The following is a 71,760-nucleotide window of genomic DNA, read 5'->3' on the forward strand; positions in this document are numbered from 1 at the left end:
TGTTTAACTGGATAATTGATTATTCATGTCATTCTTTATTTTTCAGAGAGAAAAAGCAGACCTGATGTTGATACATCTGGGGCACATGGACCAGGTTCTGATAGCGGACTTATAGATACATCTTCTGGTACTGAGACACAACCTGTAGGTGGAGATAGAGGTAATGTTATTCACTTTGATTGGTATGAGACTTATGCAGGATGATAAAAGGGTTTTATTTATTTTGTTTTAGAGCCATTCCATCTATAGAGCAATTGACCAATTTATCGGTTGGTTAACTGGATGATTGATTATTCGTGTCATGTTTTATTCTTCAGAAAGAGGAAACAGACCTGGTGTTGATACACCTGGGACACACAGACCAGGCTCTGATAGTGGCCTTATAGGTACATCTTCTGGTACTGAGACACAACCTGTGGGTGGAGATAGGGGTAATGCTATTCACTTTGATTTGGTGTGAGGCTGATGCATGAGGGTGAAAGTTTTTTTTCTTTTAATTTTAGAGTCATTCTGTGAGATTAAAAGTCATGATGATCCTCCTCATTGTTGAGTGAAGCCATGTTGATAAAGGCTTTCCAAATTTTCTTTGATCTGCTTCTCACTAACTCAAGCCTCTGTTGTTTACTGTCATGTCATCTGCATTGTACAGATGTTCCCATACATCCTCATTCACGTGATGAGACGAGGCCCATGGTTATACCAGGTAATTTGTATGATTTGTCTGTTTACATCACACCCCTCGTGATTTTATGGTCAGTCCATGTCATTTAGTGCTTGCTGCGGTGAAGGTTGGGGAATTTGGGAATCTGTTGTACTCTTTTGTAGATGTGACTTCATTTCAAAAGTCTTAGCACATTCTAGGGATAACACAGATTTTGGGCTAGTTTGCTGTTGTGTTCTATACATACACCAGTAGGTGGCTTTAATGTTATGAATGTCCTGTTGTGTGTAACATAAGTCAGAAGAGAAGAGGAGAATAAGAAAGGCTTGCTCATTACTACTGTGCTCCATGCTCAACTTACTTATACATACACTGCTTACACAACACATATCCATCCATCCATTATCCAAGCTGCTTATCCAAACATAAATCGGCGACGAGTTCAGTCTACTCTACTGAAGATGGCTGCAGTTACATCTTGTTGTAAACCTTTTTTTACTGTGCCCTGGGGAGCCTCTGCTGCCAGTCAACACATGGTTGAAAATGTTCCACAACTATCTGCAAGTGGTTGCAACGAACACAGACGACTGGCCGGATACTCGGAAACAAGCATTACTTCTACACTGCCTGGGGACTGAGGGCCAGAGACTCTTCTATACACTGCCGGGCCAAGGTCGGACCATGGAAGGTGCTGTAAAAGCTTTAGAAGCACATTTACTCCACGTACGAGAGACTGCTCCTAAAACCAGACTTAACGTTGCAAAAGAGCCATTACAGCTGTAACACATGGAAGCCGTTGCTGAGCAAGCTAAGCTCATTGCTTGTGAGCGCTCAACGCCCACGCAAGCTGTGTCTGCACATCGCGCGGGTTTGTCTAATATGGGGACGTCTGAAGCCGGATGTGACGCAGGCGACCGGTGCCTGTCTGGTTGCCACAGTGGTTGCTACAACAAACTGGAGATTCACCTAGCATGATTCCATGCATGATTCTGACATAGTTTAACTGGTACGGTAACGCGTTAGCACTGTAGTACTGTAGCTAACGTAACTTATTAAACTGGTGCGGTAATGTTAGCTTGTAACGTTAAACGTTATGCCAACGTTAGCTAGCTAACGTATAGCTATGCTTTATGATGTTAGCTAGACTAGCTAACTTATATACGTGTAACTGTAAGTTAACGTTAGTTAACGTTCCTCAGTTATCAGTAAGTTGTATATAGCTTTGCTAACGTTAGGTAGCTAACGTTAACAGTAAGGTTCATCTCCGAAATTGCTAACGTTACCTTCATAGTTCATCGTCCAGTTTGGTGTTTATGTTAGCACAGCTGTTAGTGTTACCATTAACGTTACGGTAGCATGGACAGCACAGCTGTTCAGCTAAGGTGTGCTTTCAATACCACACACAACCTTCTTTCCCTCTGTCTCATTATTTTCTTATTCTTACTAACTGTACGTTTCAAATGCATTATCATTTAATGGGAAGAGAAACCCTTCAAAAGTTATTTACTGTTACTGGAGAGCACTCTGATCCAAGTAACACACCGACACCAAGTCACAGTTCCACAATTGTTTTTATTTAGAGCTCTGCTTTCGGGTTAACTATACAAATAACAGGAAAAATATCTTTGGACTGTGCATGTTAAGGTAGATTTCTCAGTCAAAAATAACTATCAAGGGAATACAAAAAAACTCCACAGCAAAAAAAACCATGAGACGGAATATGAACCATGAAAGGAACTTTCCCCAGAACTGTCTGCCGGAACGGTCTCCCCTTCTCTCTTGGCCCCGTTCTCGTCCTCTTGGCTCGGTCTGTATTCTACGACACACTCCTGTGTTCTCCAGTCATCCACCAGCCCCTATAAATACACCCAAAAAGCATGCCTTATTAGCAGAATATTGGCTGTGTTTCCTATTCTGATTCAAAAATACTACCTGATGTGTGGAGTGTACAGCCTATGTAACTCAGGGGAGAGGCTTGATCCGATTGAATCTCACAACACCAAACTCTAACCCTAACCATTAGAAACCTCTGCCTGAATGTATTTGTCCAAAGCAGTCCCTAAACTTGACAGTCTATAATTGTTACAGTGTACTTAATGGGATCTAGCCTTAAACATTTATGTGGCATGGAGGCTAAAGTCATGAGCAACCAATGTTGTTTCAATCCTGTAAAACATCTCCTATCAACAGCTATGCTACCTGCAGATTGACTTGGTCAACAGAAGAGTGTCTTTGGCTGTTCCTGACTGAGGAGATGATGTTGTAGAAGTCTTTATCGCAGGGATAAAACCTTCTCTTCGTCGGGGGAGGTAGATGGAGGCCCTGTCCTCTGAAAAGGTCTTGGACATACTTGTTCACTTGTCTCTTGTATTCCAGGAGCCTCTAAGGCTAGCTGCTCTACAAAACTAACTATCCTGGGGTCTACAGCCTCTCGAACCTCAGCTGCCTATAGAACGAATAATAATGGCATGAATATTTAGGAAACAAAATTCTACATGTAAACATCAAGGCAAGGAAAAACACTTTGGATTCCCATTGGTTGTCAGTTAACCAGTAGTAGGGCAATTGGAAGGCGGGTCTAAGCAAATGGGACCCGACCTGTTTGTCAGGAAATGTTTAGAAAGGCAATAAATCGAAGGACTCCAGATCATGGAGAAACCATAAAACCATACACGATCTGGAGTACTGGTAAGGGCTAGTGGATCAACTACCCTGCATTTACATTGAAATGTCAGATTACATTGTCAGAGTAATACATTATAGGCCTACAGCTCAACATGGCTTTGTTAGAATGTCCCTGCACTGGTTTTAATTACAACTCCAAGCCCTTGGTAACTCATGTAAAATTAAGGTTATTACGAAGGCAGGTGGAAAGGCTGAGGATGTGCTTCAGTCGGTCGCATTCCCACTTATTTTATTTTAACTCCAAAAGCCAATAAAAAAATTAGGTTAGATGCAGAGATGCAGTTGGTGAATGCATACAGTACGAAGATGGGTGTTTGAATTAGAATAGGGAGCGATTGGCCACTAAATTGGGAGAAAAGGGGAAAAAATCAGAACTAAATAAATAAAAATAAGAAAGACTGCGACTGCTACAGTGCCTATGAAACTGACGGTGGATTCAGGGCTCCTCCGTCTGTAGTATTCTGCCGAAACATCTCTACGAAAAATACTTCAACGGAGAACGCCTGCAGCCTCCTACAGTAAAGTTAATTACCTACTCCCGTGCTCCTATCCCCATGCTTGGACGTCTGCCTGCGACTGTGTCCTGGACTTACTCTACCTGTTCAACTGCAGTCTTTATTGTTGAATCCGGCACTGCTCTGCTCAGTATGGATCTCATCAATAGCCCGAGCCTGTGCTTTAAAGGTTCCGCTGGGCTACCAGCTGCCCCAATGAACTCTGCACCTGTGATGCCCACTGCTCCTGTGACTCCGACTGCGCTGGGTTGTGAAAAAGAATTTGTGCATAAGGTGAAGATCTCAGAGAGTGTTCCACCTGTACGTCAGAAGTTACACCGCCTGCCTCTGCCTGTTGCCACTGACGAGTGTGTGGAAGCTGAACCGGGGTTTGTAGCTTTGCTTTCTGCTGCTGGCCTGTCTGCCGTCTCTCTGGATGAGTTTGCTGCTGCCTCTGCTTCTTGCCCTGAACTGAGAGCTCACAAATCACGGATGGTTGGCCTCCTTCCTCAGCTGCTGTAAGTACAGTCCTATGTCCATACTTGCGCCTGCGTGATGAACTAACTGCAAGACGATTACATTTTCCGAGGCTTAAGACTCATCGTTCCTGTCTCACTGCATCACACCTTGGTTGGGCTGGCTCACAAAGGCCACTAAGGCATTGTGAGAACTAAACAACGCCTCCACGAAGTCTACTCGTGGCCAGGTATGGATGGCATGGTGAACACACAGATTAAAAGTTGCCTTTTGTGCCAGTCTGCAGACAAGACTGCTGCTCCCTCTGCTGCGACATTACAACCCGTACAGTTTCCATCAGAGCCATGGGAAAAGCTAGGCATTGGCGTGGTTTGTCCTTTCGAGACTGCTGCTTGGGACTGCTGCTTTGCACTCAAGTGGCCTGAAGTAGCATTCACGGCCTCTGCTACTACTGCAAACATCATTGCTTTTCTTGCATCAGTCTTTAGTAGATTAGGTAATCCACGTACCATCGTGTCTGATAACGGATCTCAGTTCTTGTTCGTGGAATTCGCTGCATTCATAAAAGACTGCGACATACCGCATGTCCGCACTTCAGTGTACCATCCAGCGGCAAATGGAGCAATTGAACGCTTTCACCGTGTACTCAAGTCATGCATCCAGTCCGCTATCCTTCAAGAGAAGCCGTGGACGATTACAGTCACAGACCTCCTGCAAGTGTAATGCGCTACTCCACATGCCACTACCGGAGTGTGTCCATTCGAGCTACTACATGGCAGGAAAATGCGCACATGTCTCAACGTTCTTACCCCATCACTGACGAACCCGGACTCCGATGCGCTTCGTCAGAGTGTCCTTTCGCCAGGGAAAAATTAAAGCCTACACTGACTCCAGACGTGGAGCACGATTGCCTGTTTCCAAAGAGGGGGACAGAGTGCGCATAAGAAAGCCTACACATGTTCCTAAGGCATACCCACAATACACTCAGCTGTTGCAGATTAGAAAGAAAATTGGTCCATGCACTTACCTATTGGCTGACGGTAAGAAATGGCATGCATCCAATCTAGCTAAAGGTCATGCACTTGCTTTGCCTGAAACATGCACAAGCTCATCGCTGGATCTACCGAGTCACTACTTGTCCGTTCCTGAACAGGACAATACTGAAGCCATGAACACTCACTCGCATGACCCCTGCTCGTGTCAGACGACCGCCTACTTGGATTCAAGACTATGTGACTTAAGCACACACTCAATTACAGTTACGCTTACTAGTCTACACACACCATTCATATACACGTTCATATATTTTTTATACAGTTATACATTCTCTCACGTTTTTATACATTCTTTTGATACATACTTTTTACATATTTTTTTCAACCATATTCGTGTTGCTTTTGAAAACGTTAATTGTTGCTTGGGCATTGACAGTGAATCATTCCACAAATTTCTATTGATGCTTAGTGTTAAACGATATGATGCTCCATTTTTATTATTCTATTCCTAAGTTACCAATGATATTTTAGAATGTTAGCAGTATGCCTCTTTTTATTACTATTCTCATTCCTAGCGATAACGTTTTATGGTATTGAATTCTGATGATACTTTCGCATGATTAAGGTTATGCACTTATTTTTAATTATGAATTCTATTGCTAGCTATGCTAGGTTCTGTTAATGGCATAGTGTTATCTTTACGTAAAGGGGGAATATGTTCCAATGTTATGAATGCCCTGTTGCATGTAACATATGTCAGAAGAGAAGAGAAGAGAATAAGAAACGATTGATCATTACTACTGTGCTCCGTGCTTTGCTTACTTACTTATACATACACTGCTTACACAACACACATCCAAACATAACATTTACCTGGCAGATTAGCCCAAAATCTAGGGAAAGCTAAGGGCAAATTTCACTCTGGATGATCCGTCTGTCAGTACTGAACTGACCAAACTTACAGTACATTAGCAGAGTAGGATTTTTGTGCCCCATTATTTTAGATGAACGTTTGGACCAGGCCTCTAATAGAGGCATCTTTGAAGGAAAAAAAACTGTTTAACTGAATGAAAGGCGAAGGGATACATAAAATCTGGATTGCGGTGTCAGGCTGAGAATATAAAATAAGCTTCCACTGGTACGTCCGGGTAGCATAGCAGTCTGTTCCATTGCGTACCACCACGAGGATCGCCAGTTCGAATCCCTGTGTTACCTCTGGCATGGTCGGGCGTTCCTGCAGACACAATTGGCCATGTCTGCAGATGGGAAGCCAGATGTGGGTATGTGTCCTGGTCGCTGCACTAGCGCCTCCTATGGTCGGTCGGGATGCCTGTTCGGGGGGAGGGGGAACTGAGGGGAATAGCGTGATTCTCCCATGCGCTACGCCCCCCTGGCGAAACGCCTCACTGCCAGGTGAAAAGAAGCAGCTGGCGACTCCACATATATCAGAGGAGGCATGTGGTAGTCTGCAGCCCTCCCCGGATTGGCAGAGAGGGTGGAGCAGCGAGTTGCTTCTCACTAACTCAAGCCTCTGTTGTTTACTGTCATGTCATCTGCATTGTACAGATGTTCCCGTACATCCTTATTCACGTGATGAGACGAGGCCCATGATTATACCAGGTAATTTGTATGATTTGTCTCTCTGTTTACATCACACTCCTCATGTGATTTTATGGTCAGTCCATGTCATTTAGTGTTTGCTGGGGTGAAGTTTGGGGAATCTGGGAAACCGTTGTACTCCTTTGTAGATGTGACTTCATTTCAAAAGTCGTAGCACATTCTAGGGATAACGCAGATGTTGGGCTAGATTACCTGGCAGGTTAGTTCAAAATCTAGGGATAGCTAAGGGCAAACTCCACTCTGGATAGTCAGTCTGTCAGTGTTGAATTGACCAAAGTTACAGTACATTAGCAGAGTAGGATTTTGGCGCCCCCTTATTTTAGATAAACATTTGGACCAGGCCTCTAATAGAGGCACCTTTGGGGGAAAAAAACGGTTTAACTGAACGAACAGTGGAGGTATACATAAAATCTGGATTGCAGTGTCAGGCTGAGAATAGAAAATAAACTTTCACTGGTATGTCTGGGTAGCATAGCAGTCTATTGCATTGCCTACCAACACGGGGATCGCCGGTTCGAATCCCTGTGTTACTTCCGGCTTAGTCGGGCGTCCCTACAGACACAATTGACCGTGTCTGCGGGTGGGAAGCCGGATGTGGGTATATGTCCTGATCACTGCACTAGCGCCTCTTCTGGTCGGTCGGGGCGCCTGTTCACGGGGTAGGGGGAACTGAGGGGAATGGCGTGATCCTCCCACGCGCTATGTCCCCCTGGCGAAAATCCTCACTGTCAGGAGAAAAGAAGCAGCTGGCAACTCCACATGTATCAGAGGAGGCAAGTGGTAGTCTGCAGCTCTCCCCGGATTGGCAGAGGGGGTGGAGCAGAGATCAGGACGGCTCGAAAGACTGGGGTAATTGGACATTGGAGAGAAGAAAAAAAGGGGGGGATCCAATTAAAAAAAGAAAAGAAAACTTCCTCTAGTGACTCTACATCACCTCGCTCTGTGTGCAGTCTGGCTGTACATTGCAGGTCTGTTACTCTTATCTATTCTGTGCATTCAACACCTATTGCATGTCTGTCCATCCTGGAAGACGGATTCCTCCTCTCTTGCTCTTCCTGAGGTTACTCCCATTTTTTCTGATAATGTTTTTCTTGTGAAGTTTTTCCTCATAAGAGTCGGGGGTCTAAGAATAGGGAGTGTCAGATATTGCAGAGATTATGACGACTTTTGGGACATCTTTGTGAGTTTAGGCTATACAAATAAATTTAACTTGACTACTTCAGTACAGTTATCCAGATTAAAGAATGTGACGATTAACTACCAGTTAATGACGATTTACTACCAATAAGCATAACGTGCTTGTTTCCAAAATGAATCCCAAAATGTCCAGAGCAAATGTGACCTGAAGCCATTTTTTGAAAAACATTCTTTATATTTCAGTTGTAAATTGTGGACAAATCCCAACAATTTCATACGGAGTTGTGAAACGTCAAAAAATGTTCCTGGAATACCAATGTGATAATTTTCACAAACTTGTCGGCGAACCAAGAGTGACGTGTTATAATAATCGGTCATGGTCACCGACTCCCACTTGTCAAGGTAGTATGCTTTATAAGCAAGTCAGTAGGACTTTATCTTTGTAAAGTGCACATACATATTTGTCAAAGAAGGGACCAGAGAGCAATACTAACTTTCTTTCTTATTTTCTTTTGTGCAGATGCTTTCTGTGTTGTGAACACTGCTGGCATCTATGGGGTAAAACCTCCCCATAAAGATGTATATTTAACAGAAGGCGAAGCGAAATATCTGGAATGCATTATGGTGGATTACGCCCGTAATCCTTATTATGCTATGATTCAGTGCGAAAATGGGGTACAGAGAACACAGAGGTGTAAGTACCACACTGCGCCTTACACAGCGCTACACAATAATTGATGGGGCTTGAGATGCTCACAGGTTTTCACCATATCTAATTGCCATTGATTCATGACTCTTTGGCCGATTAGATGTCTTCAACCATATCTCATGACTTACTGAACACTCACAGGTTCCACCAAATTGTTTGTTTAGGGATCGGCAGTTCGAATCCCCGTGTTACATCCGGCTTGCTCAGGCATCCCGACAGACACAATTGGCTGTGTCTGCAGGGTGGAAGCCGGATGTGGGTATGTGTCCTGGTCGCTGCACTAGCGCCTCCTCTGGATGGTCGGGGCGCCTGTCCAGGGGGGAGGGGGAACTGGGGTGAATAGCGTGATCCTCCCATGCGCTACGTCCCCCTGGCGAAACTCCTCACTGTCAGGTGAAAAGAAGCAGCTGGGGACTTTACATGTATCAAAGGAGGCATGTGGTAGTCTGCAGCCCTCCCCAGCTCGGCAGAGGGGGTGGAGCAGCAAATGGGAGTGCTAGGAAGAGTGGGGTAATTGGCTTGATACAACTGGGGAGAAAAAAGGGGGGGAAATCCCCCCTAAAAAATGTGTTTGGGCAGCTTGAAGAATGGGAAATAACAGTAAGGATCTGAACCACAAAAATATGAGTTGTTAGGGTGCAGCTGATACGTTAGGTACGTGAGGACAACACAGACCTGATGCTGCAGGCGAGTAGATGCTAATTGTTTAAAACAATATCTAAATTACAGGGGAATAGAATCGATCTCCTTTTGCTTTTTAATGGGATGCAGCCTATCCAAATAAGCTCTGGTTTAGCAAGTCCCCCCCCCCCAAAAAAAGTTTGTGCAGATACTGAATGAATTAGGCCGAGATGGCAGCAGTAGGGACTCCAGATATTCACTGACACAACATCTGATCCTCTTTAGGTTGTTCGAACTGGGACAGACGATTGGTAAGTTTTTCATCTTACAATACGTTTTTTAAAGCAAAATAAATGTTCTTCTCTCCTCCATATCCATATATAATCTGTAACTAACAATTTTGATTAATAACACATATATGTGATGGTAATTATATCTCAAACAAATATATTTTCTGAAGACCCACAACCCAGTCTGACCGTTTTTTTTTTATTTAAAAATGACTTTTATCAGAACTTTATAAATGGGTCTAATCTGCAAAATGACTTGTCATCTCCACTGTTATTTGAAATAGAGTGATTCTGGAAGCTCTCATTTTGTGTTTAGAATCGTTGCGGTTAAAGCTGAAGCATCAGAGGCAAGCAGAAAGAAATGTCAACAAGAAGACTTGAAGTAATCCCTCCTGAAAAGTAACTGTATGCCGACCACTTTGTCACAACTTTTACAGTTTTTAGCTCTGGGTCTTATTCATTTTGCTCACCATCACTTTAACCTATTGCAAGAGGAAGAGAACATACTTCATTCAGCACATTTGCCATGTGAATGAAATGCAACACCAACATAAGTGTAATCTCATCGAGGAAACAGTTAAATAAAGATATGATTTATGTGGCGTGAATAAAATCATGTTGTATATTTGATGGATAGGGTTAAATAAAGGCTTCAGCATGACCCGGAACATCTATTGTGTTTTCTACGACTTCAGACAAAGCCAAGGAAAAGAGGAGAGCGTTTTCTAAATGACTAGATGTGTCATTCAATTTGAATGTTTCACCGGTAATCCACGTGAAAGTCAGTCTTGAGTTGATGGTGCATTGCAAGGCACACCAGCGAAGTGTGGGGAGCGGGGCGTCCGCGAAGCGTAGCGGTCTATTCCGTTGCCTTCCAACACGGGGGTCGCCAGATCGAATCCCCGTGTTACCTCCGGACTGGTCGGGCGTCGCTACAGATACAATTGGCCGTGTCTGCGGGCGGGACGCCCTCTGTGGGTATGTGGCCTGGTTGCTGCACTAACGCCTCCTTTGGTCGGTCAGGGCACTTGTTTGGGGGGAAGGGGAACTGGGGGCGAATAGCGTGTTCTCCCTGGTGAAACTCCCCATTGTCAGGTGAAAAAGAAGTGGCTGGCGTCTCCACCTGTATCAGAGGAAGCATGTGGTAGTCTGCAGCCCTCCCCGGATCGGCAGAGAGAGTGGAGCAGCGACCAGGACGGCTCGGAAGAGTGGGGTAATCGGCTCTGTGCATAACTGTAGTCCACTCACTTCCGGTTTCTACTGCAGCGGTCATGCCAGTGTCCTGTTTGTTGGCGTGTGCTATTGATGGCATTTTTGCCTGCAATATCTACCATGGATAGATGTCAATGACATGCACAGAATTGTAACAAACTTTCACCTGCACCTACCAGCAAACGGGGGAAAAGTTTCAAGTTGTACATATAAAGTAGCTGCAGGTGAAAGTTTGTTGACAATTCTGTGTATGTCGTTAACATTTATCCATGGTAAATCTTGCAGGCAGCACGAGAAATATGCCACTGTCAATAGCGCATGCAAAGAAACTGGTATGACCGCTGCAGTAGAAACCGGAAGTCATTGGACTACAGTTGTGCACAGAGTCAGTTGGCCGGATACAATTAGAGAGAAAAATTGGGAAATATCCCACAAAAAAAGATCCCACACCACTTATCACAAAGAGTAGGGGTTCCCCGGTGTCCTGGCAAAATTCCCAACTTGGCTGTCTCCATCTGGCCACCTAATCACCCCCCCATGTAATTGACTCAGTGATTCCTCCCTCCCTCTTCACCTCAAGCTGATGTGTGAGGAGTGTTCTGGTGCAAAATGGCTGCTGTGCATCACCCGTGTGGGTGCTACATATTGGTGGTGGTTGAGGTGAGTTAACCCTTTCAATGTGAAATGCGTTGGGAGTCTAGATAAAGCACTATGTAAATATAATCCATTGTTATTATTATTATTGACCTAGTGGGCATTGGGTGGAAAGGAGAAGGAGGGAGACAGCGTGGACTGGTCCCACGTCCCTCCTAGGGCCCATTTCACACTTCCAGTCATACCTTTGGGAAATTTAGATTCCCCAGTTATTCTACCACACACGACTTTGGAGAGACATGCCACACAGCAGGAGTGGGATCGATGCCAGGCCATCCTCCTGTGGGTTAACAGTGCTGACACAACGCCAATTCTTTCCTTTTTATTGGGGTTATTTATTATTTTTATATTCGAGTCAAGTTTATTTTCATAGACTGAACCGCAGTTAAGAGTCCCAGAGGGCTTTACACTCACACAGTAGAAAACAGGTAGATGCAGTAAACGACAGTGGACAACAAGCGATCAACATAGCTATCCTTAAACCGTCAGCTGGGATGAGGAACTTCCACATAGAAAAAAAAGTCAAAATGAAAATAAATGGGAGAAACCTCAGGAAGACCATTGAAGGAGGAATCTCTTCCAGATAGGCATGCAATAGGTGCTTAGGGGCCAATATAGTGAAAGATGTAGGACTAAAACACTTGGGATGCTTGCACCGTCCCATGCAGCATCACCAACTGACTGCCAGACAGCCCCTGCAACAACAAAAAAAACTCAATGCAGTTGATGCTATCTTCCAGAGTAACCTACAATGGCAATACAATACGATGCAATAAAATACAATACGATGCAATGCCTGGATCACTGACAACCAATACTGAAGATGGCAAGGTCAAAAGCCAAAGTGTCTGACAATACGATTTTTTTTTAACCCCAGAGAGATGTTGTGGGAGCAAAGTGTTGGGAAAGTTAGTGAAAAAAAAATAGGAGTAAAAGAGTGAGAAAGGAGGAGATCTTTCCTGAAAGGAGAAAATGAGAGCAAGCAGAAGAGGAAGATCCGACAGAGGTGATGTGTTTCGGTGGGCAGATGGTGACCTGAGTTGTCACACTAACGAAGCCTTAATCTCACTCAACATCCCAGTGACAGTTCGGATGAAAGCAGAGGCCAGTCCCACATTTTCTCAGTTGTGGAAATGATCAGAGACGGCACGGTGGCCCAGTGGTTAGCGCTGTTGCCTCACAGCATGAAGGTACCGAGTTTGAACCCCGGGGTTGTCCAACCTTGGGGGTTCATCCCAGGTCGTCCCCTGTGTGGAGTTTGCATGTTCTCCCCGTGTCTGCAGTGGGTTTTCTCCGGGTGCTCCGGTTTCCCCCACCATCAAAAAGACATGCAAGTTAGGGGTCTGTGCCCCTGACCGAGGCATGGCAAGATGAACTAGAGTTGGTCCCTGGGAGCTGCACGGCGGTTGCCTACTGCTCCTAGCTACACAGCTAGGATGGGTTAAATGCACAGAAAGAATTTCCCCATGGGGATTAATAACGTAGTAAAAAAAATATCCAATGACGTCATCTTTAGTGAATGGTGGACCAACTGTCATCCCTGCCACTGGGTTTAATTTTAACTCCTAGTCCGTCTGTGCCAATCAATATTTCAACATCCTGAGTTCTGATCCCGTCCACGGCCAGGATTAGACAGACAGACATTCCGTCCTGGCCGTGGAACAACGAGCAAACTCTTTACCCTTGAGGAAGTGCTGAGGGAGGCATGGGAGTTTGACCAGCCAGTCTACATATGTTTTGTGGACTTGGAGAAGGCTTATGACCGTGTATCCCGGGGCACTCTGTGTGTCTGTGTGTGTGTGGGGGGGGGGGATACTGCGGGAGTATGGGGTACTGGGGAAGTTGCTACTAGCCATCCGGTCCTTGTACAACTGCAGTGAGAGCTGTGTCCGCATTCTCAGCACAAAGTCAAACATGTTTTCAGTAGGTGTCAGACTCTGCCAAGGTTGTCCATTGTCTCCGATTCTATTTGTGATATTCATGAACAGGATCTCAAGGTGCAGCCAAGGTGAGGAGTGTCTCCATTTTGGGAACCTCAGCATTGCATCTCTACTCTTCGCAGATGATGTGGATGATGTGGTTTTGTTGGCTTCATCAGAACGCAACCTCCAGCTGGCTCTGGGGCAGTTTGCAGCCGAGGTTGCAGGGATGAGAGTCAGCACCTCCAAGTCTGAGGCCATGGTTCTCTACTGGAAAATGGTGGATTGCTCCCTCCAGGTTGGGGATGAGTTGTTGCCTCAAGTGAAGAAGTTCAAGTATCTCGGGGTCCAGTAGCGAACCATGGGGTCTGGCAGTGGGCCTTCAACGGTGCAAAGATATTGTAATCAGCCAAATTTTGGGGGTGTTTTTTTAATATGTGAACAGCTCCGACACACACACACACACACACACACACACACACACACACACACACACACACACACACACACACACACACACACACCAAGTGCAACCATCACAGCACCACAGGTGAAAACCTCCGACACACACAGCTCACCTATATATATACACACACACACGCACACACACACACACACACACACACACACACACACACACACACACACACACACACACACACACCGCCAGTAACTCAGTGCCTCAAGACCCACCAAAATTAAATCCATTGGATATCAAATACCCTTTGTCTCTCTCCATACTTGGAAGACAATGAAAACACACATGACATGGCCTCTGCTTCTGGCCTACAACATCACCATGGACAGCACTAGAATGCAGCATCATACAACCTCTTCTTTACAAACTGACCAGACCAAATTAAAGCAATTCATGAGCAAAGAATAGAAATAACGATCAAATCAACCTTCACATGCAGAATATGCCATGAGCAAAGTCACAATACAATCATATGTAAAATATACCAAACCTTACACCATAATATTTAGTATAGTAGGCCTAATGTTACATGAGCAAAGTGTGGTATTAACCAGCTATGAAGTGCCATGACAATATGTAAAATGAACATGCCAGCTTTGATTTGGAGTAAAATAAAATTAAGCAGCTGACTTTATTAGGCTACTTGAATATAAAGTCCATCCGTCGGTCCTTCTTTGTGAAGTGGGCAATGGCAGCATCATGCAGTTTGTCCTTGGATTTAAGTTCCATCAGAAGGCCTTTTTCTGTGGACATTAGTGCCAAAGCTCCCAGTCGATCTTGTCCTGTTGTGTTTCTGGTGTGCGTCTTTATGCGCTTCAGGGCCGAGAAAGACCGCTCAATTGAAGAGGTGGATATGAGGATAGTCAACACCAGACAGGTGAAGTGATGAAGCATAGGCGAGACAAGAGGAGGAATTGGCCTTCCATTTCCAATCACTTGTTGCGTTTCCCCGAAAGCACGTCTTGAGAAGGGTAACGCTAACAAGCTAGCTACAACATCACTCTCGTCTCCTCCTGTAGCCGTGCTTCATCTTTAACTTGTTTCTCTAACTAAACTAAAATTAATCACACTCATCTGATACACAGACTTAGGTTAGTGATGTTCAGTTCAACTGGTTTAAGTCAGGGATAGGCAACATGGTCCAGAAAGGTCCACTGTGGGGGCAGGTCTTTGTTCCAACCAAGCAGTTACACACCTGATTCTATTAGTCAACCAATAGTCTTTGCTAAGGACCTTGACTTGTAGACTCAGGTGTGTAACTGTGTAACTGTTCTATTAGTCAACCAATAGTCTTTGCTAAGGACCTTGCTTGTAGACTCAGGTGTGTAACTGTTTGGTTGGAACAAAGACCTGCACCCACACCGGACCTTTCTGGACCATGTTGCCTTTCCCTGGTTTAAGTGAACCAGTACATTTGGATCGCCAACGTAGAGTCGGTCAATCTCAAGTAATGACTACTCAGCAACCGCACATCTTTCTTTTATATATGAGTGAGCCCTCATCTGGATAGGTCAGGACGTCTAGAAGTCCTTGGGTGATACATTTTTGTCCCACCCACTACAACAGCAAAATATGATTGGCTGATTCACCTGTCACTTTCTAAATAAACACACAAGCATAAGGACTTGTAGCAGTCCTAACCAATTAGAGTCAGCCAGCTAACCCTTTCTCTGCCATGAGACAACAACAAAATCTGATTGGATAACTCGATCTCGAGCTTTCGAGTTATCAATATACCCAGCATCTCTCCTCCACACATGTCCAAGCCATCTCAATCTTGCCTCTCTTGCTTTGTCTCCAAACCGTCCAACCTGAGCAGTCCCTCTAATATAATCGTTCCTAATCCTGTTCTTCTTCGTCACTCCCAGTGAAAATCTTAGCATCTTCAACTCTGCCTCTTCCAGCTCCGCCTCCTGTCTTTTCGTCAGTGCCACTGTCTCCAAACCATATAACATAGTTGGTCTCACAACCATCTTGTAAACCTTCCCTTTAACTCTTGCTGGTACCCTTCTGTCACAAATCACTCCTGAAACTCTTCTCCACCCACTCCACCCTGCCTGTACTCTCTTCTTCACCTCTCTACTGCACTCCCCGTTACTTTGGACAGTTGACCCCAAGTATTTAAACTCATATGCTTTCATCACCTCCACTCCTTGCATCTTCACCATTCCAATGTCCTCCCTCTCATTCACGCATAGGTATTCCATTTTGCTCCTACTGACTTTCATTCCTCTTCTCTCCAGTGCATACCTCCACCTCTCTAGGCTCTCCTTAACCTGCATCCTAATCTTGCTACAGATCACAATGTCATCCGCGAACATTATCGTCCATGAAGACTCCTGCCTTATCTTGTCCGTCAACCTATCCATCACCATTACAAACAAGAAAGGGCTCAGAGCCGGTCCTTGATGTAATCCCACCTCCACCTTGAACCCATCTGTCATTCCAACCGCTCACCTCACCATTGTCACACTTTCCTCATACATATCCTGCACCACTCCTACATACTTCTCTGCAACTCCCGACTTCCTCATACAATACCACACCTCCTCTCTCGGCGCCCTGTCGTATGCTTTCTCTAAATCTACAAAGACACAATGAAACTCTTTCTGGCCTTCTCTATACTTCTCAATTAACATTTTCAAAGCAAACATCGCATCTGTGGCGCTCTTTCATGGCATGAAACCATACTGCTGCTCGCTAATCATCACCTCTCCTCTTAACCTAGCTTCTATTACTCTTTCCCATATCTTCATGCTGTGGCTGATCAACTTTATACCTCTGTAGTTGCTACAGTTCTGCACATCGCCCTTGTTCTTGAAAATCTGTACCAGTATGCTTCTTCTCCACTCCTCAGACATCCTCTCACTTTCCAAGATTGCGTTAAACAATCTAGTTAAAAACCCCACTGCCATCTCCCCTAAACATCTCCATGCCTCCACAGGTATGTCATCAGGACCAACTACCTTTCCACTCTTCATCCTCTTCATAGCTGCCCTTACTTCCTCCTTGCTAATCCACTGAACTTCCTGATTCACTATCCCTACATCATCCAACCTTCTCTCTCTCTCATTTTCTTCATTCATCAGCCCCTCAAAGTACCCCGTCCACCTTCTCACACACTCTCCTCGCTTGTCAGCACATTTCCATCTCTATCCTTGATCGCCCTAACTTGCTGCACATCCTTTGCAGCTTGGTCCGTCTGTCTAGCCAATCGGTACAAGTCCTTTTCTCCTTCCTTAGTGTCTAACCTGTCATACAACTCAACATACGCCTTTGCCTTTGCCACCTCTCTCTTCACTTCACGCTGCATCTCCTTGTACTCCTGTCTACTTTCTTCATCTCTCATACTATCCCACTTCTTCTTTGCCAACCTCTTCCTCTGTATAATCTGCTGTACTTCCTCATTCCACCACCAAGTCTCTTTGTCTTCCTTCCTCTGTCCTGATGACACACCAAGTACCTTCCTAGCTGTCTCCCTCACTATTTCTGCAGTGGTTGCCCAGCCATCTGGCAACTCTTCACTACCACCAGTGCCTGTCTTAACTCCTGCCTGAACTCCACACAACAGTCTTCCTTCTTCAACTTCCATTTGATTTGTGGCTGTGTCTTCACTCGCTTCCTCTTCTTTATTTCTTGTTTTGCTGGATTATGATCAGAAAAAAAAGAATATCTGAGTAATTTAAATTATTGAATTGACCAAGTGAATGTGAGTATTTTTAAAATGTTCTACTTATTTAGAAATAACTTTGCATTTGTAAAGAAATTTGAGTGTGTGTGTGTGTGTGTGTGTGTTTTTGTGGATTTGTGTGTAAGTGTGTATGTATGTACCTGTGTGTTTCATCTGTTTGTTCACTGTGGAGAAACAGTTTCCCGTCAGTAGGAGGGTTTACTCCTCCACATCTTTCTCAACCATTGTGGGGAAATGCCCTTGACAATGATTAACAGGTCTGAAAATAAAATACACAAACCCGTGCTTCTCTGTAGATTGACTTAACTGCGACTGAGATGTTCCTCAGATATCTTGGTTTGGTTCTGCTGCTTCCCTTTCCTAAGGCAGTAAATGGTGAGTGAGCTGAATTGTTATGTGATCAAATCCTGCCCTTTAGCTTAAAGAAAAAGCTTAGTTTTCACTTTCTCGTTGTTATTTATCAGCGCAAGGCGGGACAGGGCCATGTAATCCACCTACATTGAAAGGTGGTTACTTTTATCCCCAACAAGTGAGTTATAGACATGGATCACAGATCACGTATGCCTGCGATGAAGGACGTAAACCAGTGGTGGAAGGGTGGTGGGCCACAATCAAATGTCAAAATGGTGAATGGTCACATGAGCCACAGTGTATAGGTAAGTAAACTAATAACATATAATATGTCTTAAGTGAATAGGATGCAGATATGTCTTGCATTCTTAAAAGGACATTTCACCCCAAAATTAAAAACACATGTTTTTCCTCTTACCTGTATTGCTATTTCTCATTCTACAATGTTTTGGTGTAAATTGCCGAGTTTTGGAGATATTGACTGTAGAGATGGCTGCCTTTTCTCGAATACAATGGAACTGGATGGCACTTGGCTTGTGTTGCTCAAGGCCCCAAAAATATATATTTGAAAAACTCAACAGCAATGTCTTTCCAGAAATCATGACCCGGTTACTCAAGATAATCCACAGGCCTTGTTGTGATGAGTTTCATCTAGGTGTAGTTCAGTCTAAGAAAAGAGTTCCTACATAAAACTGCTCACAACAAGGTCTGTGGATTATCTTGAGTAACCAGGTCATGATTTCTGGAAAGAGACATTGCTGTTGAGTTTTTCAAATTATTTTTTTTTTAATTTTTTTTTGGGCACTTTGAGCAACACAAGCCGAGTGCCATCCACTTCCATTGTATTCAAGAGAAGGCAGACATATCTACGGCCGTTATCTCCAAATTTCGGCAACTCTCACCAAAACGATCTAGATAGATAAATAGCAGTACAGGTAAGACAAAAAACATGTATTATTCATTCTGGTGTGAACTGTCCATTTAACAAAGACAAGAACGTGCACTTTTCTATGACACCTCTTTTTACATTTTACATTACATTGTTCCATATTTGCTCTGTGGTTGATAAAAGAGCTGTTGACAAACAGACCAGTTTAGAAATTGACAATCAGTGATGATTTTTTTCCCATAAATAAATACCAATTTGGCAACACCCTCTTACCATTGTTTACAGTGGTACAAGTGTGCACCATATAAACCCTTACCTAAATTAGCCTTCGAACTTGTATTCAATCTTGTTCCCATGCTGTTTGAATATGTTTTGATTGCAGCAAAGATATTCAAATGTTATGGTTAATTGATGTTTTCAGACCCGAAGCAGGCTGAAACAGACAGTTCAAACCTCGGCAAGGCTGAACATTGTTCTTTTATCATCAAAAAAGTGATTTTAATTATCTGTTGATACATTTATTTATGTGTTATGTTTTTAATATTATTCATTTTGATTTGGTATGAGGCTGATGCATGAGGATGAATGGTTTTTTTTCTTTCATGTTAGAGTCATTCTGTGAGATTAAAAGTCATGATGATCCTCCTCATTGTTGAGTGAAGACGTGTTGATAAAGGCTTTCCAAATGTTCTTTGATCTGCTTCTCACTAACTCAAGCCTCTGTTGTTTACTCTCATGTCATCTGCATTGTACAGATGTTCCCGTACATCCTCATTCACGTGATGAGACGAGGCCCATGATTATACCAGGTAATTTGTATGATTTGTCTCTCTGTTTACATCACACCCCTCATGTGATTTTATAGTCAGCCCATGTCATTTAGTGTTTGCTGGGGTGAAGTTTGGGGAATCTGGGAAACCGTTGTACTCCTTTGTAGATGTGACTTCGTTTCAAAAGTCGTAGCACATTCTAGAGATAACACAGATGTTGGGCTAGATTACCTGGCAGGTTAGTTCAAAATCTAGGGATAGCTAAGGGCAAACTCCACTCTGGATAGTCAGTCTGTCGGTGTTGAATTGACCAAAGTTACAGTACATTAGCAGAGTAGGATTTTGGCGCCCCATTATTTTAGATAAACATTTGGACCAGGCCTCTAATAGAGGCACCTTTGGGGGAAAAAAACGGTTTAACTGAACGAACAGTGGAGGTATACATAAAATCTGGATTGCAGTGTCAGGCTGAGAATAGAAAATAAACTTTCACTGGTATGTCTGGGTAGCATAGCAGTCTATTGCATTGCCTACCAAAGCGGGGATCGCCGGTTCGAATCCCTGTGTTACTTCCGGCTTAGTCGGGCGTCCCTACAGACACAACTGGCCGTGTCTGCGATGAGAAGCCGGATATGGGGATGTGTCCTGATCACTGCACTAGCGCCTCTTCTGGTCGGTCGGGGCGCCTGTTCACGGGGTAGGGGGAACTGGGGGGAATGGCGTGATCCTCCCACGCGCTATGTCCCCCTGGCGAAAATCCTCACTGTCAGGAGAAAAGAAGCAGCTGGCAACTCCACATGTATCAGAGGAGGCAAGTGGTAGTCTGCAGCTCTCCCCGGATTGGCAGAGGGGGTGGAGCAGAGATCAGGACGGCTCGAAAGACTGGGGTAATTGGACATTGGAGAGAAGAAAAAAAGGGGGGGATCCAATTAAAAAAAGAAAAGAAAACTTCCTCTAGTGACTCTACATCACCTCGCTCTGTGTGCAGTCTGGCTGTACATTGCAGGTCTGTTACTCTTATCTATTCTGTGCATTCAACACCTATTGCATGTCTGTCCATCCTGGAAGACGGATTCCTCCTCTCTTGCTCTTCCTGAGGTTACTCCCATTTTTTCTGATAATGTTTTTCTTGTGAAGTTTTTCCTCATAAGAGTCGGGGGTCTAAGAATAGGGAGTGTCAGATATTGCAGAGATTATGACGACTTTTGGGACATCTTTGTGAGTTTAGGCTATACAAATAAATTTAACTTGACTACTTCAGTACAGTTATCCAGATTAAAGAATGTGACGATTAACTACCAGTTAATGACGATTTACTACCAATAAGCATAACGTGCTTGTTTCCAAAATGAATCCCAAAATGTCCAGAGCAAATGTGACCTGAAGCCATTTTTTGAAAAACATTCTTTATATTTCAGTTGTAAATTGTGGACAAATCCCAACAATTTCATACGGAGTTGTGAAACGTCAAAAAATGTTCCTGGAATACCAATGTGATAATTTTCACAAACTTGTCGGCGAACCAAGAGTGACGTGTTATAATAATCGGTCATGGTCACCGACTCCCACTTGTCAAGGTAGTATGCTTTATAAGCAAGTCAGTAGGACTTTATCTTTGTAAAGTGCACATACATATTTGTCAAAGAAGGGACCAGAGAGCAATACTAACTTTCTTTCTTATTTTCTTTTGTGCAGATGCTTTCTGTGTTGTGAACACTGCTGGCATCTATGGGGTAAAACCTCCCCATAAAGATGTATATTTAACAGAAGGCGAAGCGAAATATCTGGAATGCATTATGGTGGATTACGCCCGTAATCCTTATTATGCTATGATTCAGTGCGAAAATGGGGTACAGAGAACACAGAGGTGTAAGTACCACACTGCGCCTTACACAGCGCTACACAATAATTGATGGGGCTTGAGATGCTCACAGGTTTTCACCATATCTAATTGCCATTGATTCATGACTCTTTGGCCGATTAGATGTCTTCAACCATATCTCATGACTTACTGAACACTCACAGGTTCCACCAAATTGTTTGTTTAGGGATCGGCAGTTCGAATCCCCGTGTTACATCCGGCTTGCTCAGGCATCCCGACAGACACAATTGGCTGTGTCTGCAGGGTGGAAGCCGGATGTGGGTATGTGTCCTGGTCGCTGCACTAGCGCCTCCTCTGGATGGTCGGGGCGCCTGTCCAGGGGGGAGGGGGAACTGGGGTGAATAGCGTGATCCTCCCATGCGCTACGTCCCCCTGGCGAAACTCCTCACTGTCAGGTGAAAAGAAGCAGCTGGGGACTTTACATGTATCAAAGGAGGCATGTGGTAGTCTGCAGCCCTCCCCAGCTCGGCAGAGGGGGTGGAGCAGCAAATGGGAGTGCTAGGAAGAGTGGGGTAATTGGCTTGATACAACTGGGGAGAAAAAAGGGGGGGAAATCCCCCCTAAAAAATGTGTTTGGGCAGCTTGAAGAATGGGAAATAACAGTAAGGATCTGAACCACAAAAATATGAGTTGTTAGGGTGCAGCTGATACGTTAGGTACGTGAGGACAACACAGACCTGATGCTGCAGGCGAGTAGATGCTAATTGTTTAAAACAATATCTAAATTACAGGGGAATAGAATCGATCTCCTTTTGCTTTTTAATGGGATGCAGCCTATCCAAATAAGCTCTGGTTTAGCAAGTCCCCCCCCCCCCAAAAAAAGTTTGTGCAGATACTGAATGAATTAGGCCGAGATGGCAGCAGTAGGGACTCCAGATATTCACTGACACAACATCTGATCCTCTTTAGGTTGTTCGAACTGGGACAGACGATTGGTAAGTTTTTCATCTTACAATACGTTTTTTAAAGCAAAATAAATGTTCTTCTCTCCTCCATATCCATATATAATCTGTAACTAACAATTTTGATTAATAACACATATATGTGATGGTAATTATATCTCAAACAAATATATTTTCTGAAGACCCACAACCCAGTCTGACCGTTTTTTTTTTATTTAAAAATGACTTTTATCAGAACTTTATAAATGGGTCTAATCTGCAAAATGACTTGTCATCTCCACTGTTATTTGAAATAGAGTGATTCTGGAAGCTCTCATTTTGTGTTTAGAATCGTTGCGGTTAAAGCTGAAGCATCAGAGGCAAGCAGAAAGAAATGTCAACAAGAAGACTTGAAGTAATCCCTCCTGAAAAGTAACTGTATGCCGACCACTTTGTCACAACTTTTACAGTTTTTAGCTCTGGGTCTTATTCATTTTGCTCACCATCACTTTAACCTATTGCAAGAGGAAGAGAACATACTTCATTCAGCACATTTGCCATGTGAATGAAATGCAACACCAACATAAGTGTAATCTCATCGAGGAAACAGTTAAATAAAGATATGATTTATGTGGCGTGAATAAAATCATGTTGTATATTTGATGGATAGGGTTAAATAAAGGCTTCAGCATGACCCGGAACATCTATTGTGTTTTCTACGACTTCAGACAAAGCCAAGGAAAAGAGGAGAGCGTTTTCTAAATGACTAGATGTGTCATTCAATTTGAATGTTTCACCGGTAATCCACGTGAAAGTCAGTCTTGAGTTGATGGTGCATTGCAAGGCACACCAGCGAAGTGTGGGGAGCGGGGCGTCCGCGAAGCGTAGCGGTCTATTCCGTTGCCTTCCAACACGGGGGTCGCCAGATCGAATCCCCGTGTTACCTCCGGACTGGTCGGGCGTCGCTACAGATACAATTGGCCGTGTCTGCGGGCGGGACGCCCTCTGTGGGTATGTGGCCTGGTTGCTGCACTAACGCCTCCTTTGGTCGGTCAGGGCACTTGTTTGGGGGGAAGGGGAACTGGGGGCGAATAGCGTGTTCTCCCTGGTGAAACTCCCCATTGTCAGGTGAAAAAGAAGTGGCTGGCGTCTCCACCTGTATCAGAGGAAGCATGTGGTAGTCTGCAGCCCTCCCCGGATCGGCAGAGAGAGTGGAGCAGCGACCAGGACGGCTCGGAAGAGTGGGGTAATCGGCTCTGTGCATAACTGTAGTCCACTCACTTCCGGTTTCTACTGCAGCGGTCATGCCAGTGTCCTGTTTGTTGGCGTGTGCTATTGATGGCATTTTTGCCTGCAATATCTACCATGGATAGATGTCAATGACATGCACAGAATTGTAACAAACTTTCACCTGCACCTACCAGCAAACGGGGGAAAAGTTTCAAGTTGTACATATAAAGTAGCTGCAGGTGAAAGTTTGTTGACAATTCTGTGTATGTCGTTAACATTTATCCATGGTAAATCTTGCAGGCAGCACGAGAAATATGCCACTGTCAATAGCGCATGCAAAGAAACTGGTATGACCGCTGCAGTAGAAACCGGAAGTCATTGGACTACAGTTGTGCACAGAGTCAGTTGGCCGGATACAATTAGAGAGAAAAATTGGGAAATATCCCACAAAAAAAGATCCCACACCACTTATCACAAAGAGTAGGGGTTCCCCGGTGTCCTGGCAAAATTCCCAACTTGGCTGTCTCCATCTGGCCACCTAATCACCCCCCCATGTAATTGACTCAGTGATTCCTCCCTCCCTCTTCACCTCAAGCTGATGTGTGAGGAGTGTTCTGGTGCAAAATGGCTGCTGTGCATCACCCGTGTGGGTGCTACATATTGGTGGTGGTTGAGGTGAGTTAACCCTTTCAATGTGAAATGCGTTGGGAGTCTAGATAAAGCACTATGTAAATATAATCCATTGTTATTATTATTATTGACCTAGTGGGCATTGGGTGGAAAGGAGAAGGAGGGAGACAGCGTGGACTGGTCCCACGTCCCTCCTAGGGCCCATTTCACACTTCCAGTCATACCTTTGGGAAATTTAGATTCCCCAGTTATTCTACCACACACGACTTTGGAGAGACATGCCACACAGCAGGAGTGGGATCGATGCCAGGCCATCCTCCTGTGGGTTAACAGTGCTGACACAACGCCAATTCTTTCCTTTTTATTGGGGTTATTTATTATTTTTATATTCGAGTCAAGTTTATTTTCATAGACTGAACCGCAGTTAAGAGTCCCAGAGGGCTTTACACTCACACAGTAGAAAACAGGTAGATGCAGTAAACGACAGTGGACAACAAGCGATCAACATAGCTATCCTTAAACCGTCAGCTGGGATGAGGAACTTCCACATAGAAAAAAAAGTCAAAATGAAAATAAATGGGAGAAACCTCAGGAAGACCATTGAAGGAGGAATCTCTTCCAGATAGGCATGCAATAGGTGCTTAGGGGCCAATATAGTGAAAGATGTAGGACTAAAACACTTGGGATGCTTGCACCGTCCCATGCAGCATCACCAACTGACTGCCAGACAGCCCCTGCAACAACAAAAAAAACTCAATGCAGTTGATGCTATCTTCCAGAGTAACCTACAATGGCAATACAATACGATGCAATAAAATACAATACGATGCAATGCCTGGATCACTGACAACCAATACTGAAGATGGCAAGGTCAAAAGCCAAAGTGTCTGACAATACGATTTTTTTTTAACCCCAGAGAGATGTTGTGGGAGCAAAGTGTTGGGAAAGTTAGTGAAAAAAAAATAGGAGTAAAAGAGTGAGAAAGGAGGAGATCTTTCCTGAAAGGAGAAAATGAGAGCAAGCAGAAGAGGAAGATCCGACAGAGGTGATGTGTTTCGGTGGGCAGATGGTGACCTGAGTTGTCACACTAACGAAGCCTTAATCTCACTCAACATCCCAGTGACAGTTCGGATGAAAGCAGAGGCCAGTCCCACATTTTCTCAGTTGTGGAAATGATCAGAGACGGCACGGTGGCCCAGTGGTTAGCGCTGTTGCCTCACAGCATGAAGGTACCGAGTTTGAACCCCGGGGTTGTCCAACCTTGGGGGTTCATCCCAGGTCGTCCCCTGTGTGGAGTTTGCATGTTCTCCCCGTGTCTGCAGTGGGTTTTCTCCGGGTGCTCCGGTTTCCCCCACCATCAAAAAGACATGCAAGTTAGGGGTCTGTGCCCCTGACCGAGGCATGGCAAGATGAACTAGAGTTGGTCCCTGGGAGCTGCACGGCGGTTGCCTACTGCTCCTAGCTACACAGCTAGGATGGGTTAAATGCACAGAAAGAATTTCCCCATGGGGATTAATAACGTAGTAAAAAAAATATCCAATGACGTCATCTTTAGTGAATGGTGGACCAACTGTCATCCCTGCCACTGGGTTTAATTTTAACTCCTAGTCCGTCTGTGCCAATCAATATTTCAACATCCTGAGTTCTGATCCCGTCCACGGCCAGGATTAGACAGACAGACATTCCGTCCTGGCCGTGGAACAACGAGCAAACTCTTTACCCTTGAGGAAGTGCTGAGGGAGGCATGGGAGTTTGACCAGCCAGTCTACATATGTTTTGTGGACTTGGAGAAGGCTTATGACCGTGTATCCCGGGGCACTCTGTGTGTCTGTGTGTGTGTGGGGGGGGGGGGATACTGCGGGAGTATGGGGTACTGGGGAAGTTGCTACTAGCCATCCGGTCCTTGTACAACTGCAGTGAGAGCTGTGTCCGCATTCTCAGCACAAAGTCAAACATGTTTTCAGTAGGTGTCAGACTCTGCCAAGGTTGTCCATTGTCTCCGATTCTATTTGTGATATTCATGAACAGGATCTCAAGGTGCAGCCAAGGTGAGGAGTGTCTCCATTTTGGGAACCTCAGCATTGCATCTCTACTCTTCGCAGATGATGTGGATGATGTGGTTTTGTTGGCTTCATCAGAACGCAACCTCCAGCTGGCTCTGGGGCAGTTTGCAGCCGAGGTTGCAGGGATGAGAGTCAGCACCTCCAAGTCTGAGGCCATGGTTCTCTACTGGAAAATGGTGGATTGCTCCCTCCAGGTTGGGGATGAGTTGTTGCCTCAAGTGAAGAAGTTCAAGTATCTCGGGGTCCAGTAGCGAACCATGGGGTCTGGCAGTGGGCCTTCAACGGTGCAAAGATATTGTAATCAGCCAAATTTTGGGGGTGTTTTTTTAATATGTGAACAGCTCCGACACACACACACACACACACACACACACACACACACACACACACACACACACACACACACCAAGTGCAACCATCACAGCACCACAGGTGAAAACCTCCGACACACACAGCTCACCTATATATATACACACACACACGCACACACACACACACACACACACACACACACACACACACACACACACACACACACACACACACACACACACACACACACACCGCCAGTAACTCAGTGCCTCAAGACCCACCAAAATTAAATCCATTGGATATCAAATACCCTTTGTCTCTCTCCATACTTGGAAGACAATGAAAACACACATGACATGGCCTCTGCTTCTGGCCTACAACATCACCATGGACAGCACTAGAATGCAGCATCATACAACCTCTTCTTTACAAACTGACCAGACCAAATTAAAGCAATTCATGAGCAAAGAATAGAAATAACGATCAAATCAACCTTCACATGCAGAATATGCCATGAGCAAAGTCACAATACAATCATATGTAAAATATACCAAACCTTACACCATAATATTTAGTATAGTAGGCCTAATGTTACATGAGCAAAGTGTGGTATTAACCAGCTATGAAGTGCCATGACAATATGTAAAATGAACATGCCAGCTTTGATTTGGAGTAAAATAAAATTAAGCAGCTGACTTTATTAGGCTACTTGAATATAAAGTCCATCCGTCGGTCCTTCTTTGTGAAGTGGGCAATGGCAGCATCATGCAGTTTGTCCTTGGATTTAAGTTCCATCAGAAGGCCTTTTTCTGTGGACATTAGTGCCAAAGCTCCCAGTCGATCTTGTCCTGTTGTGTTTCTGGTGTGCGTCTTTATGCGCTTCAGGGCCGAGAAAGACCGCTCAATTGAAGAGGTGGATATGAGGATAGTCAACACCAGACAGGTGAAGTGATGAAGCATAGGCGAGACAAGAGGAGGAATTGGCCTTCCATTTCCAATCACTTGTTGCGTTTCCCCGAAAGCACGTCTTGAGAAGGGTAACGCTAACAAGCTAGCTACAACATCACTCTCGTCTCCTCCTGTAGCCGTGCTTCATCTTTAACTTGTTTCTCTAACTAAACTAAAATTAATCACACTCATCTGATACACAGACTTAGGTTAGTGATGTTCAGTTCAACTGGTTTAAGTCAGGGATAGGCAACATGGTCCAGAAAGGTCCACTGTGGGGGCAGGTCTTTGTTCCAACCAAGCAGTTACACACCTGATTCTATTAGTCAACCAATAGTCTTTGCTAAGGACCTTGACTTGTAGACTCAGGTGTGTAACTGTGTAACTGTTCTATTAGTCAACCAATAGTCTTTGCTAAGGACCTTGCTTGTAGACTCAGGTGTGTAACTGTTTGGTTGGAACAAAGACCTGCACCCACACCGGACCTTTCTGGACCATGTTGCCTTTCCCTGGTTTAAGTGAACCAGTACATTTGGATCGCCAACGTAGAGTCGGTCAATCTCAAGTAATGACTACTCAGCAACCGCACATCTTTCTTTTATATATGAGTGAGCCCTCATCTGGATAGGTCAGGACGTCTAGAAGTCCTTGGGTGATACATTTTTGTCCCACCCACTACAACAGCAAAATATGATTGGCTGATTCACCTGTCACTTTCTAAATAAACACACAAGCATAAGGACTTGTAGCAGTCCTAACCAATTAGAGTCAGCCAGCTAACCCTTTCTCTGCCATGAGACAACAACAAAATCTGATTGGATAACTCGATCTCGAGCTTTCGAGTTATCAATATACCCAGCATCTCTCCTCCACACATGTCCAAGCCATCTCAATCTTGCCTCTCTTGCTTTGTCTCCAAACCGTCCAACCTGAGCAGTCCCTCTAATATAATCGTTCCTAATCCTGTTCTTCTTCGTCACTCCCAGTGAAAATCTTAGCATCTTCAACTCTGCCTCTTCCAGCTCCGCCTCCTGTCTTTTCGTCAGTGCCACTGTCTCCAAACCATATAACATAGTTGGTCTCACAACCATCTTGTAAACCTTCCCTTTAACTCTTGCTGGTACCCTTCTGTCACAAATCACTCCTGAAACTCTTCTCCACCCACTCCACCCTGCCTGTACTCTCTTCTTCACCTCTCTACTGCACTCCCCGTTACTTTGGACAGTTGACCCCAAGTATTTAAACTCATATGCTTTCATCACCTCCACTCCTTGCATCTTCACCATTCCAATGCCCTCCCTCTCATTCACGCATAGGTATTCCATTTTGCTCCTACTGACTTTCATTCCTCTTCTCTCCAGTGCATACCTCCACCTCTCTAGGCTCTCCTTAACCTGCATCCTAATCTTGCTACAGATCACAATGTCATCCGCGAACATTATCGTCCATGAAGACTCCTGCCTTATCTTGTCCGTCAACCTATCCATCACCATTACAAACAAGAAAGGGCTCAGAGCCGGTCCTTGATGTAATCCCACCTCCACCTTGAACCCATCTGTCATTCCAACCGCTCACCTCACCATTGTCACACTTTCCTCATACATATCCTGCACCACTCCTACATACTTCTCTGCAACTCCCGACTTCCTCATACAATACCACACCTCCTCTCTCGGCGCCCTGTCGTATGCTTTCTCTAAATCTACAAAGACACAATGAAACTCTTTCTGGCCTTCTCTATACTTCTCAATTAACATTTTCAAAGCAAACATCGCATCTGTGGCGCTCTTTCATGGCATGAAACCATACTGCTGCTCGCTAATCATCACCTCTCCTCTTAACCTAGCTTCTATTACTCTTTCCCATATCTTCATGCTGTGGCTGATCAACTTTATACCTCTGTAGTTGCTACAGTTCTGCACATCGCCCTTGTTCTTGAAAATCTGTACCAGTATGCTTCTTCTCCACTCCTCAGACATCCTCTCACTTTCCAAGATTGCGTTAAACAATCTAGTTAAAAACCCCACTGCCATCTCCCCTAAACATCTCCATGCCTCCACAGGTATGTCATCAGGACCAACTACCTTTCCACTCTTCATCCTCTTCATAGCTGCCCTTACTTCCTCCTTGCTAATCCACTGAACTTCCTGATTCACTATCCCTACATCATCCAACCTTCTCTCTCTCTCATTTTCTTCATTCATCAGCCCCTCAAAGTACCCCGTCCACCTTCTCACACACTCTCCTCGCTTGTCAGCACATTTCCATCTCTATCCTTGATCGCCCTAACTTGCTGCACATCCTTTGCAGCTTGGTCCGTCTGTCTAGCCAATCGGTACAAGTCCTTTTCTCCTTCCTTAGTGTCTAACCTGTCATACAACTCAACATACGCCTTTGCCTTTGCCACCTCTCTCTTCACTTCACGCTGCATCTCCTTGTACTCCTGTCTACTTTCTTCATCTCTCATACTATCCCACTTCTTCTTTGCCAACCTCTTCCTCTGTATAATCTGCTGTACTTCCTCATTCCACCACCAAGTCTCTTTGTCTTCCTTCCTCTGTCCTGATGACACACCAAGTACCTTCCTAGCTGTCTCCCTCACTATTTCTGCAGTGGTTGCCCAGCCATCTGGCAACTCTTCACTACCACCAGTGCCTGTCTTAACTCCTGCCTGAACTCCACACAACAGTCTTCCTTCTTCAACTTCCATTTGATTTGTGGCTGTGTCTTCACTCGCTTCCTCTTCTTTATTTCTTGTTTTGCTGGATTATGATCAGAAAAAAAAGAATATCTGAGTAATTTAAATTATTGAATTGACCAAGTGAATGTGAGTATTTTTAAAATGTTCTACTTATTTAGAAATAACTTTGCATTTGTAAAGAAATTTGAGTGTGTGTGTGTGTGTGTGTGTGTTTTTGTGGATTTGTGTGTAAGTGTGTATGTATGTACCTGTGTGTTTCATCTGTTTGTTCACTGTGGAGAAACAGTTTCCCGTCAGTAGGAGGGTTTACTCCTCCACATCTTTCTCAACCATTGTGGGGAAATGCCCTTGACAATGATTAACAGGTCTGAAAATAAAATACACAAACCCGTGCTTCTCTGTAGATTGACTTAACTGCGACTGAGATGTTCCTCAGATATCTTGGTTTGGTTCTGCTGCTTCCCTTTCCTAAGGCAGTAAATGGTGAGTGAGCTGAATTGTTATGTGATCAAATCCTGCCCTTTAGCTTAAAGAAAAAGCTTAGTTTTCACTTTCTCGTTGTTATTTATCAGCGCAAGGCGGGACAGGGCCATGTAATCCACCTACATTGAAAGGTGGTTACTTTTATCCCCAACAAGTGAGTTATAGACATGGATCACAGATCACGTATGCCTGCGATGAAGGACGTAAACCAGTGGTGGAAGGGTGGTGGGCCACAATCAAATGTCAAAATGGTGAATGGTCACATGAGCCACAGTGTATAGGTAAGTAAACTAATAACATATAATATGTCTTAAGTGAATAGGATGCAGATATGTCTTGCATTCTTAAAAGGACATTTCACCCCAAAATTAAAAACACATGTTTTTCCTCTTACCTGTATTGCTATTTCTCATTCTACAATGTTTTGGTGTAAATTGCCGAGTTTTGGAGATATTGACTGTAGAGATGGCTGCCTTTTCTCGAATACAATGGAACTGGATGGCACTTGGCTTGTGTTGCTCAAGGCCCCAAAAATATATATTTGAAAAACTCAACAGCAATGTCTTTCCAGAAATCATGACCCGGTTACTCAAGATAATCCACAGGCCTTGTTGTGATGAGTTTCATCTAGGTGTAGTTCAGTCTAAGAAAAGAGTTCCTACATAAAACTGCTCACAACAAGGTCTGTGGATTATCTTGAGTAACCAGGTCATGATTTCTGGAAAGAGACATTGCTGTTGAGTTTTTCAAATTATTTTTTTTTTAATTTTTTTTTGGGCACTTTGAGCAACACAAGCCGAGTGCCATCCACTTCCATTGTATTCAAGAGAAGGCAGACATATCTACGGCCGTTATCTCCAAATTTCGGCAACTCTCACCAAAACGATCTAGATAGATAAATAGCAGTACAGGTAAGACAAAAAACATGTATTATTCATTCTGGTGTGAACTGTCCATTTAACAAAGACAAGAACGTGCACTTTTCTATGACACCTCTTTTTACATTTTACATTACATTGTTCCATATTTGCTCTGTGGTTGATAAAAGAGCTGTTGACAAACAGACCAGTTTAGAAATTGACAATCAGTGATGATTTTTTTCCCATAAATAAATACCAATTTGGCAACACCCTCTTACCATTGTTTACAGTGGTACAAGTGTGCACCATATAAACCCTTACCTAAATTAGCCTTCGAACTTGTATTCAATCTTGTTCCCATGCTGTTTGAATATGTTTTGATTGCAGCAAAGATATTCAAATGTTATGGTTAATTGATGTTTTCAGACCCGAAGCAGGCTGAAACAGACAGTTCAAACCTCGGCAAGGCTGAACATTGTTCTTTTATCATCAAAAAAGTGATTTTAATTATCTGTTGATACATTTATTTATGTGTTATGTTTTTAATATTATTCATTTTGATTTGGTATGAGGCTGATGCATGAGGATGAATGGTTTTTTTTCTTTCATGTTAGAGTCATTCTGTGAGATTAAAAGTCATGATGATCCTCCTCATTGTTGAGTGAAGACGTGTTGATAAAGGCTTTCCAAATGTTCTTTGATCTGCTTCTCACTAACTCAAGCCTCTGTTGTTTACTCTCATGTCATCTGCATTGTACAGATGTTCCCGTACATCCTCATTCACGTGATGAGACGAGGCCCATGATTATACCAGGTAATTTGTATGATTTGTCTCTCTGTTTACATCACACCCCTCATGTGATTTTATAGTCAGCCCATGTCATTTAGTGTTTGCTGGGGTGAAGTTTGGGGAATCTGGGAAACCGTTGTACTCCTTTGTAGATGTGACTTCGTTTCAAAAGTCGTAGCACATTCTAGAGATAACACAGATGTTGGGCTAGATTACCTGGCAGGTTAGTTCAAAATCTAGGGATAGCTAAGGGCAAACTCCACTCTGGATAGTCAGTCTGTCGGTGTTGAATTGACCAAAGTTACAGTACATTAGCAGAGTAGGATTTTGGCGCCCCATTATTTTAGATAAACATTTGGACCAGGCCTCTAATAGAGGCACCTTTGGGGGAAAAAAACGGTTTAACTGAACGAACAGTGGAGGTATACATAAAATCTGGATTGCAGTGTCAGGCTGAGAATAGAAAATAAACTTTCACTGGTATGTCTGGGTAGCATAGCAGTCTATTGCATTGCCTACCAAAGCGGGGATCGCCGGTTCGAATCCCTGTGTTACTTCCGGCTTAGTCGGGCGTCCCTACAGACACAACTGGCCGTGTCTGCGATGAGAAGCCGGATATGGGGATGTGTCCTGATCACTGCACTAGCGCCTCTTCTGGTCGGTCGGGGCGCCTGTTCACGGGGTAGGGGGAACTGGGGGGAATGGCGTGATCCTCCCACGCGCTATGTCCCCCTGGCGAAAATCCTCACTGTCAGGAGAAAAGAAGCAGCTGGCAACTCCACATGTATCAGAGGAGGCAAGTGGTAGTCTGCAGCTCTCCCCGGATTGGCAGAGGGGGTGGAGCAGAGATCAGGACGGCTCGAAAGACTGGGGTAATTGGACATTGGAGAGAAGAAAAAAAAGGGGGGGGGTCCAATAAAAAAAAGAAAAGAAAACTTCCTCTAGTGACTCTACATCACCTCGCTCTGTGTGCAGTCTGGCTGTACATTGCAGGTCTGTTACTCTTATCTATTCTGTGCATTCAACACCTATTGCATGTCTGTCCATCCTGGAAGACGGATTCCTCCTCTCTTGCTCTTCCTGAGGTTACTCCCATTTTTTCTGATAATGTTTTTCTTGTGAAGTTTTTCCTCATATGAGTCGAGAGTCTAAGAATAGGGAGTGTCAGATATTGCAGAGATTATGAAGACTTTTGGGACATCTTTGTGAGTTTAGGCTATACAAATAAATTTAACTTGACTACTTCAGTACAGTTATCCAGATTAAAGGATGTGATGATTAACTACCAGTTAATGACGATTTATTACCAATAAGAATAAACATGCTTGTTTCTAAAATGAATCCCAAAATGTCCAGAGCAAATGTGACCTAAAGCCATTTTTGAAAAACATTCTTTATATTTCAGTTGTAAATTGTGGACAAATCCCAACAATTTCATACGGAGTTGTGAAACGTCAAAGAATGTTCCTGGAATACCAATGTGATAACTTTCACAAACTTGTCCGCGAACCAAGAGTGACGTGTTAGGGCCCTACCAAATTCACGGTACATTTCGCTCAATTTCACGGACCTAGTTTCTCGAAAATCACAGATTTCACGGATTCTATAAGAAAAATGCGACATTTCACGGCAATGATTAAATTACACTTTTTATTCACACAGGGCCTTAATAGCCCAGCCTACTGTACACAGCATAACCGTACTAGTGGTTGAATGTAAGCATTGAGCATCCTGCGACGGTGCTTGGCTTCATGCTCTGTCTCTGCGATGAAAATACTTGTCCATGTTTTGACACGGCCCTCTCCGCGTCCACAGAGTTCGTCGGGATTGACAGACAGCGCCACGCTACTTTAGCAAGATGTGGTAGCCTAGATTCGGAGGATTTCCAAAAAGCTAGCACTGGTAAAGTTGTGTCCACCTCTTGTGCGATGTGTTTGTAGTTCGGCAATTCCAGCCTACAGTTTTTGTCAAATCCAGGAATGTCCGTGCTGAGTGATTTTAAATCCACCGTCAAAATAAGTATTTGTGCAGGGTCAAAAATGCGCACTGCTTTCAGGAATTCAGCCGCTGGTTGTTTAAATCTACTTTGCGTAATGTTCTCGTTTGACTCGTCTCCGTAGCAGTAATACTGCCTGATCTTTTGTATCATGCCAGAAAACAAGTGATGAGCTGGGCATTTAAATCTGCACGCTCGGAGTGAATTTCATTCGCCTGTGCTTCTGCTCAAAAGAGCAAATCCATGACCCTGTTGTGCGCCTTGTGAATTAATACATGTCGAGATTCAAACCAAGTGATCAAGTCCATTAGCTTAGTGGCATTTTTTGGAAATGAATTTGACCTCCTCATTCAGGTGAGGATCGTGTAAAAGATTTAACAGTTCGGTCAATGCCTGTGTTCAGGGTGTCAGTGCGAGCTCCTGTTCCACAAAATCTGCGTAAAACTCCAGATGAGCTGCGTGATACTGTACAGCCCGAAACCACGAGTTCCATCTCGTAATCACTGGTTCAGGTGGAAGGGCAATTTTCCCCACCGTTTCCCCTGTCTTCTCTGCAATGCTTTCCCGATAGTGTAGTTTGCGACTGGGACAATGCTTAAACACTTTTTTGACGTAGCTCACTAACTTATCTACTCTAGGAAACTCAGCTCTCCACAACTCACTCACCAGAGAAATAATGTGGGCATTGCAAGTGATAGTGCACCGAGTTTGGCATGAGACCCTGGAGTACAGATTTGTATGACTTCGTCATGTAGGTTGCATTGTCACTAATGAAAGCAGATACTTTGTTAAAGTCTGCACCATATTTTGTGAGGGTTTTAATTATGGCTTGTGAAACAGTGGTATAGTTTACAGCATCCAAGTAAGCACAGTCGGCCAGCACTGCTGTTAAGAGTTCCAGTCTCAACATCTTCCGCCTTGTCCGACATGAAATCGAAAATAACATGCAAAACATAATTGTCCTGCTCGTCGGTGGACTCATCCGAAATAATTGAAAACGATTCACATGAATTTATGATAGATTTTACCTCTTCAAATTGTGCGTCAAACAGTTTAGGAAGGTAGTCTTGTCGGAGCTTATTTGCACTGGGTAAAACCGCCCGCATTTCTCACATTACGTTGAAGGTAGTCCCTCAGTTTCGGGTGACCAAGCTTCTCCAGCGGTATGTTAGCACTAGCAAACGCCTCAACAAGCTCCATGGTCGCCAAATGTCAAGACTCGGTGCTCTCGGTTGTTTTCTTAAACATCGATGAAATTGTTTTTTGCTTCTTGTTGGTTCCACCTTGTGGTTCTTTTTCGGCAGCCCTCTTTTTGTTGAGATGAGTTTCACTTTCCAAGTGACGCTGAATCGTTGCTCGTCGACTGTGATCTAAGGAGATACTACAACTCGTACAAAATAATTTCCCGCCATCAGCGTGTAAAATATGTTTTCCAAACTCAATTACTCTGTCGTCTGCAGTCGTGTTTTTTGAGGTTTTAGATTTCCACATCTTCAGTACGTTAGGGCCTAAGCTAACATGCTGACGACAGCTAACTCAAACTATGCTAGTAACAAAAAGGATCATTGCGACCACCCCGGATGCTCATTTAACCAATCAATGTCTTAGACACGTGAATGCTTTTATTCGCGCATCCAAAATGTCAATCATGTCAGCACAGTATTTTCTCAAACTAGCTGCGCACTTAAATTCTGCATTTCACTGCATTTCACGACAAATGGTCAATTACACGGGAAGAGGCTGATTTCACGGTCCGTGGCGCGATTTTCACGGCCGTGAATTTGGTAGGGCCCTAGTTATAATAATCGGTCATGGTCACCGACTCCCACTTGTCAAGGTAGTATGCTTTATAAGCAAGTCAGTAGGACTTTATCTTTGTAAAGTGCATATTTGTCAAAGAAGGGACCAGAGAGCAATACTAACTTTCTTTCTTATTTTCTTTTGTGCAGATGCTTTCTGTGTTGTGAACACTGCTGGCATCTACGGGGTAAAACCTCCCCACAAAGATGTATATTTAACAGAAGGCGAAGCGAAATATCTGGAATGCATTATGGTGGATTACGCCCGTAATCCTTATTATGCTAGGATTCAGTGCGAAAATGGGGTACAGAGAACACAGAGGTGTAAGTACCACACTGCGCCTTACACAGCGCTACACAAGAATTGATGGGACTTGAGATGCTCACAGGTTTTCACCATATCTAATTGTGCCATTGATTCATGACTGTTTGGCCGATTAGATGTCTTCAACCATATCGCATAATTTACTGAACACTCACAGGTTCCACCAAATTGTTTGTTTAGGAATCGGCAGTTCGAAGCCCCGTGTTATGTTGTGACTTCTCTTATGTACACTATTGTAGTGTTACTATTCGTGGGTTACTAACTTAATCACTATTATATATAAGTACACGGAGACGAGGATGCGGCACAAGTCTGATCTTTACTGACGGAGACATCACACACTACTAGGCTCGACCAGTGTATTACAGAACTCAGTAGTGGTGATAGTCCAACACAATCGAGCACCGAGTGCTCGATCCAATACACCACATCCCTCTTTTCCAACTGAGATGTGGCCTACTCATCAGTTGCTTCAACAGTAGACCCTTTACCAAACCATTAACACTATGGCATTAACACTAAACAAATCTTTTCTACTTGCATACTTCAATGATTAATACAGCATGTTTTTTTTAAATGACAGATGACTCTCATTAAACAACATAAACCATTTCCTTTTCACATTCTGGTGGTTAGCATGTAAACATTTTGAACATTCAGCAATCTTGCAACATTTCAGGTTAAACACACCGTGTACTCTTTGTTTCACCTTCTTTTTTCTTTTTCTTAATAAACACTTGAATGATCACACAAAAGAACCCTGAGGTTAGTCATTGTATCTGGCAGGGCGCCTAACTGCTCTGCCGCACTTTGTGTAGCATGTGGGTGTACTGCCTGTAGTCACCGGAGGAGGGTCGTGTGGTGGCAGGTCATGTGGTGGTGAGTCGACTGGCACAGGCGCTTGTGAGGGTGAGGGTTGTACCTCTGAGTCAAAATGTTCATCACTGTCCGTGTCTCTGAATAGGCTCGGATGTATCTTCCTCAGATGTCGCCTGTTCCTTCTTTGCATCCTCCCAGCCGGTGTCTGCACAGTGTAGGACCGTGGTTCATCTCGCTGTCGGATGACAACGGCAGGCTCCCAGCCGCGCCGCGTTTGCATGTGTACGGTATCTCCTGGGGTCAACACTGGCAGGGGCTTTGCACACTGGTCGTAACGTTGTTTTTGGCGGAACTGCAGGTTCCGGATCTTGCTGTGAATGTGCTGTGGGACTGATTGTGTCAGCACAGCACTGGAGCACGGAAGTGTGCTTCGTAGAACTCTCCCCATCAACATTTGTGCAGGTGATACGTTCAGTCCTGTCACCGGTGTGTTCCTCAATGACAGCAGCACCAGATGTGGGTCAGTGCCAGTCTGCATTGCCTTCTTCAGCGCATGTTTCACTGTCTTTATGGCTCTCTCAGCCATGCCATTTGAAGAGGGAAAACCTGGGCTGGAGTGTGTGAGCTTGAACTCCCATGGAGCTGCAAATGACTTCATCTCATAGCTGGCAAATGGGACATGGTCACTCACTATCTCCCTAGGAATCTCGTGTCTGGCAAACACAGACTTCATCTTCTGGATTACTGTGTATGCTGTTTTGTCAGATATGTTGAGCACTTCAGGATATTTGGTTAGGTAATCAACTAACAACAGGTATGACTGACCGTGTAGCTCGAAGATGTCAGCTCCGACTTTCATCCATGGCAGTTCTGGGACCTGATGCGGCATAAGTGGCTCAGCCTGCTGTTTGGGCTGTAGCTGCTGGCATTGCACACACTTTTCCACCATTGCCTCTATATCTCGTGCCATGCCAGGCCAGTAGAGAGACTTTCTTGCTCTGGCTTTTGTGCGCTGCACTCCTTGGTGTGCAAGATGCAGCTTCTCCAAAATTGTGCTCCTGAAGCTCTGGGGTATGATGATTTTGTCTTCGACCAAGACAATGTCATCTTCCATGCTTATAATGTCCTTTACTGCCCAGTAGGCGTGTAGTTTTCTGTCCAAACTTTTCTTTTTCATGGGCCAGCCTTTCTTGTGTTTCTCACACACAGCTTGCAGCACGCTATCTGCTGCCGTTGCTTTCTTTAATTGGCTGAGTGTTTCCTCGCTCAAGGCATCTGTGGCATTCAAGGCATACACAACTCTCTCATCACAAGGGTTTTCATCAATATGGTCACCTTCTCTGCTAGCTGTAGTGCGTGAGAGTGTGTCGGCAATGTACATGTGCTTGCCTGGTGTGTATGTTACACTCAGATCATACCTCTGCAGTTGTAAAAGCATACCTTGCAGCCGCGCAGGTGCTTTGCTCAGCGGCTTGCGCATGATGACCTCCAGAGGCTTATGATCGGACTGGACAGTTACTGGTCTGCCGTAGACATACTGGTGGAATCTCTTAGCAGCAAACACTATAGCGAGCAACTCTTTCTCTATCTGTGCGTACCTCTTTTCTGTGTCGGTGAGCGCTCGTGAGGCATAGCACACTGGGCGGTCGTCCTGCATCAGACAGGCTCCCAGTCCATCCTTTGAGGAGTCTGCTTGTAGAGTGAGAGGCTGCTTGTGATCGTAGTATCTCAGCACAGGGGCTTGTGTGAGGATGGTCTTTAGTGCCTTTAGCACTGAGCTGTGGTGCGGGCACCATTGCCATGCTACATCCTTCTTGAGCAGCTGTCTGAGGGGTGCCGTGAGTGAGGCGTCGTCTGGTATGTACTGTGCTAGGAATTTTGTCATTCCCAGCAGACGTTGGAGACTTTGTTTGTCTTCCGGGGTTGGCATGTCGACAATCGCTTTGATCTTTGTGTTGTCAGCTCTCTGTCCTGCTGCCGTGATGACGTGTCCCATGTACTTTACAGTATCAACTTTAAACTGGATCTTGTCCCTGTTAAATTTCACATGTGCGGTCATGGCTCTCTCCATTACTTTCTGCAGGATTTTATCGTGTTCCCGCTCTGATGACGCTGCGATGATCATGTCGTCTGCTATAATGTACACATTATAATGGTCTCACAGTTCTTTTGTTGAAACACTTCGCTGGCCGATTTGATCCCGAATGGGAGTCTGAGGAAGCGGAACCGGCCCCACGGTGTGTTGAAGGTGCATAGCTTAGACGACGGCTCATCTAGCTTGATCTGCCAGTATCCATCCTTTTCATCTAGGATGGAGAAGATGGATTTTCCTGTTAGCCTGCTGCGCACGTCTTCCGGTGTAGGAATGGAGTAGTGTTGACGCTTGACTGCCTCATTCAGGTTGCAAGGATCCAAACATACCCTTAGCGCACCATTTTTTTTCTTTGTGGCAACAAGACTGTTCACCCATTCTGTAGGTTCATTGACAGGAGTTATGACTTTCCTGTTCTGTAAGTCTGTGAGTGTCTCTCTTAGTGAGTCCATGATGGAGAGTGGTACGTTCCTGCACGCGTGAATCACAGGCGTGACGCTGGGGTCAATGTGTATGTGATGAACTCCAGGAAATTCGCCTAATCCTGTGAAGACCTCCGCATACCTCTGCAGCAGCTCCTCTTTGGTGGCCGGAGGTTTTGCTGGTTGTGGGGACTCCACTGCAAGCGCCTCGACTCTTCTGACCAGCTGCAGCTCTTCACACGCATTTCCACCCAGGATTGGCTTGCCAGCTCGGCTAGACACATGGAAGTCCAATATAGCCGTATGCTTAGACGTGCGGCAATCTAGAGATGCAACACCATCTGAGGGTAGTCGTGCACCACCAAAAGCAATCAGCACAGTCTTTGTGGGCCGTAACTGAACGGGACCTGGTAGCTGCCGGAATACGCGCATAGGAAGCACATTTGCATCGGTGCCTGTGTCCAACTTTAAGTTAATTGCTACGCCTCTGACCGTGGCTGTTTCACGCCATACAGTGCCTTTAGCTTGGTGGGCTGCTTTGTTTTTGTATTTTCCAATCATGCCTATATATAAGGAATCAATTTCACTTTCTAGATTATGCACTATCTTTGTCTTGTAATTGCCGCTTTTTTCAGTGCTTGATTTACACACCTTGGAAAAATGATTGTTCTTACCACATTTGTGGCACTCTGCACCATAAGCTGGGCATTGACGGGGCTCATGTTTATTTCCACACTTGTGGCAGAGAGTTGTTGTTACATGCCTCTTGCTGCTCGTTTTGTTCTTGTTCCAGCTGCCCGTGCGCGTTTGCCCTGTTGCTTTCTTTAATGCCTCCACTGAGGCGTCTTGGACAACATGTGACGTCTGCATCGCTTGTATTTGTGACTTAGCGAGCTCGGCTGATCTACATATCTCTACGGCCCTGCGCAAAGTAAGCTTATTATCACGTAACAGTCTTTCTTTCAAACGGGCATCATTTATGCTGAACACTACTTTATCCCTTATCATGTCATCTTCATGTCTGCCAAACTCACAGTCTTTGCTCTTCTGGCGCAGCTCTGTGATGAATCTGTCCACCGATATTCCTGCTGACATCGTGTGCGACCAGAATTGATGGCGTTCGAACACGACGTTCTTCCGAGGGCTGCAGTAGTCCTTGAAGGCTTTCAGAATGTCCTCCATCGATTCGTCGTCTCCGTCTGGGATGATGGTGAGTGTGTTATACACTTCTAGCGCCTCCTCGCCGATGGTGTGAAGCAGAATGGCTATTTTAACCGTCTCTTCCTTATCCAACGCACCTGAAGCGGTCATGTACAGCTGGAAACGCTGCTCCCATCTTCTCCAGTTTTCTGCGACATTCCCGGTAAGTATCAGCGGTGGTGGCGGCTTGAACTGTTCCATATTTGTGCTCAGGCTAGCACTTGTTAGCTAGCTAACTTTTACAGTTTTTAGCTCTGGGTCTTATTCATTTTGCTCACCATCACTTTAACCCAGGGGTCGGGAACCTTTTTGACTGGGAGAGCCATAAAAGCCAAATATTTCTAAATATATTTCATTGAGAGCCATATAGTATTTTTAACGTATAATAAATTAAATATGTCTTACTTTTAATGCGACTTCTGGTGCTGCATGGTTTTGCTGATGGCCTTGTAGTCTGGTTCATACGTGGTGAGGTTGAGCTTCATGCAGGCGTTGAGGCTTCCATCAGTTAAACGTGAGCGTAGGTTGGTCTTAATGTTCCTCATATGCGAGAAAGACTGTTCACATGCATATGTAGAGCCAAACATGGTCAATACGGCAATACTCACACGCTGCATTGTGTGGTATGTCACAGGAAGCTCGTTCCAAGTTTTAAGAATCAGCTGGTCTTCAGGTTGAAGATTTTTAATTTCTGTCCACTTGTGTTCCCTCGCCAGCTCTGCTCGCTGTCGCGCAAGACTTTCCAACTCTCCATTAAGTGACTTGAACTTACTCATCCACATGTCTGATGCCTTCAGGTCAGCAACTTCCAGCTCAAAGTCTCCGATAGAGACCCCGGGGATGCATGTCAGGTCGATTTTGTCCACTGCACACTCATGTGGATGAGTGATGAACTTGAAAAGACCAGTGCGCGCACGAAATTCTCCAAAACGTGCTTTGAATGACTGCAGGAGATTGAACGTAAAGCCAGCTAGCTGCTGGAGATCCAGATGTTGAGTGGAGTCACTTGCTAAGCATGCATCTCTAAATTGTTGCAGTCTTTCAAAGTGCAGAAGACGACCTGTTTCAATGTCCCTGAGAAAGACTTCCAGCTTGCTTTCAAATGCAAACACTGCTTGTTGAAGGGATGAGATTGTATTTCCAATACCTTGCATTTTCACATTGAGCTGGTTCAGATGGCCAGTTATGTCCACGAGATAGTGAAACTGCAGGAGCCAGTCAGTGTTGTCTAGCTCAGGATGCTTGACGCCTTTCATTTCAAGAAAAGTCCGGATTTCACTCAGGCAAGCTGCAAAACGGCTGAGCACCTTCCCCCTTGACAACCAACGCACGTTGCTGTGTAAAAGCAGACCGGGATAATGATTCCCAACTTCTTCTAACAGAGCTTTAAACTGGCGATCATTTAAAGCTCGGGCAACAATAAAGTTGACCACTCGAATGACCAGCGACATCACCTCACCAAGCTCCTGGCCACACGTCTGAGCGCAAAGCGCCTCCTGGTGCAGGATGCAATGAAAACTTAGGATGGCTCTCTTTTCATGTTCACGGAGAAGCGCTACAAATCCTTTGTTCTTCCCCAACATACAGGGTGCACCATCAGTACAGACAGAAATAAGTTTATCCATCGGTAGTTTTTTTTTTAGCAAACTCCATGAAAGACATGAATAAATCCTCTCCTCTTGTTGTCCCTTTCATTGGCAAAACAGCCAAGCTTTCCTCACGCAGTGTGTCACCTGCAGCATACCTGGCAATGATACTGCACTGAGATAGATGGCTAACGTCTGTTGACTCATCTAACGCGAGAGAAAAGTATGTCCCGGCGTTTATGTCCTTAATTTGTGTTTCCTCGACTTGATTTGCCATCATGATGCTACGATCGTGCACAGTTCTTGCTGACAGGGGCATGTCTTTTATTCGTTTGATTATCTTGTCTTTATTTGGGAAGTCATCAAACAGTTCATTGGCCACATCAAGCATGAATGTTTTGGCATACTTGCCATCTGTGAATGACTTTCCATTCCTTACTATTGCCAAAGCCCCCGCAAAGCTAGCGGAATTCCCGTCACCTTGCTTGGTCCACACACGTAGTTGCTGCTGACTCGTCTGCACTCTCCGCTGTAGCTCCTCGCATGCCCTTTTCCTGCTGTCCCCCGCTGGATATTGCAAATGAAGCATGGTGCGTATCGAAGTGCCGCTTTATATTTGACCGTTTCATCGATGCAATTTTATCATTGCATATTAGACATACCGCAGATCCTGCTCTCTCCACAAATGCAAATTCCTCTGTGCACGCAGCCTGGAATGCACGGTAATCATCGTCTTTTTTTCTTTTCGCCATCTTTTCCGTTACAAGGGTTGAAGCGGATAAACTAGTTGGCTATCTGATAAAATTGATTTCTTCACCTTTACAATGACCCGGACATGCTCGCGAGCCATTGGTTCCCGACCCGACCCACGGGTGACCCGTGACCCGTGAAATTTATCTTCAAAACTAATTTCTGTTTACTTTAAAATGACACAGTATTATTAAGAAATATCACAAGTATTTTAAAATCAGTTCCAAACTGATTTTTTTGAAAAAAAAAAAATGTTCAACTCAAAATTGTCTGGGAGCCATATGCCGTCACCGGAAGAGCCATATATGGCTCGCGAGCCATAGGTTCCCGACCGCTGCTTTAACCTATTGCAAGAGGAAGAGAACATACTTCACTCAGCACATTTGCCATGTGAATGAAATGCAACACCAACATAAGTGTAATCTCATCGAGGAAACAGTTAAATAAAGATATGATTTATGTGGCGTGAATAAAATCATGTTGTACATTTGATGGATAGGGTTAAATAAAGGCTTCAACATGACCCGGAACATCTATTGTCTTTTCTGCGACTTCAGACAAAGCCAAGGAAAAGAGGAGAGCGTTTTCTAAATGACTAGATGTGTCATTCAATTTGAATGTTTCACCGGTAATCCACGTGAAAGTCAGTCTTGAGTTGATGGTGCATTGTAAGCCACACCAGCGAAGTGTGGGGAGCGGGGCGTCCGCGTAGCGTAGCGGTCTGTTCCGTTGCCTTCCAACACGGGGATCGCCAGTTCGAATCCCCGTGTTACCTCCGGACTGGTCGGGCATCGCTACAGATACAATTGGCCGTGTCTTCGGGTGGGACGCCTTCTGTGGGTATGTGTCCTGGTCGCTGCAACTGCGCCACCTCTGGTCGGTCAGAGTACCAGAGTACCAGATCGGGGGAGAATTGGGGTAAACAGCGTGATCGTCCCATGCGCTACGACCCCCAGGTGAAACTCCTCATTGTCAGGTGACAAAAAGTAGCTGGCAACTTCACATGTATCGGAGGACGCATGTGGTAGTCTGCAGCTCTCCCCGGATCGGCAGAGGAGGTGGAGCAGCGACCAGGACGGCTCGGAAGAGTGGGGTAATCGGCCAAGTACAACTGGAAAAAGAAGAAGACGAAAGAGGGGAGTGGGCAGTTTTGACTTGATGATGCGTTTTAAGACACACCAGCAAAGTGTAAGGAGAGAACATAATTCCTGCCACAATATTATACAGACAGAGGGATGGAAATACTGATTAACTGCTTCTCATGCAAGAAAATCTAATTAACAAAGTGCGACGTCATGTAAACGGGAGTAGCAACAAAGACAAAGTAGACAAGTTACAACTCAGTACCAATGTAGCTTGGTTAAAAACGTCATAACCAAAAACTGTTATATAATTACACAAAGTATCACCACATGATTATTATTATTATTTTTATTGCCAACATTTTTATTTCATTTTGTTATATCATCAGGAAACGCTTATAGTAGCCCCTCCTTGTTTGACACCATTTCCTGTTAGTAGCCCCTCCCTGTTGTGACGCCATTTCCTGTTAGTAGCTATAAAACGTATGCCCCCCCCCCCCGACTTCTGCCTCTTTCCCGCTTTGCACGTGTAGGAAGAGGTGTGTGTTCATTTTGTCTGCCCCTGTAATTTATTTTATCCATTCCTAATGTGTCTTATGTCTAATGTGGGTCCCGATTCTTGCGTAGGCTACAGCAGGAGCTGATCTGACGTTTTCTGAAACCTGTCCTGTTTTGTTTATATGCGACAGGTATGTTTTATTTCTTTTTGTAAAAAAAAATTGTGTTGCTAGCTACGCGCTCTTTTCCGTTTAGGACATGTAGAAAGAGGCTACAGCAGGAGCTGATCTGACGTTTTCTGAAACCTGTCCTGTTTTGTTTATATGCGACAGAATACAGATCCCATGCATGAGAGAAGTTGTCCTGTCTTTCCTACACAACGCAATGAAAAAGTACACCGGTCACACTTGGTGCCGTATGACCCGTCCGATCCGTCGTCGCCGATGAGAAAGCGTCGCCACCTGCTGCAACCGCCGTCTTCTCTCAGTCCGCCTCGCTCCATTCATGGTATCAGGGTTAGCCTGCTATGCTAATAGTGCTACAGATGTTAGCCAGCTAGCTAAGCTCCGTGTTGAATGGCGACGACTGTGCGCGGGGAGGGAAGAACGTGTTGGGAGGAATTTTTTCTGTCGAGTTTTTTTTTCTTTTCCGCAAATTGTGCTGGCTAGAGCTGTGTATGTTTATTTATGGGTGAAAGAGAATTCGTTTTGTTTTTAGGTAAACTGTTTCCTGTTATCTTGTTAGGGTATTTGAAGCCATAGGCTAGATGTTTTGATGCTGTGAATTTGTTTGCTTTTGTTTCATTTTGTTTGTTTATGTACTGTTATAGCCTAATTGAGACATGTCTAGCAGAGATATTTTCAATACGCCTGTTAGTTCTTTCTCTGATGGGCATGATCTTCCTAATGGTGTGGGAAGGGGACAGTTCATTCATGGTATGGGAAGGGGACAGTCCACTAGTGTGGGTAGAGGGCAGTTAGTATTGCCGGTTGGGTATGGGAGAGCTAGGTTTAGGTCCGTGTGTCCTGTTGTGGGCGGCCTTGATAAGGGGAATGATGAGTCACTGTTTAGTGTGTCGGGTCCCTCTGCCAGTTCAACACCTATCGTACACGCCTCCCACCTGTCTCAGCAGACTTCCCCCCAAGTTGTTGTTACTACTGAAACACTGGGCAGTGATATTACTGATTTAGCTGAGCAGATTAGTGACAATATCGCTGCTAGCTTCCATGCCATGCACAGTCAGAGTCCAAGCCCCCTCCCCTTTTTAAAGGTGACAAGTCTGAGACATTTTCCATTCATGAGTGGGAAGATATGATGAGGAGCTACATGAGCAGGATGGCCTGCGGCTCAGATGCTGAGGGGTCTGACCTGATAATGAGCAGGCTGAGTGGTAAAGCTAGAGATGTGGTGAAAGTGTCACTCCGTAGTCATCCGGGAGTCATTCCAGCTGAGCTTCCTACCACAATATTTGACATCCTCAAACGCAATTTCAGTGAGCTCACATACTCCAGCATGCCTATGAAGGACTTTTATGGGACTGTGCCGCGCGTGTCAGAGAGTGCAATGGATTATTGGATCCGACTGAACAAAGCCATCGATATTGCCGATGAGAGCCTCCGCAGGCGAGACAACAGTGTTGAGGATCCGAGTGCTGGGGTAGTCATGATGTTTATCACTCATTGCCCTGACCCCAGACTGGCAGTGTATTTCCAGTTCAAGCCCGTGGAGCAGTGGACAGCAGCTGAAGTCCAGGAGAGGTTGGATGGTCATGTGAGGAGTCTGAAGAGCACAGCTGCCCATCCCCAACACGCAAACGTCTCAGTCTGCACACATGAATGGATGGTGCCAGCCCCTCACTGTGGCACACAGCACCAGCCTGTCGTGGTAACCTCCACCGGTTTCGTCTGCACCTGCCACTGCATATACTCTTGTTCCCATTCAGTCTCAACAACCCCCTGTGTTGGCCGCTCAGTCTCCCCAGATCCAACCTCGCCGGTCAGGAGGCTATTCCAACCTGCCAGAACGCACTCACGCTCAGTCCAGTTCCCCCTACAAAGGTCGCCAACCGACTCTCCACCAGATGACGGGTTTCAAAGCCAAGATGAGTAAGTCCACGTCTGATAAATTAACAAACTCACTGGCGAAATGGATTGCTGTGGACTGTAGACCACTTTCAGTGGTAGAAGATCAGGGGTTACAAAAAGTACTGTGTTTACAAAACAAACTTGTTTTGAACAAAATAAACAGGATTTTGTTGTTTAAACTTGTGCATGTGTCTATTCATTGATTTAGTCATCTACCAAGACCTGTTTGAATTGAAAAATGTTGCTTCTGGTGTCAAATATCAATATGCGATGAAAATGCGATTAATTACGATTAATTAATTACAAAGCCCATAATTAATTCGATTAATTTTTTTAATCAAGTCCCACCACTAATAATTACACAAAGTATCACCACATGATTATTATTATTATTTTCATTGCCAACATTGTTATTTTATTCTATCATTAGGAAACGCTTATAGTAGCCCCTCCTTGTTGTGACACAATTTCCTGTTAGTAGCCCCTCCCTGTTGTGACGCCATTTCCTGTTAGTAGCTATAAAACGTATGTCCCACCTGACTTCTGCCTCTTTCCCGCTTTGGACATGTAGGAAGAGGTATGTGTTCATTTTGTCTGCTCCTGTAATTTATTTTATCCATTCCTAATGTGTCTTATGTCTAATGTGGGTCCCGATTCTTTCGTAGGCTACAGCAGGAGCTGATCTGACGTTTCCTGAAACCTGTCCTGTTTTGTTTATATGCGACAGGTATGTTTTATTTCTTTTTGTAAAAAAAATTGTGTTGCTAGCTACGCGCTCTTTTCCGCTTAGGACATGAGGAAAAAGGCTACAGCAGGAGCTGATCTGACGTTTTCTGAAACCTGTCCTGTTTTGTTTATATGCGACAGAATACAGATCCCATGCATGAGCGAAGTTGGCCTGTCTTTCCTACACAACGCAATGAAAAAGTACACCGGTCACACCAAGTCGAGCCTTAGCTTGACAGTCAGCATGGTGATCTAGAAAGAAGATAACAGGTCCTGAATTATGTTTAGCAGCATCTACCAAAAAAAATATACAAGAAAATAAAGAAAGAAATCTTAATTAAACCTTAATAGAAGACAACTTTCCAAATAATGACTTTATATCATTGAAACTACTAGATAGGTAACTAAAATGTGTTTGGCCATTCAGGTCATCTTCTTTCAAATTAAAAACAAAAGTGTATATTCTATATATGTTGTGTATAGAAATGCAAAAATTCATGGAAGTATAAAATTTGGGTACCAGAGAAATCAAAATTTGTTATTTATCCCCTTTGAGCATTTTTTTCTTTTACATTGTGCTCTGAAATTTATATATTTTTTTCTAGTTTTTCGTTGATTTATTCTCAGTCTGGTGCAGCATAATGTAGGTGGGAGCTTTCCAACTAAATTTCAACATCAGCATCAAAAAGGTTTGAAACTGTCACAAAAATAAGAGTACCTACAAATCTACACCATAGACAACAACACAGAGCTACTTTGTCATATGTCGGCATGTTTAAAAGGCTCCCACTATCATCCACTTTTGTTTAATTGTGCTCTAATGTAAATAATAAAAAAAATTCATGAAAAAAAGTTATTGCGTTTCGGACAACGCAGTTATAAATGTTTGCATCGAGTCAACCATAATTACAACTAAAGCAGAGAATGAGTATACAGTAGTTAAATAATGCATATGATATTGTAGTAAATTAGGGGGGCAGCCTGGGAACCGTCGCCAAAACCAGGGCGCGAGCCCGTATTTCCCGCACCGCGGGCGACAACGTTAACCAGTCTCTAAAGGATCCGACCCCTTACCCAAGGCCCAACGTGTCTACTTATTCGTGCATGCTACACTACCCCCCTCTTTCGGGAATGTCCCCGCGTTTCAGCATCAGCTCCGTCACGCCTCTTGGCGCACGCGCTTCCTATGACCTCACGGTCTCACCATCCCACTTTTGACACCAATGTTGCGAATTCGGGGGGGGGGGGCAGCCCGGCTGGACCATCACAGCCAGGGTGCGAACTCGTGTATTCCGCACCGCGGGCGACAACGTTAACCAGTCGACTAAAGGGTCCGACGCGTTAACCAAGGGCTAAGCGAGTCTATTCATTCATGTACGTTACACTACCCTCTTCCTTCGGGACAGGGCGTCCCCGGCCAGACCGTCACAGCCGAGGATTCCACTTCTGACACCAATGTAGCGAATTAGGGGGGCGGCCCGGGAACTGTCGCCACAGCCGGGACGCGAACCTTTATCTCCCGCACCGCGGGCGACAACGTTAAGCAGTCGATTAAAGGGTCCAACCCCTTAGCCATGGGCCAACGTGTCTACTTATTCGTGCACGCTACAATATCAATTATTTACATTGACATTTGAACATTTAAAAAACGCATTCAGGTTAAAGATCCATGACATTTCAGAAGAAAACATAGTTTGGCACAGAAAATGAAATATTGTGGTGATACACAAATGGGGGGTCCTCCCTATAGTCCCCGGGTCCTATAGTCCCCGGGTCCTATGTTCCCCGCTTTGTATTTTCGAAAGGGTCCTATGTTCCCCCCCGATCGGGGAACATAGGACCCTTTCGAAAAAAAAGGGTCCCATATTCCCCGTTTTCCCCTAAAAAGGTCCTATAATCCCCGTTGCAATAGACACCGGGGAACATAGAACCCTCTTTTGGAAAAATGGTCCTATATTCCCCGCTGTTTCCAGGGGAACATAGGACCTTTTTCCAAATAAAGGGTCCTATATTCCCCGCTATTACCAATCGAGGAACAAACCGGGGAACTTAGAACCCTTTTTGCAAATTATTTCCTTAACGGGTCCAAAATAATAAAAACTGGGGTCATGGCTGAGTTGTAGGCTACGACAATCTATTCCTCCGCTGATTAAATTAGGCCGTATTACCATTGTTGGCTGTTGTATATCGCAGGCCACCTTGGGTGCGTATCCAAATTCGGCCTAGAGGAGGCTGTAATTTGCTTTATTGTTATTTCTTACCAATATTTACTGCAGTAGGCCTAGTTAGTTGGCTCTCCGGCTCAGCATGGACAGTCGGCAATCAACGCAAGTTTGTCTTGCAGTAGGCCCGCCTACCAGTATAACCTAGCCATTTCCACCTTCGCTCAAAGTTCAATTTGCACAGCACTGGACACTTCAGCCACTTTCTTGTTACTTTGCAGATCGTTTTCCATATTAAATCACTTGGCAGACTTTCTTTCAAAAAGACTTTAATGATGAACTTTTTAGGCAGAGAACTTAGACCAGGACTTGGGAATTTAGGACCAGCACAAAGTATCCATCAACAGGGGCCGCCTACCTTACACAATAGGCTAATTGCCTAATAATAATAATAATATGTGCTTCTCAAAAAACTAAAGGCTTGTGGAGGTGCGAAACCAAAAACATGAATCAAAGACGAACATCAAAGGATGTAAGGTAACACTCACCAAATGGTAAAAAAATAACAGAGGCAGTCCTCTATTTCACCATTTTATTGTTTGGCATCAGTCATTAAGGTTTCTGAAGAAGACCACCCGGCCAGGTTAATGACTGATGCCAAACAATGAAATGGTAAAATAGAGAATTGTGTCTTTTTTTTTTCATTTGATGAGTGCTACCTTACATCCTTTGATGTTCTTCTTTAATAATAATAATAATAATAACAGCCTAATAATAATAATAATGATAATAATAATAATAATAGCCTAATTATAAAAGAGGCCTGATAACAAATAACAATTACAGGCATAATACTATCAATAGTAACACTGATAATAGGCTATTAATAACAAAATGCTTCTAGTAAAAGCTTGGCTGAAAAAGGGTTGGTCTATGGCAGAAGCCCCCCAGAAAAGGCATGGTCTAAAACAAAAATCTCCAAGGCCTAACTAGCCTAACGTTAAGGCTTTTTTCTTCTTCAAAAAAGCAAAATGAGTAGTCCTAGTCCATTAGGCTACTCAACAAAGAGGGGCTAAAACCCTGGATTTGACATTGCCGACGCTGCAGGACCCTTTGCGCATTATAGAGCCTTCTGATTGGGACTGTTGGCTCCCTCGCAACTTCTGCAATCACCCCGTCGGAATTCTGCACGGTTCACCATTTCTCCGTCAGGGGGATGCACGTGTTCCCCAAAATCGTGCACAATAGTTAGCATCCACGTCCTCCACTTCAAATATATTTGTGATCAGTGGCACTCTACAGTTCCACCTCCAGCACCTCCATCTAATGGTGTCTTGATTGGTGCGGTGCTTCTGATATCTGAAGTTCTCATGTACCAACACTTTGCCGCCTCGATCACCATCCATAAGTATCGCCATTGTTTGTCTTCTTGTAGGCTAGTAAGCACATGCCAGTGAGTCCACGAGTTATCACCGATAACAACCGATTGTTGCAAATTGTTGCAAGTTGGCGGGCGGTTTAGACATTGGTGAATTTTGATCATGTGGTTTAGAACGCCAGGAAACTTGCGTGCAGATGACCACACATCCACGACAAGTTTTAAATATTTCCAAACTCGAAATCATGTGTGCCTTTGGCTATTTATAAATTATTTTTCGAGCAATATGTGTTTTGTGATTCAGCTTTAGCGTTGTTGATTAGCCTTTCATTCATATTTTGTCAAAAAGGCGTATTCATTAGCCTAGGCCTATGTCCCGTTATTTCTGTAGCATACAGCATCTTAGAATCTTAAGAGACCAGGCAGATATTGTTATGATTTTATTGTTATTACCATGCTATATTAGCCTACTTTATAATTATAAATATTTCAATTATCCAATTTTTAGCATTTCTAATATAAGGCTATATTGTTATTAGTATTATTATTATCATCATCATCATCATCATCATCATTATTATTAGGCAATTATTATTATTATTGTCATTATTATGATGTTATTATTATTATTATCATTACAATTATGATGCTTAAAAGGCCTTACTGAGCAGATGGTTTCTATCTAATATCTGTCAGATGCTTTTCCCAATAAGCTGGTGTGGTTATGATGGGAACGACGGCTTTCTAGCGAACATAGAAGAAGTGGGTCGGAATTGGCCTATTGTCGATATCAGCTAGCTTTCGCAGGAGTCTATCCCTGGTACAATGCACTAGATCTCTGGGAGATGGACTGCTGAGGACGGAACACAACATCTATACTCAGCTCCCAGCACTTCTCGCACAATGCGCTACTCATACGCTGAGTTGGCGGCACCCGGGATCGAACTCACGACCTTGCGATCCATAGGCGAGAGCTCTACCGACTGAGCTACGCCCGGATACAATTGCCCAAGGAGCATAGGCTTACTATATTACATTCAGACACAGACGAGCCAGCTCACCTACTCGGCGAGGCGCATTTTCCTCGATAAGTGACACATTTCACGCATAAATATCAGAGAACTACTGGGGTGGGTTATGCGCCCAAATATAGGCTATAGCCTAATAAGTTGAAATTGGTTTAGTGTCGAAAGTTTCCACATACTTTAGCCAACCTGGACTTTGTGAATTCGTTTTTGTGATATAAAAATAGAAATCGTATGATTCATTGTCTTCTTAATAATCTGCCCTAAATAATGCATTATTGAAAATGCACTTTTTGCGCCAAACAGCGTCAAACCTGCTGACCGGGGAACATAGGACCTTTCTTTATAAAAAGGGTCCTATGTTCCCCTAGGGCACCCGGGAAACATAGGACCCTTTTTATAAAGAAAGGTCCTATGTTCCCCTGCACATACAAAACGGGGAACATAGGACCCTTTTGGGGAAAAGTGGGGAATATAGGGCCCTCTGTATACAAAAAGGTCCGATATTCCCCGGTCTCATACAAAGCGGGGAACATAGGACCCGGGGACTATAGGACCCGGGGACTATAGGGAGGACCCCCCACTGCTGCTCCTTTAAGGCAGACATTCAGAGTGCTGACGTAGGCACTGCTTAAGAGTTTCCGGAAGGAGCCATGTTTGCAACAGCTTAGCTGGTTGCCACGGGAGATTGAGCTGTATCGGGGTTGTTTTGTGTGGCGAGTAAACGGAATTGACTCGACTCGATCTCTCCGTCTCCTCATTCCTGCACTCCCGCAATATACTATTTAAGGTCACGGCTGAAGATTACTCAGTATTATAAATATTGCTAAAACCGGTAAAGATCTGTATAACTCAAACAGCTTTAACTGATAAGAACGTCATCAGTCGATACTGAAACCTCCACAAACCAGTCTCGTGGTTGTGCCTCAGATGACGTTTGGGATGTTATTGGTTACGTTAAAGTTGTATGACGCAAGACTCGGTACAATGCTTTGGAACAAACTGCTTCTTAACAACCCAGCTACTGAGGATGCACAAGCCAGTGCATTCTTAGTGCCAGTCTCAAGCCCGGATAAATGGGGAGGGCTGCGTCAGGAAGGGCATTCGGTGTAAAACCTTTGCCAAATCGAATATGCAGATCATAAATCAGATTTCCATACCGAATCGGTCGACGCCCGAGTTACCAACGACCACCACCTGTACTGTTGGCTAGCGGGTGCCGTTGGAAACTATGCTACTGTTGGAAGAAGGAGAATGAGAGGGGGAAGGCACATGCAGAGGCAACGGGAGAGGAGGAAGGGTAGGAGAGTGAAGGTGAGAGTCGGAACTTTGAATGTTGGCACTATGACTGGTAAAGGGAGAGAGTGGCTGATAGAAGGAAGGTAGATACACTGTTGAAGAGACCAGATTGAAGGGGAGTAAGGCCAGGAACATCGTAGGTGGGTTCAAACTCTTTTACCATGGTGCGGATGGGAGGAGAAATGGGGTAGAGGTAACTCCGAAGGAAGAGTATGTCAAGACTGTGTTGGAGGTGAAGAGAGTGTCGGACAGAGTGATGAGTATGAAGCTGGCTGTGATCAGTCGTGTTTTCTTCGTCTCTCCCCGCCTGACATTTCTATTAACTACCGCACATCGCCTAGCCTTTAAAAGTTACCTCAAACGCTCTCTATTAACACGCCAAAATGCCAAAACCCCCAAAACAAAGTAAAACGGACCAAGCCCGTGAAACAACAGGATTCTTCTACCTCAAACGATGCTAGCATCGGGCCTGTAGCTAATGTTGGCGCTATGCTACCTGAAATCTCGTTGGAGGCTCTGCTTAAACGCGTCACCTATGTTGCCGCAGAAGAGGGCCAGCGAATTTAAAAGATGTTCAATGAGGTTTTCACCAAATTTGAGACGAGACTGGATGCAAAAATCGACAGCGTGGTCAAACGTGTTGACGATGTCGCGGCGGCTACAGACTCTCTCACTTACATGTCAGACTGAATCGGAGGCACGTATCTCCGCCTTGGAAGATGAAATAGCCCCGCTGCTCGGGAAATGTGCCGCTTTGGAGAAAATGAATGCAGAGCTGTCGGCAAAGGTTACAGACTTGGAGGGACGCTCCAGGCGGGGCAATATTAGGATTTTAAACCTCAAGATGTCAGTGGAGGGAAGCGAGCCCCTTAAATTTTTAAGAGTTTATCCCCAAAGTGCTGGAGTTGCCAGTTACAACCATTACAATTGATCGCACACACCGAGGACCTGGTGCCCCTGCGGATGGTCGCCCCCGCTCTGTTATCATTAAGATCCATCGCTCCAGAGACGTCGCCTTGATATTGTCTGCAGCCAGACGTAAAGGGAATCTCCAGTATGAGGGCCAGCCTCCGCATCGGTCCTGACATCCCCCCGGTGGTCCGGTCCGCACGGAGAGCCTTCAATCCAGTGTCGTGTATCTACAGGATAACTGAATTATACAACGATCAAGGTGTATCTTGGTCTTCTTACGTATACAACATACACAACCAATAGACATCGAGGGTTAGAGGTCTGACATAAAATATATATTACTGCAAATAAAAACATTTGTTTTTGTGTGTATCTCCAAACACTACACTCCTACCCAGAAAACTGAACCCAGTACATTTACAGTATAACATTTCTTCTTCTTTTTTTAACATCTTTTCAACATTATATTGTTATAACAACAACTGGGTTCTTACAGATTTAATCTATCAGGCGGCTTCACATGCCGCTGCGGCCACTGGACACCCTCTGCAACTGAGGAAGGAGCAGTCTCACTGGATCCTTGCTGCACAACCCTCTCAGTGGATTCTGAAACGTTTACAGGCATTGCTACACATGCATGTGATACATTTGGAACAACCCTCAGATCATCATCAGATTCATCTAACACATTACAGTTCTCAGTCTCCGTATTGATCATTTGATTGGCATGTCTCTTGTACACCTTTCCATACACTTTCACAAGATATGTGACAGGACCAAGTGCCTTTACAATGCACCCAGGCACCCATTTAACACCTTCCCCTCCCCTGTGGTTTCGAACCAACACCTTCTGTTTGGGTAGGAAGTGTCTGACTTGTGCCAACTTATCTGCTTGCTTGGACTGTTGACTGTTCTTTCTCGGTTGCATGGACTCTGTGAAATTAGGTTTGGTGAGAGACAGCCTGGTTTTGAATTGACCTCTGAGAAACAATTCTGCAGGTGTTTTCCCTGTAGTAGACTGTGGTGTACTCCTATAAGAGAATAGGACATTGTGTATGCAGTGCTGCAACGTCATATTGCTGCTCTTCCCCTTTTCAAGAGCTGTTTTCAGGTTCTGCACCAAACGCTCTGCAGCCCCATTAGAAGCTGGGTGGTAAGGAGAACTCTTAATGTATTTCACCCCATTGTTTTTCAGGAATGTTTCAAACTCAGCAGATACAAATTGTGGTCCATTATCAGACACAAGTTCATCTGGAAGACCCCAAGTGGCAAAGTATCCCCTCAAAACTTATATGGTCTTTTCAGATGTAGTGCTACTCATCAAAGCTACTTCTGGCCAACGTGAATAGCTATCAGTGACCACTAGGAAGTTGAACTTTCCCTTCTGAGCATAATCTATGTCAGGGGTCGGGAACCTTTTTGACTGGGAGAGCCATAAAAGCCAAATATTTCTAAATATATTTCATTGAGAGCCATATAGTATTTTTAACGTATAATAAATTAAATATGTCTTACTTTTAATGCGACTTCTGGTGCTGCATGGTTTTGCTGATGGCCTTGTAGTCTGGTTCATACGTGGTGAGGTTGAGCTTCATGCAGGCGTTGAGGCTTCCATCAGTTAAACGTGAGCGTAGGTTGGTCTTAATGTTCCTCATATGCGAGAAAGACTGTTCACATGCATATGTAGAGCCAAACATGGTCAATACGGCAATACTCACACGCTGCATTGTGTGGTATGTCACAGGAAGCTCGTTCCAAGTTTTAAGAATCAGCTGGTCTTCAGGTTGAAGATTTTTAATTTCTGTCCACTTGTGTTCCCTCGCCAGCTCTGCTCGCTGTCGCGCAAGACTTTCCAACTCTCCATTAAGTGACTTGAACTTACTCATCCACATGTCTGATGCCTTCAGGTCAGCAACTTCCAGCTCAAAGTCTCCGATAGAGACCCCGGGGATGCATGTCAGGTCGATTTTGTCCACTGCACACTCATGTGGATGAGTGATGAACTTGAAAAGACCAGTGCGCGCACGAAATTCTCCAAAACGTGCTTTGAATGACTGCAGGAGATTGAACGTAAAGCCAGCTAGCTGCTGGAGATCCAGATGTTGAGTGGAGTCACTTGCTAAGCATGCATCTCTAAATTGTTGCAGTCTTTCAAAGTGCAGAAGACGACCTGTTTCAATGTCCCTGAGAAAGACTTCCAGCTTGCTTTCAAATGCAAACACTGCTTGTTGAAGGGATGAGATTGTATTTCCAATACCTTGCATTTTCACATTGAGCTGGTTCAGATGGCCAGTTATGTCCACGAGATAGTGAAACTGCAGGAGCCAGTCAGTGTTGTCTAGCTCAGGATGCTTGACGCCTTTCATTTCAAGAAAAGTCCGGATTTCACTCAGGCAAGCTGCAAAACGGCTGAGCACCTTCCCCCTTGACAACCAACGCACGTTGCTGTGTAAAAGCAGACCGGGATAATGATTCCCAACTTCTTCTAACAGAGCTTTAAACTGGCGATCATTTAAAGCTCGGGCAACAATAAAGTTGACCACTCGAATGACCAGCGACATCACCTCACCAAGCTCCTGGCCACACGTCTGAGCGCAAAGCGCCTCCTGGTGCAGGATGCAATGAAAACTTAGGATGGCTCTCTTTTCATGTTTACGGAGAAGCGCTACAAATCCTTTGTTCTTCCCCAACATACAGGGTGCACCATCAGCACAGACAGAAATAAGTTTATCCATCGGTAGTTTTTTTTTTTAGCAAACTCCATGAAAGACATGAATAAATCCTCTCCTCTTGTTGTCCCTTTCATTGGCAAAACAGCCAAGCTTTCCTCACGCAGTGTGTCACCTGCAGCATACCTGGCAATGATACTGCACTGAGATAGATGGCTAACGTCTGTTGACTCATCTAACGCGAGAGAAAAGTATGTCCCGGCGTTTATGTCCTTAATTTGTGTTTCCTCGACTTGATTTGCCATCATGATGCTACGATCGTGCACAGTTCTTGCTGACAGGGGCATGTCTTTTATTCGTTTGATTATCTTGTCTTTATTTGGGAAGTCATCAAACAGTTCATTGGCCACATCAAGCATGAATGTTTTGGCATACTCGCCATCTGTGAATGACTTTCCATTCCTTACTATTGCCAAAGCCCCCGCAAAGCTAGCGGAATTCCCGTCACCTTGCTTGGTCCACACACGTAGTTGCTGCTGACTCGTCTGCACTCTCCACTGTAGCTCCTCGCATGCCCTTTTCCTGCTGTCCCCCGCTGGATATTGCAAATGAAGCATAGTGCGTATCGAAGTGCCGCTTTATATTTGACCGTTTCATCGATGCAATTTTATCATTGCATATTAGACATACCGCAGATCCTGCTCTCTCCACAAATGCAAATTCCTCTGTGCACGCAGCCTGGAATGCACGGTAATCATCGTCTTTTTTTCTTTTCGCCATCTTTTCCGTTACAAGGGTTGAAGCGGATAAACTAGTTGGCTATCTGATAAAATTGATTTCTTCACCTTTACAATGACCCGGACATGCTCGCGAGCCATTGGTTCCCGACCCGACCCACGGGTGACCCGTGACCCGTGAAATTTATCTTCAAAACTAATTTCTGTTTACTTTAAAATGACACAGTATTATTAAGAAATATCACAAGTATTTTAAAATCAGTTCCAAACTGATTTTTTTGAAAAAAAAAATGTTCAACTCAAAATTGTCTGGGAGCCATATGCCGTCACCGGAAGAGCCATATATGGCTCGCGAGCCATAGGTTCCCGACCGCTGATCTATGTGTATCCTCTGCCAAGGATGGTTAGGCCAGCTCCAATTGTGAACAGAAGCTGTGGCAGGTTGGTGTCTGTTTAACTGGCATGTCTGGCAACCGTTTACCAGTGACTCTATGTCAGAATCAAGGTTTGGCCACCAAAAGTGACTACGGGCTAATGCCTTCATCTTTACCATTCCCTGGTGACTTTCATGCAATTCGCATAACATCTGTGGTCTTAACACCTCTGGTATGATTACCCGGAAACCTCACATCACACAGTCAGATTCAACAGTCAGTTCAGTGTTTCTTATGAAGTATGGCCTTAACTCATCTTCATTCAAATGCTTTGGGTAACCATTCAATGTGAAGTGCTTCACTCTCTGTAGTACTGCATCAGTCTTTGTCTGTTTTGCAATCTCTTGTGAGGACACTGGCACTTTATCCAAGAATGAGACCCTAAACACAGAACTATAATCTGAGTCTGCCTCTTGAGTCTGTACTGGTAAACGCGATAATGCATCCGCATTTGCATGTTGTAAGGATGATTTGTAACGTATGTCATACTGGTATGCTGCTAAAATTAATGACCACCTCTGCAGCCTAGCTGCTGCCAATGTAGGCACTCCAGTCTTGGGCCCTAGTATCTTTAGGAGTGGTTTGTGGTCTGTAAGCAGAGTTAACTTTCGTCCATACAGATGGTCATTGTCACAGCTCCTCTCCCTTGACACCTGCTGACCCCCCCTTCACCCCGGCACACCAGCTGGCCACACCAGCTGGCCATCAAAGCAATCGCCCTCTCTCCCTTGACACCTGCTGACCCCTCCTTCACCCCGGCACACCAGCTGACATCTGCTGACCCCCCCCTTCACCCCGGCACACCAGCTGGCCATCAAAGCAATCGCCCTTGACACCTGCTGACCCCTCCTTCACCCCGGCACACCAGCTGACATCTGCTGACCCCCCCTTCACCCCGGCACACCAGCTGGCCATCAAAGCAATCGCCCTTGACATCTGCTGACCCCCCCCCTTCACCCCGGCACACCAGCTGGCCATCAAAGCAATCGCCCTCACCCTTAAAAAGCCTCCACTGTGGACCAGTCTTCGCTGGAACGTAGCCATTCATGGACTTCTGCCTGCCAGTCTACCTGCCACTGAGCCAACTCCTGCTCTACCCCTGGGATCGGCCACTTCAATAAAGACTTGATTTCTTCCCTTACCTGGTTGTCCCGTCTGCTTTTGGGTTCTTTCCAGATACATGACAGTACGTTCCAGCCACTATGGACCCAGCAGACCATTCCACCACAGACCTGGCCACGGTCTGCCAGGCTGTAGCCAACCAGGAATCGGTCCTCGGCCAGCACAGCCAGGTGCTACAGGAGATGGCTGACACCCTCCGTGAGCTCAGCTCAAAGATCTCCGGAATCCAGACCCAACTTAGTGCCTCCGCACTAAGTTGGGTCTGCCCCTCCAGCTCCGCCACCCCCAGCGCCATCAACTTCGGCTAAGGAACCATGGGTTGCCCCACCCGATAAGTATGATGGAGATTTTGGACTTTGTCGCCCTTTTTTGATGCAGTGTGAGATGGTGTTTAACCAGCAGCCCCAGTCATATTCCACGGATGGAGCCAAAGTCACTTACATCATGGGTCTTCTCCGGGGAAGCGCTCTGGATTGGGCTACAGCGGTGTGGGAGATGCGGCCTCCACTTCCTCATCCTATGCTGAGTTCACCACTGCTTTTCGCCAGGTTTTTGATCATCCCGTGCGGGGAAAGAATGCTTCAAAAAGACTGATCTCTCTCCGCCAGGGTTCCTGCAGCGTCGCTGACTACTCAGTTGAGTTCCGTACGCTATCAGCGGAGAGCGGATGGAACAACGAGTCTCTCCAGGCCGGGTTTTCCAACGGTCTAAGCCAGGGGTCGGGAACCTTTTTGACTGGGAGAGCCATAAAAGCCAAATATTTCTAAATATATTTCATTGAGAGCCATATAGTATTTTTAACGTATAATAAATTAAATATGTCTTACTTTTAATGCGACTTCTGGTGCTGCATGGTTTTGCTGATGGCCTTGTAGTCTGGTTCATACGTGGTGAGGTTGAGCTTCATGCAGGCGTTGAGGCTTCCATCAGTTAAACGTGAGCGTAGGTTGGTCTTAATGTTCCTCATATGCGAGAAAGACTGTTCACATGCATATGTAGAGCCAAACATGGTCAATACGGCAATACTCACACGCTGCATTGTGTGGTATGTCACAGGAAGCTCGTTCCAAGTTTTAAGAATCAGCTGGTCTTCAGGTTGAAGATTTTTAATTTCTGTCCACTTGTGTTCCCTCGCCAGCTCTGCTCGCTGTCGCGCAAGACTTTCCAACTCTCCATTAAGTGACTTGAACTTACTCATCCACATGTCTGATGCCTTCAGGTCAGCAACTTCCAGCTCAAAGTCTCCGATAGAGACCCCGGGGATGCATGTCAGGTCGATTTTGTCCACTGCACACTCATGTGGATGAGTGATGAACTTGAAAAGACCAGTGCGCGCACGAAATTCTCCAAAACGTGCTTTGAATGACTGCAGGAGATTGAACGTAAAGCCAGCTAGCTGCTGGAGATCCAGATGTTGAGTGGAGTCACTTGCTAAGCATGCATCTCTAAATTGTTGCAGTCTTTCAAAGTGCAGAAGACGACCTGTTTCAATGTCCCTGAGAAAGACTTCCAGCTTGCTTTCAAATGCAAACACTGCTTGTTGAAGGGATGAGATTGTATTTCCAATACCTTGCATTTTCACATTGAGCTGGTTCAGATGGCCAGTTATGTCCACGAGATAGTGAAACTGCAGGAGCCAGTCAGTGTTGTCTAGCTCAGGATGCTTGACGCCTTTCATTTCAAGAAAAGTCCGGATTTCACTCAGGCAAGCTGCAAAACGGCTGAGCACCTTCCCCCTTGACAACCAACGCACGTTGCTGTGTAAAAGCAGACCGGGATAATGATTCCCAACTTCTTCTAACAGAGCTTTAAACTGGCGATCATTTAAAGCTCGGGCAACAATAAAGTTGACCACTCGAATGACCAGCGACATCACCTCACCAAGCTCCTGGCCACACGTCTGAGCGCAAAGCGCCTCCTGGTGCAGGATGCAATGAAAACTTAGGATGGCTCTCTTTTCATGTTTACGGAGAAGCGCTACAAATCCTTTGTTCTTCCCCAACATACAGGGTGCACCATCAGCACAGACAGAAATAAGTTTATCCATCGGTAGTTTTTTTTTTTAGCAAACTCCATGAAAGACATGAATAAATCCTCTCCTCTTGTTGTCCCTTTCATTGGCAAAACAGCCAAGCTTTCCTCACGCAGTGTGTCACCTGCAGCATACCTGGCAATGATACTGCACTGAGATAGATGGCTAACGTCTGTTGACTCATCTAACGCGAGAGAAAAGTATGTCCCGGCGTTTATGTCCTTAATTTGTGTTTCCTCGACTTGATTTGCCATCATGATGCTACGATCGTGCACAGTTCTTGCTGACAGGGGCATGTCTTTTATTCGTTTGATTATCTTGTCTTTATTTGGGAAGTCATCAAACAGTTCATTGGCCACATCAAGCATGAATGTTTTGGCATACTCGCCATCTGTGAATGACTTTCCATTCCTTACTATTGCCAAAGCCCCCGCAAAGCTAGCGGAATTCCCGTCACCTTGCTTGGTCCACACACGTAGTTGCTGCTGACTCGTCTGCACTCTCCACTGTAGCTCCTCGCATGCCCTTTTCCTGCTGTCCCCCGCTGGATATTGCAAATGAAGCATAGTGCGTATCGAAGTGCCGCTTTATATTTGACCGTTTCATCGATGCAATTTTATCATTGCATATTAGACATACCGCAGATCCTGCTCTCTCCACAAATGCAAATTCCTCTGTGCACGCAGCCTGGAATGCACGGTAATCATCGTCTTTTTTTCTTTTCGCCATCTTTTCCGTTACAAGGGTTGAAGCGGATAAACTAGTTGGCTATCTGATAAAATTGATTTCTTCACCTTTACAATGACCCGGACATGCTCGCGAGCCATTGGTTCCCGACCCGACCCACGGGTGACCCGTGACCCGTGAAATTTATCTTCAAAACTAATTTCTGTTTACTTTAAAATGACACAGTATTATTAAGAAATATCACAAGTATTTTAAAATCAGTTCCAAACTGATTTTTTTGAAAAAAAAAATGTTCAACTCAAAATTGTCTGGGAGCCATATGCCGTCACCGGAAGAGCCATATATGGCTCGCGAGCCATAGGTTCCCGACCGCTGATCTATGTGTATCCTCTGCCAAGGATGGTTAGGCCAGCTCCAATTGTGAACAGAAGCTGTGGCAGGTTGGTGTCTGTTTAACTGGCATGTCTGGCAACCGTTTACCAGTGACTCTATGTCAGAATCAAGGTTTGGCCACCAAAAGTGACTACGGGCTAATGCCTTCATCTTTACCATTCCCTGGTGACTTTCATGCAATTCGCATAACATCTGTGGTCTTAACACCTCTGGTATGATTACCCGGAAACCTCACATCACACAGTCAGATTCAACAGTCAGTTCAGTGTTTCTTATGAAGTATGGCCTTAACTCATCTTCATTCAAATGCTTTGGGTAACCATTCAATGTGAAGTGCTTCACTCTCTGTAGTACTGCATCAGTCTTTGTCTGTTTTGCAATCTCTTGTGAGGACACTGGCACTTTATCCAAGAATGAGACCCTAAACACAGAACTATAATCTGAGTCTGCCTCTTGAGTCTGTACTGGTAAACGCGATAATGCATCCGCATTTGCATGTTGTAAGGATGATTTGTAACGTATGTCATACTGGTATGCTGCTAAAATTAATGACCACCTCTGCAGCCTAGCTGCTGCCAATGTAGGCACTCCAGTCTTGGGCCCTAGTATCTTTAGGAGTGGTTTGTGGTCTGTAAGCAGAGTTAACTTTCGTCCATACAGATGGTCATTGTCACAGCTCCTCTCCCTTGACACCTGCTGACCCCCCCTTCACCCCGGCACACCAGCTGGCCACACCAGCTGGCCATCAAAGCAATCGCCCTCTCTCCCTTGACACCTGCTGACCCCTCCTTCACCCCGGCACACCAGCTGACATCTGCTGACCCCCCCCTTCACCCCGGCACACCAGCTGGCCATCAAAGCAATCGCCCTTGACACCTGCTGACCCCTCCTTCACCCCGGCACACCAGCTGACATCTGCTGACCCCCCCTTCACCCCGGCACACCAGCTGGCCATCAAAGCAATCGCCCTTGACATCTGCTGACCCCCCCCTTCACCCCGGCACACCAGCTGGCCATCAAAGCAATCGCCCTCACCCTTAAAAAGCCTCCACTGTGGACCAGTCTTCGCTGGAACGTAGCCATTCATGGACTTCTGCCTGCCAGTCTACCTGCCACTGAGCCAACTCCTGCTCTACCCCTGGGATCGGCCACTTCAATAAAGACTTGATTTCTTCCCTTACCTGGTTGTCCCGTCTGCTTTTGGGTTCTTTCCAGATACATGACAGTACGTTCCAGCCACTATGGACCCAGCAGACCATTCCACCACAGACCTGGCCACGGTCTGCCAGGCTGTAGCCAACCAGGAATCGGTCCTCGGCCAGCACAGCCAGGTGCTACAGGAGATGGCTGACACCCTCCGTGAGCTCAGCTCAAAGATCTCCGGAATCCAGACCCAACTTAGTGCCTCCGCACTAAGTTGGGTCTGCCCCTCCAGCTCCGCCACCCCCAGCGCCATCAACTTCGGCTAAGGAACCATGGGTTGCCCCACCCGATAAGTATGATGGAGATTTTGGACTTTGTCGCCCTTTTTTGATGCAGTGTGAGATGGTGTTTAACCAGCAGCCCCAGTCATATTCCACGGATGGAGCCAAAGTCACTTACATCATGGGTCTTCTCCGGGGAAGCGCTCTGGATTGGGCTACAGCGGTGTGGGAGATGCGGCCTCCACTTCCTCATCCTATGCTGAGTTCACCACTGCTTTTCGCCAGGTTTTTGATCATCCCGTGCGGGGAAAGAATGCTTCAAAAAGACTGATCTCTCTCCGCCAGGGTTCCTGCAGCGTCGCTGACTACTCAGTTGAGTTCCGTACGCTATCAGCGGAGAGCGGATGGAACAACGAGTCTCTCCAGGCCGGGTTTTCCAACGGTCTAAGCGAATCCATAAAGGACGAATTGGTTTCCTACCCCGAGCCTGGAGGGTTGGAGGAATTGGTTACCCTGGCCATTCGTGTGGACAACCGTCTCTGGGAGCGGAGGAGAGAGAGGACGCGCCGCTTTCCAGGTCACAACAACCTTCCACGGGCCACACCTCCAAACTCTGGGGGCCAAGCTCGCTCGACTGAGGTTGCCGTCCTCCGAGAAAGCTCGAGGCGTGACTCTTCCCCAGCTTCGGAGCCATTGCAACTCGGCCGCTTCCGGCTCAACCCGGAGGAGCGTCAACGCCGCATCACCGAGAACAGCTGCTTGTATTGTGGTCAGCCTGGTCACTTTCTCGCCTCCTGTCCTCACCGTCCGTCAAAACTAGCAGGCTCACGAGGGAGGGGGAGGATCCTCGTGAGCCCAACTGTCTGCCCTCTGTCTCCTTGTCCATGTACCCAGTTGCAAGCTACCATCAGTTTTAAAGGTCAGTCCACTAAATCTTTGGCTTTAATTGACTCTGGAGCTGATGAAAGCTTTTTGGATGCAAGTGTTGTGAAGCAGTTAGGTCTTGCCACTGTGAGTCTGGACCAGCCTCTTGAAGCTAATGCCCTGGATGGACGTCTCCTGGCCCGGATAACCTCTAAGACCGAGCCTGTGCGCCTCCTGTTGTCGGGAAACCATCAAGAGGAGTTAAGTTTTTTTGTTATCAATTCTCTATTTGTTCCCATTATACTTGGTCATCCCTGGCTGGTTAAGCATAGTCCCCATATTGATTGGTCATCGGCCAGAATTTCAAGTTGGAGTCCCGTCTGTCATGCCCAATGCCTCCAGTCTGCTCTGCCTCAGTCTGTCCCCTGTCAGGTGTCAAGCCCTGGCTCCAGGAATGCCAAGCCCGATGCTCTGTCTCATGTGCATGGGAACGAGTCTGAGCCCAAGCTCCAACCTGACACCATCGTTCCCTCTACCTGTGTGGTTGCGGCTGCAGCTGTCACCTGGAACACTGAAAGGGAGGTCATGGCAGCACAACAGACTCAGCCTGGCCCAGGTAACGGTCCCCCTGGGCGCTTGTTTGTTCCAGATGCTGTTAAATCTAGTGTGTTGCAGTGGGCTCACTCTTCCAAACTTACCTGCCATCCTGGAGTAACCCGTACCCTAGCCTTCCTCCGTAGGCGGTTCTGGTGGCCTTCCATGATGGAGGATACTGGGTCTTTTGTTTCTGCCTGTCCTTTTTGTGCCCAGAATAAGCCCTCCACTCGGGCCAGTGCCGGTCTGCTGCGCCCCCTGCCTGTTCCACACCGTCCCTGGTCGCATCTGTCCTTGGATTTCATCTCTGGTCTGCCCGCCTCCGACGGTAACACCGTTGTACTGACTGTCGTTGATCGCTTCAGTAACTTTGTTCACTTTTTGCCCTTGTCTAAACTGCCTTCGGCCCGAGAGACTGCGGATCTGCTGGTCAGGGAGGTTTTCCGGGGTCCACGGTCTTCCCCGTGATATAGTGTCTGACCGTGGCCCCCAGTTCACTTCTGCTGTCTGGAAGGCTTTCTGCTCTGCCATCGGTGCCACCGTCAGCCTGTCATCAGGGTTCCATCCTCAGACCAACGGCCAGGCCGAGAGGGCCAACCAGGCGTTGGAGACTGTTCTCCGCTGTCTGGTGTCTGCCAACCCATCCTCTTGGTCCTCACAACTTCCCTGGGTAGCATATGCCCATAACACCTTGCCATCGTCTGCTACTGGGTTGTCCCCTTTTCAATGCCTTTACGGCTATCAGCCTCCCTTTTCCTTCTCAAGAGGTAGACATTCCGGTTCCGTCTGTCCAGGCCCATGTCCGTCAGTGCTGTCGGACCTGGCGGCGAGCCCATGCTGCACTGCTCAGGGCCTCCGGCCGTTACCAGCGCTTGGCGGATCGTCATCGCACCCCTGCTCCGGACTACTCCCCCGGTGACCAGGTATGGCTCTCTACCAAGAACCTACCCTTGAAATCGGACGCTAAAAAACTGTGCCCCAGGTATATTGGTCCCTTTTCCATTGTCAAAGTCATTAACCCCTCTGTGGTCCGTCTGAAGCTGCCCCGCACTCTCCGGGTTCACCCTTCCTTCCATGTGTCCTGCCTCAAACCTGTCTCTACCAGCCCTCTAGTTCCTCCGGCCCCGCCCCCACCTCATCGTATGATCAACGATCATCCGGCTTACGCTGTTCGTCGTCTCCTGGACTCTCATCGCCGCGGTCGCGGCCTGCAGTATCTTGTTGACTGGGAGGGATATGGCCTGGAGGAAAGGTGTTGGGTCCCTCGTCGCCTTGTCCTGGACGGGAACCTCATGCGGGACTTCCACAGGACGCACCCTGACGGGCCTGGTAGGTCGCCCGGTGGCGCCCCTCGGAGGGGGGGGTACTGTCACAGCCCCTCTCCCTTGGCACCTGCTGACCCCCCCTTCACCTCGGCACACCAGCTGGCCACACCAGCTGGCCATCAAAGCAATCGCCCTCTCTCCTGTGACACCTGCTGACCCCCCCTTCACCCGGCACACCAGCTGGCCATCAAAGCAATCGCCCTTGACACCTGCTGACCCCCCCCCCTTCACCCCGGCACACCAGCTGGCCATCAAAGCAATCGCCCTCACCCTTAAAAAGCCTCCACTGTGGAACAGTCTTCGCTGGAACGTAGCCATTCATGGACTTTTGCCTGCCAGTCTACCTGCCACTGAGCCAACTCCTGCTCTACCCCTGGGATCGGCCACTTCAATAAAGACTTGATTTCTTCCCTTACCTGGTTGTCCCGTCTGCTTTTGGGTTCTTTCCAGATACGTGCTACTACTACTACTTTCGGCTGCTCCCGTTAGGGGTCGCCACAGCGGATCATCCGTTTCCATTTCTTCCTGTCTTCTGCGTCTTCCTCTGTCACACCAGCCACCTGCATGTCCTCCCTCACTACATCCATAAACCTCCTCTTTGGCCTTCCTCTTCTCCTCTTCCCTGGCAGCTCCATATTCAGCATCCTTCTCCCAATATACTCAGCATCTCTCCTCCACACATGTCCAAGCCATCTCAATCTTGCCTCTCTTGCTTTGTCTCCAAACCGTCCAACCTGAGCGGTCCCTCTAATATAATCGTTCCTAATCCTGTCCTTCTTCGTTACTCCCAGTGAAAATCTTAGCATCTTCCACTCTGCCACCTCCAGCTCTGCCTCCTGTCTTTTCGTCAGTGCCACTGTCTCCAAACCATATAACATAGCTGGTCTCACAACCATCTTGTAAACTTTCCCTTTAACTCTTGCTGATACCCTTCTATCGCAAATCACTCCTGACACTCTTCTCCACCCACTCCAACCTGCCTGCACTCTCTTTTTCACCTCTCTACTGCACTCCCTGTTACTTTGGACAGTTGACCCCAAGTATTTAAACTCAAATGCCTTTGTCACCTCCACTCCTTGCATCCTGACCATTCCACTGTCCTCTCTCTCATTCACGCATAGGTATTCCGTCTTGCTCCTACTGACTTTCATTCCTCTTCTCTCCAGTGCATACTGCCACCTCTCCAGGCTCTCCTCAACCTGCACCCTACTCTCGCTACAGATCACAATGTCATCCGCGAACATCATCGTCCATGGAGACTCCTGCCTGATCTTGTCCGTCAACCTGTCCATCACCATTGCAAACAAGAAAGGGCTAAGAGCCGATCCTTGATGTAATCCCACCTCCACCTTGAACCCATCTGTCATTCCAACCGCACACCTCACCATTGTCACACTTCCCTCATACGTATCCTGCACCACTCCTACATACTTCTCTGCAACTCCTGACTTCCTCATACAATACCACACCTCCTCTCTCGGCACTCTGTCATAAGCTTTCTCTAATCTACAAAGACACAATGCAACTCTTTCTGGCCTTCTCTATACTTCTCAATCAACATTCTCAAAGCAAACATCGCATCTGTGGTGCTCTTTCGTGGCATGAAACCATACTGCTGCTCGCTGATCGTCACCTCTCCTCTTAACCTAGCTTCTATTACTCTTTCCCAAATCTTCATGCTGTGGCTGATCAACTTTATACCTCTGTAGTTGTTACAGTTCTGCACATCGCCCTTGTTCTTGAAAATCGGTACCAGTATGCTTCTTCTCCACTCCTCAGGCATCCTCTCACTTTCCAGGATTGTGTTAAACAATCTAGTTAAAAACTCCACTGCCATCTCTCCTAAACATCTCCATGCCTCCACAGATATGTCACCAGCCCCAACTACCTTTCCACTCTTCATCCTCTTCATAGCTGCCCTCACTTCCTCCTTGCTAATCCGCTGAACTTCCTGATTCACTATCCCTACATCATCCAACCTTCTCTCTCTCTCATTTTCTTCATTCATCAGCCCCTCAAAGTATTCCTTCCACCTTCTTAGCACACTCTCCTCGCTTGTCAGCACATTTCCATCTCTATCCTTGATCGCCCTAACTTGCTGCACATCCTTTGCAGCTTGGTCCCTCTGTCTAGCCAATCGGTACAAGTCCTTTTCTCCTTCCTTAGTGTCTAATCTGTCATACAACTCACCATACGCCTTTTCCTTTGCCTTTGCCACCTCTCTCTTTGCTTTACGCTGCATCTCCTTGTACTCCTGTCTACTTTCTTCATCTCTCTTACTATCCCACTTCTTCTTTGCCAACCTTTTCCTCTGTATAATTTGCTGTACTTCCTCATTCCACCACCAAGTCTCCTTGTCTTCCTTCCTCTGTCCTGATGACACACCAAGTACCTTCCTAGCTGTCTCCCTCACTATTTCTGCAGTGGTTTTCCAGCCATCTGGCAACTCTTCACTACCACCCAGTGCCTGTCTTAACTCCTGCCTGAACTCCACACAACAGTCTTCCTTCTTCAACTTCCACCATTTGATCTTCGGCTGTGTCTTCACTCGCTTCCTCTTCTTGGTCTCCAAAGTCATCCTACAGACCACCATCCGATGCTGCCTAGCTACGTTCTCCCCTGTCACCACCTTGCAGTCTCCAATCCCTTTTAGATGGCGCCTTCTGCATACGATATAGTCCACCTGTGTGCACTTTCCTCCACTCTTGTACGTCACCCTGTGTTCCTCCCTCTTCTTGAAATATGTATTCACCACAGCCATTTCCATCCTTTTCGCAAAATCCACCACCATCTGTCCTTCCACATTTCTCTTCTTGACTCCATACCTTCCCATCACCTCCTCATCACCTCTGTTCCCTTCACCAACATGTCCATTGAAGTCCGCTCCAATCACCACTCTCTCCTCCTTGGGTACCCTCTCCACCATGTCGTCCAACTCATTCCAGAATTCTTCTTTTTCATCCATCTCACACCCAACTTGCGGGGCATATGCGCTGATAACATTCAGCAATAAACCTTCAATTTCCAGCTTCATACTCATCACTCTGTCTGACACTCTCTTCACCTCCAGCACACTCTTGACATACTCTTCCTTCAGAATTACCCCTACCCCATTACTCCTCCCATTCACACCATGGTAGAAGAGTTTGAAGCCACCTCCGATACTCCTGGCCTTACTCCCCTTCCACCTGGTCTCTTGCACACACAGTATGCCTACCTTTCTTCTTTCCATCATGTCAGCCAGCTCTCTCCCTTTACCAGTCATAGTGCCAACATTCAAAGTTCCAACTCTCACCTCCACATGCCTACCCTTCCTCCTCTCTAGCTGCCTCTGGACATGCTTTCCCCCTCTCCTTCTCCTTCGCCCAACAGTAGCATAGTTTCCACCAACACCCTGCTGGTTAACAGTACCGGTGGCGGTCGTTGGTAACCCGGGCCTCGACCGATCCGGTATGTAAGTCTTATTTATGATCCGCATATTTGATTTGGCAAAGATTTTACGCCGGATGCCCTTCCTGACGCAACCCTCCCCATTTGTCCGGGCTTGGGACCGGCACTAAGGATGCACTGGCTTGTGCATCCTCAGCGGCTGGTTTCTCTTTCCAGATACGTGACAGTCATTAAACTTGGTCACCCCAAAGATGATACTAAGTGCTTCTTTCTTTATCTGAGAATAGTTGACTTCTGTTTTAGTGAGTGTCCTAGACACGTAGGCTATAGGTTTCTCACTGTTGTCTGGAAACTGATGTGAAATCACGGCACCTATGCCGTAAGGCGAAGCGTCACATGCCAAAATTACAGTCAGTTTCGGATCATAATGTGTAAGCACTGGTGCGGCTACAAGCTGTGCTTTAGTATGCTCAAATGCCTCTTGACATTTTCTTGTCCAATCCCACTCTTCATCTTTATGTAGGAGCTCAGTCGTAGGCTTAGTCTTGCTGGACAGGTTTGGTATAAATTTGCCATAGTAATTGAGCATGGCTAAGTACGACCTCAATTCTGTCACATTTTCGGCACAGGAGCTTTGTCAATAGCCTCAGTTTTCTCTTTAATTGGTTGCACACCCTCGGCATCAATTAAATGCCCGAGGTAGGCCACACTGTTCTGAAAGAAGGTGCATTTCTCTTTGTTAAGCCTAAGCCCATGTTCTTCCAGTCTCCGTAACACTTGTTTAAGATTGCTCAGATGTGCGGTGGTATCTGTTCCTGTTGTCAAAATATCGTCTAAGTAGCATACCACGCCATCAAGCCCTCGTAATACTTCATCCATAGTGCGCTGGAAAATAGCGGACGTACTAGCGACCCCATATGGCAAGCGGTTGCATACATAGAGACCTCTGTGTATTGATGGTGAGAAAAATCTTACTTTTCTCATCCATGTCGAGCTGAGTGCAGGCCTGCGTCAAGTCAAGTTTAGCGAATGTTTTCCACTTGCTAAAGTGGAGAATAAATCCTGCGGTTTTGGAAGTGGGTACTGATCTACATCAAGCCACTGATTTACCGTCACCTTATAATCTCCGCAAATGCGCACTGATCCATCTTTTTTCGGAATGCACACTAGCGGTGCAGCCCATTCACTATGCTGCAGAGGAGAGATCATTCCCTGTTGTTCCGAGTTTGATTAACTTTTTATCCACGGCTTCACGCAGTGCACAAGGCACTGGCCTCGCTTTGCAAAATTTTGGTATAGCATCCGGTGATACACGCAAGGATGCAGTGACGCCTTTTGCATGGTCTAGCTCTGCGCTGAAAACTGCTCTGTGCTCTGAGCACACTTGCTCCGCTGGGTCAGATGCGGCACTGCGATTCACTTTTGACCAATCTAAGTCGAGCACTCGAATCCCATCACGCCCCATCAGCGCCGGTGCTTTACCACGGGCCACTTGCAATGC

At 45.6% G+C, this 71,760-nt stretch overlaps 3 protein-coding genes across 7 annotated transcripts in view; all 3 read left to right on the forward strand.

Annotated features, from left to right (window-relative positions):
- Window positions 1-10,350, forward strand: part of LOC130124088 (complement factor H-like) — a 20,911-nt gene extending 10,561 nt beyond the window's left edge. The window contains exons 6-13 of the mRNA XM_056293482.1: window positions 47-160; window positions 318-431; window positions 650-703; window positions 6,879-6,932; window positions 8,313-8,471; window positions 8,590-8,763; window positions 9,685-9,710; window positions 10,006-10,350. Of these exons, the coding sequence (XP_056149457.1) occupies window positions 47-160; window positions 318-431; window positions 650-703; window positions 6,879-6,932; window positions 8,313-8,471; window positions 8,590-8,763; window positions 9,685-9,710; window positions 10,006-10,020 (710 nt within the window). The 3' untranslated portion in view covers window positions 10,021-10,350. The remainder of the gene's footprint in view (window positions 1-46; window positions 161-317; window positions 432-649; window positions 704-6,878; window positions 6,933-8,312; window positions 8,472-8,589; window positions 8,764-9,684; window positions 9,711-10,005) is intronic.
- Window positions 10,351-17,644: 7,294 nt separating this feature from the next.
- On the forward strand, window positions 17,645-23,110 carry LOC130124136 (complement factor H-like). The gene is made up of 8 exons (XM_056293567.1): window positions 17,645-17,661; window positions 17,940-18,018; window positions 18,108-18,299; window positions 19,639-19,692; window positions 21,072-21,230; window positions 21,349-21,522; window positions 22,445-22,470; window positions 22,766-23,110. The coding sequence occupies exons 2-8, from the start codon at window positions 17,961-17,963 to the stop codon at window positions 22,778-22,780; spliced, it is 678 nt and encodes a 225-aa protein (XP_056149542.1). The 5' UTR covers window positions 17,645-17,661; window positions 17,940-17,960; the 3' UTR covers window positions 22,781-23,110.
- A 7,062-nt stretch (window positions 23,111-30,172) lies between these two features.
- LOC130124156 (complement factor H-related protein 1-like) lies at window positions 30,173-48,646 on the forward strand. 5 transcript variants are annotated; one of them, XM_056293596.1, is made up of 7 exons: window positions 30,173-30,426; window positions 30,705-30,783; window positions 30,873-31,064; window positions 32,404-32,457; window positions 36,379-36,552; window positions 45,273-47,107; window positions 47,752-47,812. In XM_056293596.1, the coding sequence occupies exons 6-7, from the start codon at window positions 46,314-46,316 to the stop codon at window positions 47,771-47,773; spliced, it is 816 nt and encodes a 271-aa protein (XP_056149571.1). In that variant the 5' UTR covers window positions 30,173-30,426; window positions 30,705-30,783; window positions 30,873-31,064; window positions 32,404-32,457; window positions 36,379-36,552; window positions 45,273-46,313; the 3' UTR covers window positions 47,774-47,812. The 5 variants fall into 5 exon arrangements, with proteins under 5 accessions (XP_056149571.1, XP_056149573.1, XP_056149574.1 ...); XM_056293598.1 differs by lacking the exon at window positions 45,273-47,107 and having other exon boundaries at window positions 30,224-30,426; window positions 47,752-47,790; XM_056293599.1 differs by lacking the exons at window positions 45,273-47,107; window positions 47,752-47,812 and adding an exon at window positions 45,132-45,154 and having other exon boundaries at window positions 30,225-30,426.
- The last annotated feature ends 23,114 nt before the right edge of the window (window positions 48,647-71,760 follow it).

Source organism: Lampris incognitus, chromosome 14 (genome assembly GCF_029633865.1).
Source record: "Lampris incognitus isolate fLamInc1 chromosome 14, fLamInc1.hap2, whole genome shotgun sequence".
NCBI classification, from domain to species: domain Eukaryota; kingdom Metazoa; phylum Chordata; class Actinopteri; order Lampriformes; family Lampridae; genus Lampris; species Lampris incognitus.

Bases quoted from the DNA above. Each gene is read 5' to 3' on its own strand.
- LOC130124136 (XM_056293567.1), top strand. From the start codon at position 17,961: ATGTTCCTCAGATATCTTGGTTTGGTTCTGCTGCTTCCCTTTCCTAAG. The intron at 18,019-18,107 runs GTGAGTGAGCTG...GTTATTTATCAG, and splicing joins CTTTCCTAAGGCAGTAAATG to CGCAAGGCGGGACAGGGCCA. The intron at 18,300-19,638 runs GTAAGTAAACTA...TGCATTGTACAG, and splicing joins ACATGAGCCACAGTGTATAG to ATGTTCCCGTACATCCTCAT.
- LOC130124156 (XM_056293596.1), top strand. From the start codon at position 46,314: ATGATGAGGAGCTACATGAGCAGGATGGCCTGCGGCTCAGATGCTGAG. The intron at 47,108-47,751 runs GTAAGTCCACGT...ATTCTTTCGTAG, and splicing joins GGGTTTCAAAGCCAAGATGA to GCTACAGCAGGAGCTGATCT.